This window comes from Canis lupus, chromosome 9, assembly GCF_003254725.2.
Source record: "Canis lupus dingo isolate Sandy chromosome 9, ASM325472v2, whole genome shotgun sequence".
NCBI lineage: Eukaryota > Metazoa > Chordata > Mammalia > Carnivora > Canidae > Canis > Canis lupus.
Genome location: NC_064251.1, coordinates 39743969 through 39815783, shown reverse-complemented (window position 1 = coordinate 39815783; position 71815 = coordinate 39743969). Strand labels below are relative to the sequence as shown.

At 48.9% G+C, this 71815-nt stretch overlaps 1 long non-coding RNA gene and 1 pseudogene across 1 annotated transcript; one reads left to right on the top strand and one right to left on the bottom strand.

The window, feature by feature from the left end:
* Positions 1 to 15614: 15614 nt before the first annotated feature.
* Positions 15615 to 56183, bottom strand: LOC112655318 (uncharacterized). The gene is made up of 5 exons (XR_003133623.3): positions 49613 to 56183; positions 48959 to 49036; positions 34039 to 34174; positions 33448 to 33555; positions 15615 to 16570 (listed from the first exon to the last, which is right to left on the bottom strand). It is a non-coding gene; the product is annotated as an uncharacterized LOC112655318 (long non-coding RNA).
* On the top strand, positions 44770 to 46234 carry LOC112655317 (dnaJ homolog subfamily A member 1-like; annotated as a pseudogene).
* Positions 56184 to 71815: the final 15632 nt, after the last annotated feature.

The following is a 71815-nucleotide window of genomic DNA, read 5'->3' as shown; positions in this document are numbered from 1 at the left end:
GTCAATTTAATTCTTAGATCAGCCATAAGAACCACAAAGGGAAGTGGAAAATTTTCCCTCCCCAACAAAACACATGCCATGTTCATAGGTAGGAAGACCATATTGTTAAGATGCCTATACTAACTGATGCAATGAAATCCTTATCAAAAACCAATAGCCTTTTTTTCTGAAATGGAGAAGCCAATTGTCAAATTCATGTGGAGTTATAAGGGGACCCTGAGCAGCCGAAACAATCTTGATAAATAATAACAAAGTCAGAGAACTCATATTGCCCCAGTATCAAAACTTACTACAAAGCCACAGAAAGCAAGAGTATGGTACTGGCATCAAAAGGTATTATCAAAAAATTGAAAAGACAACCCACAGAACGAGAGAAATTACTTGCAAATCATTTGGCCTCAGATATTGGAATATCCCACTAGAGTGTAAGCTGCCTAAAAGCGGGTATGTTTATCTGTTTTGTTTACTGCTGAATCCCCAACTTCTACAATGAAACTAGCACATAGTAGGCACTAAATATACTTGATGGATAGTCAGACATAAAAATAAAATGAATATGTATAAAATGTTTTAAAGGAAACTTGTATATTAAGATCTTTTAGGACCCTTGCCCAAGGTCACACAGCTAAAAAGTGGCAGAGTCCAGGACTCAGTCCAGGCGTGTCTGACACCAAAGCTGAGTCCTTAACCTCTGTGTTATTTTACTGCTTCCCCAGTAACCCAAGATAAACCAAGGTTTGGTTTTTGAGGGGAGACAGCAGAGTGGAAGTTTTCAGGCCATATCCAACTTGAGTTGTTTCTTAGTTAGGACTCCATCTGGACTCCTTCTCAACACCTACTTGCCTTTCGAAGAAAACATTTCCCAGGAAATGGGCACCCCATGTCTTTCCGTACATGTGAATAGAGTGGGAGGAAGGGAGGGAGAGTTGTTGAGGGTTTTTGTTTTTTTTGTTTTTTTTTTTTTGGAAACTGTCCGGGGGATGTGGTGCTGCTACTGGTGGTGGCAACTGCTACAATCAGAGCTGTTTCGAAGCAAAGAACTAATTTACTGCATGAATGACTTTAGCTCAAAAGAAGAAATAAGGACGATCAGGAGTCCTAAGGGAGCAGAATAATAGGGTAATTTACACGGGGAGATGAGGGAGATGGGAGAAACATGCAGGGTAATTCTTCTATATAATCTTTATTTTATATTTTTGCCCTTTTTCCTTTTGCCTCTCTGGGGACAAAGCCTCAGCTCAGAGATGCTTCCTGGCCATCCCTGGGGTTGATATCTGAAAAAAAACAAAAAATGGAAGGGCAAGGGAGAGGAGGCTTCTCAGGCTGAGGAAGAGAAGGTCAAAAGGTGGTTTCATGGTTGTTCTCTAAAGCCAGCTTCTACTGGAAGGATGGTCTGTGGGAGATTCCCATTAAGCCTTGTGATTGGTGAGGGATTACAAAAAGGATAGTTTCAGATGTCTAGCTGAGTGCTGTGTACAAAGAAGCTGTTATCTGTACCATCAGCTTGGGCTGGCCCCAAGCTAAGAGCTCACTATTACCCCTGTTATAGACTGAATGTATGTGTCCCCCCTAAATTCATATGTTGAAATCCTAACTTCCAGTGTAATGGTATTAGGAGGTGAGGCCTTCGGGATGTGATTAAGTCTATGGTAGAACCATCATGAATGAGATTAGTGCTCTTATAAAGGAGATGCTAGAGATCTCTCCCATCTCTTTCCACCATGTGAGGACATAAGAAGTGGGCAGTCTGCAACACAGAAGGGGATTCTTACCAGAACCCAACCAGGTTGGCATTCTGATCTCAAACATTCAACCTCCAAAACTGTGAGAAATAAGCTTCTACTGTTTATGAGTCACCCTGATCTATGGTAATTTATTGTAGTATCCCAATTTGACTGAGACCACCTCATATTCTTATTTTCCAGCACAGAGAAGATCAGAGCTGACAGGACTCTTGGATAGCATTTGGTCCAAGACACACATAATCTACACCAAGGAAACCACTAAGGCTTCAGTTGCAGATCTTACGTCAGTGCATATAAGCTATATAACCTTGGCCAGACCCTTAGAGCCTTGGGCTTTCTCACATGTAAAGTCAAGGTAGTCATCTTCTTCACTGACATTTGTGAGGATCAAATGAGATGGCGTCTGACAAAGCACTTTGTAAACTGCAAAGTACCATATGAAGATGAGGTATTGCTATTATTTGTCAATGAAGGAAACTGAGTCGCAGGTAAAGTGACATTGCAAAGTAAATGCGGATAAGAGCTTGAACATAAGTCACTCTCCAAAGACAATGTGGTGTAGTGATTAACAGTATAGACTTTGGAGCAGGCTGCTTGGTCTGCCATTTGCCACCTGTGGGACATTGGGTAAGTTAGTTAATATCCCTATGCTTCAATTCCCCATTTGTCAAATAGGGATAATAATAGTAGTGACCTCTGACCTCATAGAGTTGTGTAACTATATGTATTAATATATGTGAAGAATATAGAACATTGCCTGCAAATGGTATTTAGTAAGCACCAACTATCACTATCATTCAGGAAATACGGGCTAAACCCAGGAGACTTCAAATCATGTGGGGATCTGCCTTGTGGAACCTCTCAAAGATGGAAAATGAAGATGTGAGAGTCATGTTTAGCAATAGGTATTCAGGCTATTAGGCTGAGGTAGAGCTTCAAATCTCATAGAATCAAAAGGTCCTTCCTTGAAGTCAGGAGACCTAAGTTCTGGCCCCAGTTTGCCACCTAAGGTGATCTCTCTGAGGCCCAAGCATCTTATCCATAAAATGAAACTGACAATTCTTTCCCAACTTGTCCATACTATAGGGCTTTGATTACACCCTAGTGGAAAATCTCATAAACTATAAAGTTCTGTGACCATATTAAGATTATTTCTGACAGTATAGATCATTGAAATAACATTTGCGGGAGAGAAGAGGACTGGGAAAAGTACAACATTTCTTGCCTCTGAAAAATGCAAACAAGAGCCAACTTAGAGAATGTTGGGTTGCCATCCTTTCTGACAGTGGAAGGATATTCAGGGTCTTCTGTGGCATAAGCCTAGTCAGGGTCCACCCTAGAGTAGACACAAGGGAAATAGAACAGGATAAGTCAGCTACCTACTGCACACCTGCCTCCATATCCTACGACGTTCATACAGGGGAAACCAAACTAATTATATATCTCTACATCTTTCAAAGTCCCATATCAGATACCTCCCCTCCTTCAGAAGGGGGAAGTCCTCCAGAGATCCTCACCTATTCCCCCAGGATAGTTCTGCTGCTTACATAAATGTCTAACTCTCAATTAACTAAGTAACTAAGTAACTGAACACAGAGACATGGAAGGAAGCCACAGATAGACCTGAGTCACCAACAAAACAAAACTGTAGTCAATCCTCCATCACATATTATCAGATCACTATGAGTAAGGGGACAATGGACCCAGAGGTGCCTACTTCTCAGAAGGGGCTTGGAAAATGGGCAAGGGGTAATGCGTGTAATTACAGAAAGGAGTTAACCTTAGGATCATAAAGCTTGGAATGGGGATGGAGACAATGAGGTAGGGTATTCCAGTTAGGGCTTAAGTAGGGGCTTAGATACGACCCTCTAACATGGAATCACAGACATTCTCCCTCCACAAAAGAGGTCTCAATATACACTAATCACCTCTTCTACGTCCCTTTGTGAGAGTTAAGCACATCCCAGTTCTAAAGTATTTTAGCCACAGGTAATGCATTAGTTGGCCCCCAGATAATGACATGGCAATAGTCTTATTGTTCTGCAACTTCTATTACATCATCATTTATATGTTACCTTTACAACTCCCCCACCCACCAGATTGGGAACTCTTTGAGGGAAGGGATTGTGTTTAATTCACTTTATACCCTTGTGTTCAGAGCCTGACATATCATAGGTCTCATCGAATTTTGTTGAATGAATGTTTGTTGAATTTAGAGATTAGAATGTGTTACTAGTTGTTAGAGATATTTCTGGATAGCTGTTAGGTGTGCCTGTTGGCCTTTTCTAGAACTTAGGGAGCAAAATGGCCCTTATTCTAGAAATCTACCTTTGCCTTGTGACAGATCAGAGGAGGCCATAGAAACCCTTAGTAGATGGGAAGAAAGGAGCTTAAGCCCAAAAACCAGCTCCAGAGCTGAGTTCCTAATGCTGAAAGTGGCCGTGACTTACTGAATAAAAATTGGGCTTGTGGGGGGAGAAAAACCTAAGGAATACTTCAAAACATTCTGCTTCCATGTGGCAAGCTGGAAACTGGGCAATTGGAAGAGCCCAGGCTGGCATTGTCCTCAGAGTTAGCAGAGAGAGGTACTCTACTGATGAGGCTGGAGCCAGGAAAAACAGAAGGACCAGGAGGAAAAATAGCCTGCCACCAAAAAACTCCAGTATTATGGAAAAGCAGTATTACATCTGATGATAGCTCACGAAACACAACAGGACTTTCATTACTTGTTGTGTTTCAAGGCAAAGGATCTTTCTGTTTCTGCTCTATGCTGAACCAGTTTTAAATTACCTAGAGATGGAAACCAGAATGAGAGCCCCAGGTATAGCCTTTGTTGGCAACTTGCGCCCACCCTTAAGGAGGGCCTAGCACTTTAGCCAAGACTCCAATAGCTGATCCAAGTACACATAAAGTCTTAGCAAATGAAGCCAGTTTTACTGAAGATTCCAACAGAAGATGGAAGACAGGGTTACACTGCATATCACAGAGCAAAACTTAATAAAAATGCTGATTAGAAAAAACAACACAAGTAAACAACATCCTGCTTCCTATGTCCCAAAGTGAGCATTACCAATCAGACCTGAACACTAGGCACTTGCTTCTTAGAGGCTTGCTTCTTTTAGATACACTGAGCTACCCCATCCCAGACAATTCACCAGTAAACAACCACAGAAATTCCATAAAGGTCCAGTTTTTGCCACAAACAGAAGCATAGGAGTTGTTCTGTTACCTGTACATAAGTGTTTCTACTTAATGTGTAAAATCATCTATTTGATTATCAAATGGGGTCTATATTTATGGTCTTGCTGTCACATTGCTATAGCCTGTGGCTTTTATGGCCCTAATTTCATAATAAACTGTAGTTTTAATTTTTCTCCTTCTTCCCTGCAGCCAGAGTCTCCTAGATGTGGGGGAAGGGAGAGGGTTCCTGTCCAATCGCTCTAGGCCACCTGTCACAGCAAAAATCCTCACTAGAGCCAAACCAACCCACCTGCTCCTTCATCAAAGAAGAAGGTCACCTACCCTGTGGGGAGGAGGCCTGAGCAGCCCAGATGCCCTCCGTGTCGGAGGCCTGAGCTTTGAAAAGTAGCAAGTTCATCCTGTAAAGGTGCCAGGACAGTGCCAGCTGTTCACAGCCCCCAGGAGATGCCCAAGCTAGGGCAAAGGGAGGGCAGGGGTCAGGAGAAGGAGGCCTGCCAGTTGGAGGACCTGACCCTAGCTATAAGCACAGCATCATTAAAAAGAGAGAGGAAGGCGATAACAAGCTCTGTCTCTGTCCGTGGTGCTGACTCATGCTTGTAAACTTGATCCCGATTGTTTTCTCCTAAACCCAGGATTCTGGTGACTCTCATCCAGCTTCCTTTGCTTTTATTTCCCTTCTTGATGACATTTTAGCAATTTTTACACTGATGCAGAATAAACAGAATCATGACTTGTGTTTCACAACTGATGCAACTGGTTTCGAGTAACGTTGACAATTTTATCACATTTCCAATATTTATAAGAAAGCTTTTTCCTTTGAGCATTTGAGGGGCTCTTCCCCCTTAACACACTTGCTACTCACATTTCCCTACACACAATATAGAGGTGAGACGTGGAGAAAGAATGGCATCAGCAGGAGCTATTGGGTGAGTAGTGTTGGTCCCAGCAGGATGCCTCCCCACCTGCAGATTTACTATTCTAGGGAGCCGCCAAATGACCCTTGTGGAGCAGAGTGGGCTGTTTGAGCACTTCCAATCTTGCAAAGGCACTTAGTGTGACAAAAACTCTCCCAAGAGGCATATTTGAGATCTGAAAGGCAAGGATAAAGAGGGAGAAGCCCCACCCAGCTTCACGCTCTGGAGAAGGGAGAAGGATGGACTCACTCTCAGAAGAAATCTGATATTTTGCCAGCCACAATGAAGACAGGGGTGCAGATGGAAAGATATGAGCAATCTGAAAGGACATACTAAGATTCTTGTGGGCCCATTCTGTTCTTACCTCTGGTCTGCTATTCATTTTGGAGTGGAAGAAGTATGGGTTCTTTACTGGAAAATAAGATCTACCACTTGCTAACTGGTCGGTTTGGACCAAATATTTCATTCTCTGGCTTCTGCTTTCACATCTGTAAAATCAGCCTGATAATAGCAATCCCTCTTCACAGGATTCTTCTGAGGACTGATTGAATGACAGGTTCTCTTCTGTCCTCCCTTCTGTGCCTCACTCATCTCACATATACAATAAGCCTTTAAACACCGCCTGAGAAATCCAAGAAGGCAAAGGCCCCTTGAACTTCAGATTACTTCAATTATGACTGTAATTGGGCCAGATGGGTGATTCTCATTGGCCCCATGGTCTTCTGAACCATAGACAGATCCTGCCTCCTCCCAGAAGCTGGTTGAGAAGACTCAGAAAAGGAAAAGAAAAACAAAAACAAGAATGTCAGGGACTAGAAAAGATCTGAGATATTAACTAAATTCAGTCAACAAGAGTGAGGCCCAGAATGGGGAAAGGAGCCTTCTGAAGTCATACAATGACCAGGCATGCTCTTATGACTTCTACACCTTTTCCTCATACAATACAATACAAAGCATACAAAGTAAAACAACTTGAACCTGGTAGAAGGAGGCATGATATTTATATGTGTGTTTCCAATTTGAGCTTTTCTGCCCCAAATGATGAGGACCAGGACAAAAGAATCCTTTTCTTGAGGTTTCCTTGTTACAGTCTCTGTCAAGCAAAATCAGAAAGGAGGAGTTCCTATCTTAGGTATGTGACTGCATGTGTATTTACACACACACACACACACACACACACACACACACACACACACCCTTACCCTTCAATTTTATCCCTGGGTTCCCTGAGGGTGACTTACCTCTCTCCCCTCTCCCTCTTTCCTCCAGCATCAGATGGAATGCTCTTCAGTTATTTCATCTTTTTGCATTTGTACTTTATATTTTCCACCTGCATTCCCCTTAATGCCTTCAGATCAGCTCTCCCTAGACAAGGATACTATCTTCCTCACCAGCCCAAGAATGTCCTAAGGGAAGCAACCATGATAGCTTGTTGGGTTGGACACTCATTCCCATTGGTACCTATGCATCCCTCACTGGATTCCCATTCCCACAAGACAAGGACTGGTTTTCCCCAGGAGGCAGAGACCTGTCTCTTTAACTCACTCCTCAATTCTTACAATGATAGTGTGAGCTCAGAGTAAGAGGGTAATTATAAGAAAATTATACTTGGGCCAGGACTCCTTTCAGGAACCAGACACCTTCTTAAAAGTGTGAAGGAAGTGCAACACCCAGGAATCTTAAATCTCTCTCTATCTCTCTCTCTCTCCCCCCCCCACTCTCTCTCTCTCTCCATTTTTACAGGTTTACATCCAACCTCCCCTCCTCATCCCAGCTTCAAAAACATCTCCATTATTCAGTGTATCCAAAGGCAGGAAAGAATCTTGGGAACTTTGGTGCTAAGCTGCTAATTGGGGTCTGTGGCTTGCAAAGAAGGGTTCTTGTGTCACAGAGAAAGTGTTCATGTGTCCTTGCCTGATGGCCCCCTAAGATGGGGCTCTTTACCCACATCCTGGGAGAAGGCATATGTCTGCAGAGCTAGAACCAGTAGACAAAGTACTCTGTGTCTGAAGATGGTAATGATGAAGTCCTGAGAGCCAAAAAGACTTCATTCTAATTCACTTAAGACAGAGGTCAGCTCCAATGCCCTGATGCCCCTCCAAGCTATTTGTTGTTCTCACCACTGGGTTGCGGGGACAGGGAGCAGAAGGGGAGCAAAACTCTCACCTCTTACGCACAGAAAGACTGTGCTAAAAGAGACTTTAGAAATCTTTAGTCCAATCTTCTCATTTTACAGATGGGTAAATATAGGCTCAGAGAGACTTGCATAGTAATGTAACTTTCCTTCCATGTCTGAAACTCAGAAGTACCACCTCCTGAGCAGAGGAGAGGCACTGTGGGAGAGTGGAAAGGCCCTCGAGTCTGATAGGGCTGGTGTTTGAATCCTTACCCTGCCACCTGAGATGCTCTGTGTTCTTGGGAAAACTATTTAACCTCTCTGAGTCTGTTTCAATATTTAAAATAGGCTGATGATGGGTATTGTAAGAATTTAATGACATAGCATGTGAAGAAGACCTTCATATACAACAGATGATCATAAAAGTGAATTTTCTCTCCCTACCCCATCATCAGCTCATTTGCTCTCCCTAGAGGGCTTCCACCCATATTTCTCCTGCCACTGCCTGCCCCTGACTCCTGCCTCTGACTCCCTCTCCACCAGAGTAAGCTGGGGAAGGAGAGATTGATGAGAAGGACTTTGCAGCCCTCCTGAGCTCTCTGCCCCACTGCTTTGGGTGAGGTGTATCTTTCCATCCATCTCTGAGGGGTAGCAGAAATCCTTATACAACCAAATAAAGGCAGAGAATAGAGCAAAGGTAGGAGGAAACTGGCAAGGGTCAGTAAGTTGGCCTCTTTGTTCCTGGAAAATGAGTGCAATTTCCCTTCCTTTCCACAGGAAGCTGGGTCCAGTGAGCCAGCAGCGGTGAGGTGTTGCCTTGGTGAGTAATGGCCCAGCAATGGCTCTGTCCTTTGCTTGTACCTCATGCCCCAAAGATGAACTTAGGGCCAACAAGCCAGGGGGAGTGGTGACAGCTTCAACTCAGCCATACCACTCCCTGCACCAGCCCCTCAACACCGCATTATTTCTTTTCTTCAGGGTGTCCTTCAGACTTGGTCTCAAGAAAAGCTGCCAGAGCTCATTTGATTCTCAGCACCAGAGGGAGATGGAGACCCAGAGAGGGGAAGGGCCTCATCTAAGGCACACAGCCACTCAGCACCCTACTGCCCCCGAGCCACAGAGGCTGTGGGACATTCTGACACTCCCAGGACCCTACCACTAGCCTACAAGCTTATGCACAAAGGAAGGAACTAAAACTAGAGGGACCTAGATTTGAGTGTCAGCTCACTAACTATGTGACCCTAGAAAAATTACCTAGCCTCAATGTTTCCATCTGTGAAAGGCAATAATGAGGGACACCTGGATGGCTCAGTGGTTGAGCATCTGCCTTTGGCTCAGGTCATGATCCTAGGATCCTGGGATCGAGTCCCACATTGGGTTCCCCCCAGGGAGCCTGCTTCTCCTTCTGCTTATGTCTCTGCCTCTCTCTCTATGTCTCTCATGAATAAATAAATAAAATCTTTTCTTTAAAAAGGTGATAATGATCATATCTCTGGGGTAGTTAAAGAACAAAAGTATACTCAAAGTGCTGCACGCAGTGCTTGGAACATGATAGGTGCACTTTTCCACTCTCTGTTTCCTCTCCAAACATGGCCAAGGGGAGCAAGAACATCCAAGAACATCCAGGGTGACGCTCACAGTGTGCCCTCCTGCCCTGTGCTGGATGGCTTCCAGAGGGAATTGAAGCCCAGAAATGGATGATCATGTCCCCAGAGGAGTTCAGGGGCCCCCTCAGGCCTCACAACAAGATAAGAGAGGCTCCTGCTAAATCATGCCCTAGCTCTGAGCCTGAGCACATTAGATATGGACAGAGAAGGGTAGGATACACTAAATCTCTGCATCCACCGCTGTCGCTGACCACCATCAGGCTGTGGAACAGCCACCGAGCTCTGTGCCTGCTCTGTGGCTGGTGTGGGCCTGGGTGAAATGATGCACATTTGCAGAGCCAGAGGAGGGCTTGATCAGGAAAAGCACAGAGGAGTCCCCTGAAGGATGTAGAGGGAGCCTTTTAAAGAGCCTGCCCCTGATCCATTCATAGATAGCCACTCTTACACTCCTGCTAGGAGGCATGTCATGCATCCCATCCTGCGTGCTGATCAGCACTGCCTGCAGGTGACTAGGGGGGTGTGAGCAGACACGCCTCCTGACCCAAGGCCCATGCTTCCCAGCATATGCCGCATGTCTCATCTGAGTCTTGTCCCCACCCAGGGACATCTTTGAGCCTCTTGGTAGCTGGCAAACTTAAAAAGGCTCAGAGAAGTAAGGTGACCTACCAAAGTTACCCAGACTGGAAGTAGCAGATGTCCAACTCGAAGCCATGTCTTTTGAGTCCAAATTCAGTGCTGTCTCCGTTGAAGGGCAACACACACACAAGCACACACCGCATGCCCTCACTCACTCTCACCAGCACATGAGCTCATGTGGCCAACACCAAGGGCTTACCACTGCCAGACCCCTTTCGAAGGGGTTTATTAAGTCAAGTTGAACCATTCCAACCCCTGTAGGAGGAAGGCACCCAATATCCTCATTTTTCAGGTAAAGAAACTGAGGCACAGAGAAGTTAAGTAACCATTCAGGGATATATAATTAGAACTTAAATGTGAATCTAGAGTAGCCTGGCTTCTGAACCCAACCTCTTGACCGTTCTGCTATCTCCGATAGACTGTGTCTTTGCACACATGTGTATGCACACAACACACACGCACACACACACAACACACACTGGGAAAAGTGGAGCTGGTTCAGGCCCTGGAGTGGACCCCTTCTCCCTACACTCCCCTTCCCTACCCTGCCCAGTCCCCTGCATGGAAACCCACCCCCCACCATTGCCCTCCCTTGCCCCACACCTGTCTGCCCAAGGCCCCAGCTCCCTGGCCCCCCAGAGGCCTCAATTGCATTGCAGAGACGTCCTGGCAGTCGGGAGGCAGAACAGAAGGAAATATATGTAGCATCTTATTAGTAAAGGACATCTGAGCCTCTAATTAAAATTTGCCTAATGACCCAACTTCTCCGTCATTTTCGCTCTCAGAGACATTAATTTAAGGTGACAGGTACTTAGGCAAAGGGAAAATTAATTATTCCTTTAAAAAATTAAAGGGGAAAAGAGTGGCCTGCTCTCTTATTTATTGATTTTTTTTAAATGTTTATTTATTTTTCAAACTCCCTCTCATTCTTTCCGAGTAAAACCTGACATTGGAGAATAATTCATTGAAGGGAAGGGGATCGGGAGGGGGTGGGTGACCTGCTTGTGCCCACCTCCCCTGGAGAGGGAAGGCCAGCTGATGCCCAGGTCAGGGCTGCTGTGGTTCCCTCTGCCCAGGCCCCGAGATTGCTCATGGAGAAGTTGCCCATTGGTGCTGGGATTCCGGGAGAACCTGTTTTCATCCCGGCTGTTTGAGTTGGCTGAGCTAACGGTATCTGTTTCTTCACAGAACAGATGGTGGGCACCTCTCCCTTGACACCAGCCTGCAGCCTCGCTTTGTGCCTGGGCATACTTCCCCAAGCAACAGGCTGCAGCCTAGAACACGCTCCATGGGTGCAGGCACAGGTGCAAAATGCCCGGGGAGGCAGCTGTGGTCTGTCTGCATGACACCTGGCCTGGGCCTGGAAACTTCTCATTCCTGGGTCTAAGGACAGGGAGGGCTTTGGACAAGGGTGAGGCCATCCACATAGGGAAGCAGGGCACAGGCTAGATGATAGTCCCAGCTTGGGTTTAGAGTCTGCACAAACCCACTGAGGGGATTGGTCTAAAGAATGCAGAAACATCTCCCTGCCTGCACAGGCTCGTCCTCAGACTCCCTAATGTTCTCTGCCTCTTCCCAGGGGCCTGCTCCCACCCTCCCCATCCAGCCCACCCCAGTTCACTGCCCCACTCCTGTCCCCAGGCCCTTCTATGGCTCTGTCCTCATCCTTCAGGATGGTAGCTTTGCAACTGGGTTCTGGGTAGACTAAGAAGAGAGATGAGGAAGGGCGGGGAGGTGGAGAGGTGAGGAGGGAGGGTGAGTCCTCCTTCCTGGAGACCTGGAAGTCCCTCGCATCCTGTTACTCACTTCTCTCTCTCTCTCTCTCTCTCTCTCTCTCTCTCTGCTTCTCTCTGATTCTCTCCGTCTCCCCTCCAGCAACATGACTGCTGCTGGGAAATCTGTCAACTTTTGCTTCCTGGGGAGCTGAGGGAGGCTTTTCTAGCAATTAGGCCAAGGCCTCTGATCCGAGAGATTGTTAAACACCTGGCAAGCAATAACCCGCTCCACTGGGCCCCGTGGGGAGGGCAGGAGGAGGGCAGGGCAGCAGTCAGAGCCTCTTTCCACCGCCTGGCCAAGGGACCAAGGCCAGGTGCAGGAAGGACTGAGGGGGAAGAGAAGGTAGTGGGGATACGAGCCTTAAAAGTCCTTCCCTGCACGCTGCCTTTCAAGAGCCACAGGCTCAGCTCCGGGCCCAGCCAGGCCACTGAGCTGCAGGTCCCTCGCTACATGAGGGTTAGAAAAGAAATTAGTGGTCAGGCTGTGGCAGAAGGAGAAGGCGTGTGTCAGGAGCAGAGCAAAGAGAACGGAGTTTGGAGTCAAAAGCCCCAGGCACAAGCTCCTCTCTTTCCTTCCTCTGCCATCTTGAGCATGCAACTTCACTGCTTTGAGCCTCGTTGGCCTCCTAGTGAAATGCAGACCCACTGCAAGGTGTCCCAGGGACGGGAAAATTAGTTCAAGGACAGAAAGTTTCACTGGTGAGGCACCAGGCTGACTCAGTGGTTGAGCGTCTGCCTTCAGTTCAGGTCATGATCCTGGGGTCCTGCATTGGGCTCCCCACGGGGAGCCTGCGTTCCTGTCTCCGCCTCTCTGTGTGTCTCTCATGAATAAATAAATAAAATATTTTTTAAAAAGAAAGAAGAAAGAAACAAAGAAACAAAGAAAAAAAGAAAGTTGCTTTGGAACAGGACAAAGAACCCCCCCTCTTGAGGCCTGCCCTGCCACCCCGCCACCCCTCCACCCCACCGCCCTTCCACCCACTGGCTGGGGGGGGAGCTGTAATTCCCCTAATGCAAGGAGGGGAAACAAAGCGTCAAGGTTTTAAAGATGCCTGTTCATCTTGCTTTGCATACATTTGCATATTGAGTTCAAGAGGCTTGTCCTAATTCTAAGGATGGAAAATAAAATAAATTAACGAATGCAAGATGAACAAATGTGATTCCTGCAGCCATTGTCTCCCTGGCTGTTCTGGGCTTGACACCAGGGAGACAAAAAATGTTCTCAAGGCAATCAACTTAATCATCTCCGGGCAGGGGCCCCAGACAGAGGCACCCTGCCTCTCCCACCCCCACCCACAGGTCTGGGAATGGGGGCACCAGGGCAAGGGGGGACCATCCGTGAGCTGCACTGGGAACTTGCATCTCAGGGCGTGGTGGACGAAAGCCAGGGTCCTGGCCCACAAGGCCCAGGCGTGAATCCCAGCCCTGCCACGTCCAGATGGGCGGCCTTGGGAAGTCACCCAACCTGTCTGCTCTTCGGTGCCCTCGGGACTCAGACAGTCAGATGGGGATAACCCGTAATACGGACTCCATAGGGTTGGTGTGCAGACTCAATGAGTGGACGTGAGGAAACTACTTAGTGAAAGGCGTGATAAGCGCTCATGGGTACTACTGTTCTTATCACTGTCATCATCATCACGTGGTCGAAAATGCACACAGGACCAGGAACCTGAGATTTGTGGGGTTGTGCTCTTCCCCTGCCCCTGGTCCTCTGGCCCTCTTGGCCTTTGTACCCACAAAGGGATGCCCCGGCGCCCTTCAAGCTGTGACACAGCCAGGCGGCCCCAGTCCTGGCCCGCCCCGGGGCTGCTGGAGAACACACTCTGAGGGGGCGTCAGAGGCACAGCCCTGGAAAACCCGCAACCGGCCCTCTTCCTCGCATCCCTCAGCTCCTACACTCCGGAAGGACACTGCCCGGTGCCCTGGGACAAGCGACAAGCTCCGTCTTCCTGCTTCCACCCCGCCCGCCCCGCCCCCCGCACCCTCACACCCTGCTGGCCGGATCCGGATCCGGATCCGAGACTCCCCACCGCCTCCACAGACACCCGAGCGGGACCACAGCTCACAGGGGGCCACAGCATCCACTTTGCCCGACCGCTTCACTCACCACATTCCTCCCTCGCTGCCAGGAGGGAGGGCGGTGTCAGGAGCCCCACTTTAAGGTCCAGAAGATCAAGGCTCAGAATGAAGCAACCTGAGACGTCCCCCTGCCAGAATGGTTAACAGGGAGCTGGGAGACCCGTGATCCCCGATTCCTTCCCATGGCTGGTCTTTCCAAGGCACAGAAAGGAAAGGAGGTGGAGAGAACACGGCAACCCCACTTCCCACCTCAGCACCCCTGCGGCACAAGGCTCCCCTGCTCAGGAAGCTGGCACCCGCGCAACGGGCCAAGAATCAGCGCCACTGCCTGCAGGACGTTCTGGAGCTTCACTGATTGATGGCCCGAAAGAGCCACCCCTGAGTGCCTCGGCCGTGACCATGACCCCTGGCCCATCCCGTGGTGGCTCCTTCACCTTCCCTCCAGCACACCCTGGACTCATGAGGCTGCTGGGCTAAGTCAGAGGTCAGATATCAAAAGCCCGGGGTCAGTGGCTCCCACTTCCCACCCAGTCCAGGAGGACCCAGGCCCAGGCTGGGGAGAGGGTCAGGAAGGAGAAGGGGGAAGGTCCCAACAGCCAGCCCAGCATCCACGCTTCCCTCAGGACCTTCCTCTGGCGCCCCGAGTGGGCGGCCTCGGCTGCCATCCCCATCTTTCCTAGCTCCTGAGGCCCCTTCTCGGGCAGAGGCCCATTAGGTTGATTAAGAAGCACATTCCGGAATGAAGGAACATATTTCAGTCCCCAGAGGACCCTCTGCATTTTCCCACTCCCTCTCTTCTCCCTCTGCCGTTCCCTCTCCTTCCTCTCCTCTGTCAAGGCCCTATCCCTGCCCTCCATGGCCCTGTCACTCACCTTCTGGCCCCCCGGATTCCAGGGGACAAAGATGTGAGCCAGACTCGGTCAGCGCCGCAGGATGGGGTGGGCCAAGCTGGGCCGGGCTGACATGCTAGATGTGTGTCGGAGAGGGAAACAGGAATCCTCCAGCATCGATCATATAATTTAATCCTCTCAATGGCCCTTCCAGGGAATTATTACTCCACTTTTTATAGATGAGAAGACGAAAGCTCAGAGAGGTTAAGTAACTTGCTCAAGGTCACCCAGCCAAGAGACAAAAGTCAGCAGTTCTGAAGCCCCGCGCCTCACTCACCATGCTCTCCTGTAATGCCTCCTCCTACCCCATGGACACCAGGATCACACAGTCTGGCTTCTCCCACCCACCTCCCGGCCACCCAGCCCAGGGGCCCAACTATCAACTCAGACATAAATCACATCGAATCACCAGGGAAGGCTGGTTAAATCCAGAGGCTCCTGAGCCCTCTCCTAGAGCTGCTCAGCCTGAGGTGGGGCCCGGGGATCTGTGTATTTTAACAACTTGCCTTAGTGAGTCCGATTTCCAAATAAGTTTAGAAACCACTTTATTAACCAAAATTATTTTTAAGACTTTATTTATTTATTTATTTATTTATTTATTTATTTATTTATTTAAGAGAGGGATCATGTACCAAGCATGAGTTGGGAGAGGGACAGAGGGAGAGGGACAAGGAGAAACAGACACCACGCTGAGCGGGGAGCCCAACACAGGTTGATCCCAGGACCCTGAGATTGTGACCTGAGCCAAAGATAGATACTTAACCGACTGAACCATCTAGGCACCCCCCAAAATTCTTTATTTTGCAGATAGGAAAACTGAGACCCAGAGACGGTATGCAATCAGCCCAAGGCCACACAGCAAAAGCCCAGAGTAAGGCCTAAGTTCCAGCCCCCTTTCAACCTGGAGGGTCATTAGCAGAGAGCTGCCAGTCTCCAGGCCTTCTCAGGCACCAGCCCCTCCTCGTCTCCACCCCCACTTCTTCCTGAGTAACCAAACCAGGAAAGCTAGGGCACAGCATTCGCAGGGAAGAAGTGGCCTGCCTCCACATCCCTTCCCTTCTGGGCCTGGCAAGGATGTGCTGTATGGAAAGGTCTTTACTTTCTCTGGGCCTCATTTCTTTCATCTGTTAGTTGAATCTCTGAGACAGGACCTTTCTGTTTCCTGAAGGGAGTCTAGAAGCAAGGGAGAACGAAAATCCCACCAATGCAAGTAGCGACTCTGGCCAGCTCCCCAGACCATTGGAAATGGGTCACTAGCTACGAGAACAATCCACTCCCAAAGCCTTGGGGTTCGTGCTCACAGGCACTGCCATCCGGGTTGTTCTGGTTAAGATCTCATGGCCACAGCAGAAGGACACGCGTCAGAGGGACCTTGCATGGCAGGAGGCTGCTTGTCTGGCAAATCCGTCACAGTCGTCCCCAGCAGATGGGGGGAGTAAGCCACGGTCCAGAGACAGCAGCACGACTTGCCCCTTTGTAGCACTAAAGCTCCCACATCCCAGGAAAATCATCAGTTTCAGACTAGCCCGACGTTGGCCACTCTTGGCAATAAGTCACGTGCTCGGGGTCACACGGCACAGGCCCTTCCCCCATCAGGAACTCTTTTCCTGTAAGAGAAGCAATGGATGGCAGCATCCAGGCTGCAAAATTCTAATGGCAATAAACAACAAGAGCCACAATAATGTCATGTTTCTTCAATTCTAAGAGGCCATTGATTTTAAGGAAAAGTCAAGTTAACAGATTTTTAGGGGGGATCCCTGGGTGGCTCAGCAGTTTGGCACCTGCTTTTGGCCCAGGGTGTGATCCTGGAGTCCTGGGATCGAGTCCCGCATCGCATTCCCTGCATGGAGCCTGCTTCTCCCTCTGCCTGTGTCTCTGCCTCTCTCTCTCTCTGTGTCTATAATAAATAAATAAATAAATAAATAAATAAATAAATAAATAAATAATCTTTTTTAAAAAAAGCTTTTCAGGGGCAAAAGGGGAGGCACATCACATTACGTGTAAGATGCATCTTGATGCCGGAATTCAAGTGTTGGAAGGAAAGATAACGGGGATCTTCGAGCTGAGGAAGTACAGTCGTAATAATAACCCAAACAGACGCGCAGCCCAACATGCACAGCCCTTGTCCATCGACAAAGCACTGTGGGGGGTGGCGGGTGTCTCCACTGTGGCAGAGGAGGAGGACGCTGAGGCCCAGGGAGCTTCCCCAGCTAAGCCCAGGCGTAGGCCCGGCGGTCTAGTGGACCTGAGGATCTTTGTTCTTGGAGGCTCTTCCCCAAGGGCTGACATCTTGGCCAAGAAGGGTGGAGTCGGGGGAGGCATCCTGTACCCTTCGGGAGACCAACAGCATTAGCTCCAGCCATATAACACCAATGGCCTCGTAATTTATATAGCGGTTTTCATTACTTCCCTTCTCCAAAGGCTTGTTCAATAAATTACCATTTTATGAATTCCAAAGTGCTCCATGGAGCGCAGAGCTGCACCTGGCTCCAACTGCCATGAGAGAAAGGACAGAGGGGCCTGGGGAAAGGGTGCCGGGCTCCCTGCAACAGCTTGCCTTACTTGAGGGCGAGGGGGGATCCCCACAGGCTTGGCCGGTGCCAGTCCCATCAGGTCCTGGTCTCTCCCCACATCCCAGCACTGTGAGCTTGGGCCTCACTTCCCGCCTATAAACATAGGAGGATCAGATCTCCTTTGTGGATTGTGAGGGAAGTAAATGGGATGATGGGATTACCATACCTGGCACGCTGTAATGATAATAAGCTCTATTTCCTGTCGCTGTAACCATCTCCTTGCTCCACTCAGATCATCAGTCACCCCCTCCTTCAGGGAGCCCCCCAGGACTGCCCTGCTTCAGGCCTCCTCTTTCTCTACCCTAAAACTCTCCTCAGTAATATAAAATAGATCAATACTTACTGATATGGGGGATGCCTGGGCGGCTCAGTGTTGAGCACCTTTCAGCCCAGGGCGTGATCCTGGAGATCCAGGATCGAGTCCCGCATCAGGCTCCTTGCAGGGAGCCTGCTTCTCCCTCTGCCTGTGTCTCTGCTTGTCTCTCTCTCTGTGTCTCTCATGAATAAATAAATAAAATATTTAAAAAAAAATACTTACTGATACGGAGAATCTCCAGCATACGTTGTGGAGTTAAAAAAGCAAGATGTAAGCCAATTTGTAGAGTATGATTCCAATTTAATACAATATATTTTTACAGATATGAATATATATTATATATATATAGAGAGAGAGAGAGGAATATATCTGTATAAGCCTAGAAATAATCAATTAGTAGGTTTCACAAACTGTTAACAGTTGTTTTCTTTTTAAGATTTTATTTATTTATTCATGAGAGACAGAGAGAGAGAGACACACACACACACACAACAGGCAGAGGGGGAAGCAGGCTCCATGCAGGGAGCCTGACGTGGGACTCGATCCCAAGTCTCCAGGACTGAAGGCAGCGCTAAACTGCTAAGCCACCCGGGCTGCCCTGTTAACAGTTTTTAACTTCTGAATGATAAGTCTTACTTTGGAGGAGAGTCAATTTTTATTTTTGTGTAATTTTATGTAGTGGCAGTGGGGGTGACCTTTACCTTAGGGTGTGTGTTTTTAATATACTTCTCAAGTTAGAAAAGGAAAATAAAAGATGACTCCTCCTCCAAAGAATATGAAATGAAATACTCTTCTCTTCCTTGCTCCGGGAAGATGAGGCCAGAGGTTAGACTCCGATGCTGAAGTGTGAATTGGGAGGGGAATTTTTTGCATGCAAGTGAACCAGGCTCTGGGTCCTGTTCCCTCCCTCACCAGCCCCCTCCGGTCTCTACTGCCCCCTCCCCCACCCCCACCAGGAACCTAACCCTGTCCTCCCTTGGCATGTGCCTGGTGACTTTGAATGGCAGAGGACCTAGCTGTGCATCCCTGAGTCCTCAGAGGGAAGGAACTGGAGCTGCATCCTTTACCATCGTGAAGATGCACCTGTACCAAATGTGGTCACCATGGCAACATAGTCACACCAGGGGGCACTGTCCAGAAAACAAGTTGCCTGGAAACAGGGCTGAGGATGGGCAGGGTCCGACCAGAGGGAGCTGCCTACTCACCCCCAACTCCCCACCACCACCCCACACCCCCACCCTACCCCCCAACCCCCGTCTCCTATTTCTGAGGAGGAGGCCAAGAGGGAGAAGCCAAGCAAGAAGCAGGCGGACCGACAGCGGAGATGAGGAGGCCCAGCAAGGCTCTCCTGGCCCTGGTCTTGGGTTTCCTGCTATGTGAAGAGACAATGGCAGATGTCCTCGGGACGTTTCCAGGCCTCACAACTAGTGCCCTAGCTGGAGATAGGTAGTCACAGAGCCAGACAGAGACTTTGGGCTCTGAAGCAGACAGCCTCAGTTGGGGAATATGCTCCATCACAAGTGTTGGCATTTCCCTGTGCCTCGGTTTCCATGCCTATATAAAAGAGGAATCTTGGAAATACCTACTTCTGTTGGCTATTGTGAAGAATAAATATTATTCTGTTTGCACAGTATACACTCACAATATATGTCACCTGTTGTCATTAAAATGCTTGGCACATAGTAAACACTCAATAAGCATGTTTATTATTAATTCCTCCCTATTCTAGTAGGTTCCAGACAGCCTGCACCCTCTGTAGATGCATCCACAATTATTTGTCAAGCCCTTACTCTGCCAAGCTTTGTTCTAGGCCCTGAGGATACAAAGATTTAATGAAAAAAATCATAAGAATTCTCTGCTTGTGGGTCTCACAGAGGAGGCGGGCCGTGGAAGTCCACAGAGGGAAGATGCCATACTGTGACCTGTGCTGGATGGAAGCAAGAAGGGACAGGTGGAGGGGGGCCGGAGGCACTTCTCAGTAATGCCTGAGCTTGGGATTGAATAAGTGGAGAAGGGCAGCCCGGATGGCTCAGTGGTTTAGCGCTGCCTTCAGTCCAGGGTGTGATCCTGGAGACCCGGGATCGAGTCCCACGTCAGGCTCCCTGCATGGAGCCTGCTTCTCCCTCTGCCTGTGTCTCTGCCTCTCTCTCTCTCTCTCTCTCTTTCTCTCTCTCTCTCTCTGTCTTTCATGAATAAATAAATAAATAAAATCTTTTTAAAAAAATGAATAAGCTGAGAAGCTGGCCAGGGAATAGCATCCACAAAGGGACCCAGGTAAGTATGAGGATGAAACGAGTGGTTTATAAAGCAAGTGGGGTGTTGGTTTGCAGTAGGGGTATGGGGCAGGTGACCTAGAGAGCACAGGATGAACAGGGTCACATGGACATGGGGTAGCTTCTGAGGACTCAGGTGTCACCTGAGGATGGTGTGGAGCAGGGGAGGATAGGGGCACACCTGGAGGAGCAAGAGCTACAGGATGGCCATGGATGGGGCACAGTTCAGGGAGCGGGGGTGATGGGGGAGCACTTGGGTCCTCCTTCCAAGGCCCAATCCCTGACCCATGGTGTGGCTGGCATGGCTCTGAAGCCCCTCGCCCCCACAGGGAGCAGGGTATGATTTAAAGAACGAGCCAAGTCCAATGCCTGGAGCAATCAATGCCTTCATGGGTCCCCTGCCCACCCCAAGTCTCCCAGGGGCTCTCGTGGCTGTTCCCAAAAGGAACCTCCCAGACAGTCCAAGCAAACCCAGTGTGACAGGAATAAGTGCTGTGCCTCCCAAGAGAATGCAGAGAGCATGCCAGCACCTGAGCAGCACTCACTGTGATGGATGCCATCCTGGCTCTTTGTTCCAAAAACCCCTGGCGCATGGTGCTACAGTCACACCTAGGAGCTAGGATGTAGCGGGACCGTGGAGACCTGCAGCACCTCTAGGAAGGAGTCACCCTGGTTCTCCCAGCCCCCTTCTCTCTTCGGGAGAGCTGCAACTGCAGCAAGCAGGCAAAAGGGGGTGGCAAGTGTTTCTGCAGGTGGGGAGCCCACAACACCATCCTCCCCGAATTCTGCAGATGAATTTTGCAGATGAGGAAACGGAGGCCCGAGAAGTAGCATACTCAAGGCTAATAAATAAGCTACCAGTAGCAATGGGCCCCTGGGGCTCGCCCCCTGGCCTCCTCCCCTACATCTCCACGGGACAAGATGCGCCCTGCCAACACAAAACCCCAGCTCCAGCCCAATCCTGGAGAGCCAGACCTGCTCCTGTTTTTTTTTTTTTTTTTTTTTAAGTCCTTTCGCTTTTAACCTGACCTTGAGCTCTGCTTGGTTAAGGAAATGAAGTAAGGGTTCTGTAAGGCAGGAGGAAGGGGATGAATGAAACAGTGCTGGGAGTGAAGATCAACCGTTCCCGGTTCCTCACAGGCCCAGGGTTTTCCCCATATTCAGCTGGGCTCAAATAGAAGGGGTTTGGAACACACCTCTTTGAAAGGGCCTCATTCAACTGAGAGGTTAAGAGAAGACAAGGCCTGGGGATAAAGGACACAGAGACCACCAGCTTATATACCCTGGGCCTGTGAACATCCCCTTTTCTTTTCTTTTTTCTTTTTTTAAAAAGATTTTATTTATTTATTTATTTATTATTTGCACCCACACAAGCAGGGGGCGGTGGAGGGGCAGAGGGAGAAGGAGAGACAGATTCCCGCAGAGCAGGGAGCCCCATGAGGGGTTCCATCTCAGGTTCCTGGGATCCTGACCCAACCCCAAGGCAGCCACTTAACCAACTGAGCCACCCAGGCGCCCCAAGCAGAGCTTCCAACAGGTCTTCCTGTGTCCCTACCTGCAGTCCCAGAGTGAAGGAGGAAGGGGGGGGGGGCGGGGATGGGGGAGAGCTCCTCCCACTGGACTGTGGTATCCTGGGAAGTAGCTATTGGATCTTACTCCTTGTTGGGTCCTCAGTATCAAACATAATAAATCGCCTTAAATCAAAGTGCAACAAAAAAGTCTCAATAGGAGGAAAGAAACAAATATTCATGAAGTGCCTGCTATGAATCAGGCTCTCAGCTGCAGAAATGTGCCTCATCGAATCTGCACTCCATCCAAGGTGCTCGGAGAACTGTGGTTGTCCCCACCGCAGGTGAGAACACCAAAGTTCAGAGAGGTTAACTTCATCTCCCCAGCCCACACAGCTTTCCAGTGGCAGAGTTGGGAGTCGTGTCCAAGGCAGCCCGGCTCTGAAGCTATGGTCATCCCTCCTCACCTCGCCACCCCTCCCCCTGATGTGGAGGAGCTGCAGTGGAGAGGGCACCCAGCTTTGGCAGCCTGGCCTCCTGGAATAGCCCCGGGTCTGGAAGCCTCTCCTTGCACAGCTCTGTGGCTAGAGCACCAGCTTTCATGTCTGCCTGGCTCCTGGAACTAGCCTCCTGGTCTGTGCCTCATTCTGTGCTCCCGAATAAACGAAAATGCCTCAAAGATGACTTTTTCACCAAATCTAGCCTATGGGCCTTGTTTCTGAAAGGCACCACATCTGGGGTTTCTGCTTCTGGCTGGGGCATCACATAAGAGATGCAGGCAGGGAAGGTACAGGTCCTGGGAAGACAGACAGAGTGACCCTCTAGTGGCTGTGACACCCTCCTGCCACCCCCCGAGACCAGGTACCTGGCCCTGAGTGAGGCTGCTGGGTAGAGGGGGGTTAATACCTACTGAGAAACAAGCAGTGCCAAGCCCAGGCGTGTGCTCCATGCACAAGGCTGCACTTAATCCTCAAACAGCCCCGTGAAGAAGGCACACTTGTCCCCACTTTATAGCGCAGATGGGAGGAGGGACTCGTCTAAAGCTACACACAGAATTTGAACCCAAGTCTGTCTCACCTGAAACTTGTATTCTTTCTGTGACATTATATGACATGAGTGGAAGCCCTGGGTTAACAATGTCCCTTGTTGGAGGGGCCAGTAGCCACGTGGACCAGGCCCACAGGGGACCAATGCGGAGGGGGCATGGCCTCCGGCAATTGCCCAACAGACTAGACCCTTGGAAGTGGTCACCAGCAGCAGTGAGCTCCCACCGCTTCCTGGTCCCTCCTTCCTAATAGGAAGCCTGAGTGATGGGGAATCAGTGTTCCTCTGACCTGTCACCTCTCGGACCCCAGGGACTCCAGGGAAGGCCCAAAGAGCCCAGGAGGCCTGCATCTGCACAACCATTAGGTACCCTCTCAGCGGCCAAGCCCTCCCTGCATTTGGTGGGTGAAGAAATTGGGGTGCAGAGAAGAGGAGGGCTTAGCCAAGCCCACCAGCCCGGGGAGCTGAAACAAAGGCACTCACATCTTGCCCTTCCCACTGTGGGAGCCCCTCCTCCCACAGGCTCAGGCCATTTGAGAAGCCTGGGTCCCTGTGGGTGGGTTGAGAACTGGATTAGTGTTGCCTTGGCCCAGCAATGTTTATTCCTCAGGGTTTGTGTCCAGGTGACAGGACCCAGCATCTGGGAGGATGGAGCTCTAGGAACATAGTAGGCTTACTGCCATGATAAAGAGCTTAGTGCGTGCCAGGCATTCCACATGTTATCTCCTGCAACCCTGTGTGAAGTGAGCATCACCGACCTGGGATCAAAGTTCCCAGGGCAGGGACCCCAACACACCCCCATCCACCAGGGCTGCCTCCTCTCCCGCCAGCTAGGCCAGAGTTGGTGAGGACAAAGCACTACCTCCTCACAAGCCAGGTGTCTCTGAGCCCTGGAAACTGGCTGAGCTGGGAGCACAGGAGCAGGCTGGAGACTGAGCTGTCAGCTTCCATCTGCGTGGGTTTGATGCCTGCTTCAAGTTTCCGCTCGCATTCAGGGTGGTGATTGAAGGCACCGGAGGGGAACTGCGTGTCTTCCAGGATTATGATAGGTACTTGCTGGATAATGACTCTATGTCTATTCTAAGCAGGAGGCTGGTGCCAGGTGCCCCCTCCTCTAGTGACCTCAGCTCCACAGTGAGGCCTGCTTTCCACGGGCCGTCCTTCCAAGTCACAGGAAATCTCTGCTCTGGCCAGAGGGGTGCATATAGCTAGATGTCAAGGTCATCCTTCCTGACTCACAGCTGAAGCTCTCTGGCCACCCTTGGTTGCTGAGCTACCTAGAGCTCTCTGTCAGCCAACTCTGAGAAGCCTCTGTGTTTGTTGTCAACTGTCAGAGGCAAGAAGTTCTTTCTCAAGTTCAACCTGCAATGGTCAGGGCTAAGACACTAGGGCTGAAGGTCAAGGGAGCCAAGTCTCAGTCCCAACCCCACCACTACCATGCTGCACACTCACCACTGGGTCACAGGAGTTTAGCTGGTGGCCACTGAGGCTCTGTCAATTTATAGTTCACATCTAAGATGTCCTGTAGATCACAGTGTGAAGGCAGCTTCTTTCATTTCTCTGGTTGGAGCAATTTGGGGCTTAATGGGAGGGAGAACCACTGGCCCAAAGTGGGACTCCTCCCTCCAGAAGTCTCAAGAAGAGTAGAGATGGAGCTGGGGTCAGATTGGGGGCCAGGAGGCAGAGGCAATGGGACTGGGCAGAGGGGGCCTAGGTGTTTTCCTGTGTCTCTTCCAAAATCTCTATAAGGAGGGGCTCAAGGCACCAATATGTTCCAAAAGGAAGGCCCACTACAAAAGCTGCCTTGCACAGCAAGCCCGGTGTTATTGTGAAGATGATTTCAGATCAATAAAAACAGCCAAGCTCTCTAGAGGCGCTTGATTCACGCTTTCCATGAGACTGAGGAATCATCAATTGCCTGTATTAGGAATGAGAAGACCACTGTAAGGATGACTTTAGAGGCAGGAGGAGATGGGGACACTGATGAAATCGTGGGGAAGCCGAAAGCTGCCCTAGAAGCCCTGGCAGGAACGCAAGCTCCCTTCCCTTGCTTCTTAGAAGGATAAGCTTGGTGAGCCCAATCCTGAAACCTCCCACCGTTTCTCCCAATCTCGTGCTATCAAAAACGGTGTTCTGAAGGCTTTCCTGTGCTACGTCCCACACGGGCATTGGCAGGCTGCGCGAATGAAGGAGGGCCTCCAGGCGTCAGGGTGCTTGGGAGCTGGGTCTCTAAAGACTAAGACACTGGAGGTATGCAAGTCTATTTACTCCTTGGCAGAAACACAAGTCTCCTTGGCTTCAAAGAAAAGAGGCTTAAAAGAAAAAAAAATAATAAATTAAAAAAAAAAAAAAAAAAAAGAAAAGAGCCTTAAAAAGTCTTGGGCGCCGAGATGCAGACATCAAAAGCCGCCTGCCCACTGACAACCAGATGCATTAAGTGCAAATGAGGCTGAATGTGCAGGTTCTATTTCCCTTGAAATATACTTGTCAGCCCGGAAGGCAACGATCAGAGAGCCGAGGGCTCCTCCTGGCCTGCATCTACCCTCCTCCTGGCACCCGGTGCCCCAGCTCCCATCCTTCCACGGGGCCACCGAAATCTCTTCTTCCTTGGGTTGACTGCTTGTTCTCTCAGTGTTTCTGGAAGGGAGGAGAAAGCTCATCTGGAGACACACTGGGTTTGCAGGCAAAGCAATGGATGGGTTGATGGAGCAGAGCCTTAGGAGGATCTCAGCTGTAGGAAGTGAATTGAGAGTTCTTTGCCTCCTCCTCTGGGCAGAGGACTAAAAAGGACACAGCCTCTCCCCATCCCAAAGGATGCCCAAGTCTGGTGGGGGGAACCCAGTCTCTGAATCAGGAGCCCTAAGTGTGATGGGAAAGACACAGCCCAACTGGAGAGGAAGGGTTCTCCTTGTCCAATGGGGCAGAGAAAACTCATACTGCCCTGGAGCCACCAACCTGATGGAAGAGACATAGTCCTGCCTCAGATGAGCTCCTAGTCTGATGGAAGTGGTAGCCAAGATCCCCCAGTCTGAAGGCTGGTCAGCTGTTCCAATGTCTGATAAGCAATCAGAGCTTTTCCAGCCCTGCACTCCCCGGGTGAGCCTTTACCAGATTTGCCATAAGCGAGGACAGCTCACTGGGCATCTGAGCACCAGATGCTCTCCTCATCTGCTTCCTGCCCATACCCAGGGATCCGAGACCTTACCACGACCCACACTCGCAGCTTGAGTGGATCCCGGACTGGGCTGTCCTTACCATCCTTGCCCATGATCCCTTCTCTATCAATACCTGCCCCCTAATGTTCTGGGAAGTCTGGGCTCCTGAGGCAGCCCAGTAAGAGAACCTGAAAATTAGCCACAGAATCGCTGAACAGTAATTGGGTGCTTACTATGTACTTGACATATGTAGTGTGCTGGGGATGAAATAGCCAATGAAGATGGAGTCCTGACCCTGGAGGATGCCCTATCCCAAACACAAAGTTGCCATATATTCTGAGGTCCACTATATGGAGTATATCTCCATGAGTCCTGTGGCAGCGCAGAGGAAGGAATGATTAATTCTGCCTGGGGTAGGGGTGGAGGAGAGGCTTCCCAGAGGAGGAGACATTTGGCTCAGGCCTTAAAACATGAGCAGAAAAAAAAATGAGCAGGAATTTGCCAGATGGAGGAGGAATGAGCATTTCAGCAGAGAGAGGAGGTAAAGGCTCCAGGGAGGGACATAGCTTATGGGACTCAAGGATTAAAAAAAATGGGAGGGCTGGGATCCCTGGGTAGCGCAGCGGTTTGGCGCCTGCCTTTGGCCCAGGGCGCGATCCTGGAGACCCGGGATCGAGTCCCACGTCGGGCTCCCGGTGCATGGAGCCTGCTTCTCCCTCTGCCTGTGTCTCTGCCTCTCTCTCTCTCTCTGTGACTATCATGAATAAATAAATAAAATCTTTAAAAAAAAAATGGGAGGGAGTGGGCAGCCTGGTTGTCCAGCAATTGTTCTCAAACTATGGTCTGCATCACTTGGGGGTTTACCAAAACTCAAATTACCAGGCCCCATTACCATATTTCTGACTCAGTGGGTCTGGGGTGGGGTCAAGGTGACACTGGTAACTGTGCGAGGACAATGCCTTTGAGAACCACAGTTGTGAAGGACTATAACAAATTGGATCATTACTCCCAATTCTTCTACTAGAGGAAGTAGAGTATATTCCCTGCCCCATTGGGCTTGGCCACAACTCGTGTGGACTTGACCAATAAAGTGTTATTGGGGCAGCCCTGGTGGCTCAGCGGTTTAGCACTGCCTTCAGCCCAGGGCCTGATCCTGGAGACCCGGGATCGAGTCCCATGCCAGGCTCTGTGCGTGGAGCCTGCTTCTCCCTCTACCTGTGTCTCTGCCTCTCTCTCTCTCTCTCTCTCTCTCTCTCTCTGTCTCTCATGAATAAATAAATAAAATCTTTAAGAAATAAAAAAATTAAGTATTAGTGGACTTGATGTGAGCAGAATCTTTAAATTTGCTTATGGGGTTCAGCATGGCGTCTTGTGCTTCTGTTACCCACCATGGAAGAGTGTGCTTTGAGGAGCTGCTGATCCCAGGATGGGAGTTATGTGTCACAGACCTGAACCCAGCTTACAGCTTGACACAGAGTTTCCCAAACCACCTGAAGACCCATGAGTGAGATAAACAAGTTAGTGATTGTAAGCTATTGGGATTTGGGGGTTGTTTGTTATATAGCATTATCATAGCCAAAACCTGACTAATACAAAGGCTTTCAGTGACATGCTAACAAATTCAGGATCCATGCAGGTAGGAGAATAAAAGCTGAGTGTAGGGTAGATCTAAGCAGGCAAAACTGGAGGCAGGAAGGCCAGGTAGGAGGCTGTTGCCATAGTTCAGATGAGACACGGGATGAGCATCCCAATAAGGAGAAGAGAGAGAGTAAGGAATGGACTGGAGAGATACAAAGGTGCTAGAACCCCCAGAGGACTTACTGGGTGAAGAAAGGAGGGAGGCAGCTGCCTGGGTGGCTCAGTCAGTAAGTGTCTGCCTTCGGCTCAGGTTTTGATCCCAGGGTCCTGGGATGGAGCCACATATCGGGCTCCCTGCCGAGCAGGGATCCTGCTTCTACTTCCTGGGCAAGCCCCTGTCCCTGCTTGTGCATTCTCTCTTTCTCACTCTCTCTCTCTCTCTCTAAAGTAAATAGATAAAATCTTAAAAAAGAAAAAGAAGAGGGAGGCAGAAGTTCACTAGAATGGCTACACTTTTGTACGGAGAAGATGGAGCAGTCCATAGAGAACATGAAGGCCTTTTGTTCTCTGATGCCTCAGGAAGGCCCATTGCATCCTGAAGGCCAATAAACACATAGACGTGCCCCCCAGACTTCCACCTCCCACAACAGGGTCCTGGTCAGGGCGCATGCCTGGGCAAGCTGGGGCCCATCCAGAGCAGCAACTAAGAATTGCAAGGGGACTTGCTCGTTGAGAGACTGAAGCCACAGCCATTTCTGTTGTTTTTCTCCAGTCTGCTTGGTTCTAAGTCAGCTGTAGACGAGCTTCGCCCACAACCGCCAGTCTTTTAATTTAATTGTGTGGTGCTGGGGTGTTTTTCCCCCTAGCAAATACATCAAAATTGTCACATCGTAAATAAACAGCCTTCTTTCCCCACTCAACACCCACCACCCACCACCACTCCACCCTACACATGCACAGCTGGAACAGCTGGAAGGGAGGGAGGGCTGCCAGGGGCGGGGGGCCTAGGAGTGCCGGGGAAGCTCCCCTGGAGGGAAGAGAGGCAGGCAAGCCAGACAGCTGCCTTCAGAGCCAAAAGGACTTGAGGACTAGATTCTTCTGCAAGCCTCCACCAACTAGAGACCACATAGAGCTGTGGAGAAGCCCGGCGGCAAGCTGGCCCCCCTAGGAGCATCACTAGCCCCTCTGAGCCTCAGCCTCCTTATCCGCCAAATGAGTTTCAATGTGAATGACAACACAGCTACAGCTACAACAGAGCTTTGTCAGCTGTGAAGTGTCTGACTGTCTAATAGTGCATTGTTACACAGTGACAGTGTAGAGTTGCAGAGGCAGGGCCGGGCCTTAGTCACTTACTGTGTGACCTTGAGCAAGTTGTTTCACCTCTCTGTGCCTTGGGTTCCTTCCTATAAAACAGGGCTACCAAGAGCACTCGACTCAGAGCACCTAAGAAGTAAATGCAGCACGTGTAAGCACCTGCAACAGAGCCGCATGTGGTGAGGGACTGACGAATATTAGCTCTCACTATTGTATCGGGGAGTAACAGCCCCCTTCAGGCTACTCAGCCTCTCATTCCCAGGCAGTACTCTATGAAGAGGGAAGCGCCGAGACAATTCGAGGTCCAGGAGACCATGGCAAGAGTTCTTTCTAGCTGAGTTCTCACTCTCGAAAACCAGACTTCACAGAGGAACGTGTCCCCCCACCACACACATGCATGCACACACACATGCAGGCACACACGCAGCAAGGAGAGTGGAGACACAGTGCGGGTGCCCCCGTGCCCCCATTGGGAGGGATAAGTAAGGGACTGGAAACCCGTCAGGCACATTCCCACAGGAATGGGAAGTCCTTCCTACAGGAAAGGTGAGGCACCTCTCCCCATTGAGGCACCAACAGAGAGAAAGAAGCAGATCCAATCAGTCCCTAAATGTTCATGAGCCACCCCTACTGTTTGAAGTACTGGGAATGGGGCTGTGGAGCAAACCAGCAATGTCCCTCCTTCCTAGGAATTTCTCTCCTTTATGGTGTGATGGATAAATCCTGGGCTCCGCGGCATCAGATGCCATCACTTTGGACTTCATCTTGTCACTTTCAGGTTTGCCATCCTTAAGGAGTCACTTAATGCCCCCTCTTCACCGTGTTCCCCTCTGTAAAAGGGAGATGACGCTCGCCCCTGAAATGTGGTCGTGAAGATCAAATGAAAGTGTATGTCTTCTGGGAGCTCAGTAAATGCTTGCTTTTCATGTCTGTGCTATGTAGCGTTTAAACCGGTGCTGCAGACACTGCTTGTGCTTCTCCTTTCCCTTAGTGGTGGAAGCTCTGGATTTTAGCTGGGCACATAGCCCTCCAGAAACAAGCACATTTCCCAGCCTGCCTTGCAGCCAGATTTGGCCAGCAGAGGGTAGAAAGTGGTGTGTGCACTGTTGGGTATGCTCTTGAGGAAGGCAGCTGGCTGGCCCTCCTTCTCCATGGCCCTCTCTCCTCCCTCCTAACTGGCAGGAAAGCAAACCCAGTGGACATGCTGGGGAGTCATCTCGCCCATGCTAAGGAGAGTAGTACCCTGAGGAGTGTTGGGGGACAGTTGGATAGAAGGGATCCCCAACTCCAAGGGGCCACCATGTTAAATTGGAATGCTTGTGACCAGCCTCATGTTTACATGAGAAGGAAATCAGCTCTGATCCTCTTTAAGCTACTGCTACCCTACGCCTTTGTATTGCAATTGAAAATGTCTCCCCATTGAAATAACACTTTTTCCTTAATTAGCAGCACAAGGAGTGGAGAATAACGTGGGGAGGGGTCAGCCTGAGGGCAGGCAGGTGAAGAATAGACTGATGGGTCATAAAGATTGTACAGACAGAGCTGGTGATGGGTGATGGATGGAGACAGTCCAAGATGTCTTTTGGAGGATGGAAGGATGATGACAGAGCTGGTTACACGCCATGACTGTGAGGTGAGCCCCCCTTGAGGGATGACAAGCCCAGTTTGGGACACGTGGAACTAAGGTGTGTGCATAACCTCCAGGTGGCACTGTCCAGGATGCGGGGCTGCCTTGGGGGCTGGAGGTGGAGACTTAGGGACCATTTCTCTATGGAGTGGAAGCCCAGGCACAGGGGTAAAGAAAGCAGTTGGAGAGGAGATGGACAAACGCTCAAATCAATATGTATGTACACAGTGTGATAAGTACAAGGAAGGAAAAGAAGATGCTGTCTCTGAGCGGACAGTTTGCATGAGAAGGGTCAGGGCAAGTTCCACGAGTTCATGATATTTAAATTGAGACCTAGGTACATGGAGGATTTATAGGTACCTGGTAGGAAGGCAATGGGGCAGAGGAGTGACAGAAAACAGCTCAAGCAAAGGCCTTGCGGCTGGAAAGACTTGACCCATGGAAGCCAGAGGCAGTGGAAATCTGCCATTCTTTTTGGCTGGTCTACATTAGAACCCCCTCACTATGTTAAGGAAGCCCCTACTTTTTCTGGCAAGACCAGCTTCCCACAACAGTCACTACAAATGTTAAATAATCACATTCCCAGGCTCTCTTGCAGCCAGGATGCAGGGACCGGGCCTGGGCCAGACCATCCAAGGCATGCTGTGCCCTGTCTGCCACCTAGGACTGTGCCCATTGCACAGAGCACACATGCAAGGCTCTTGGTCACTTAAAATGATGATCTGTCTGAGACCTTAGAGAACTTTGCTTTGTTGTGTAGAGCCCTGCTTTATCTGGATCTCAGTCTTTGTTCATGATAGAAATCTGCTTTCTGACCCCCGAATACATAACTGCACTGTTGTTATCAGAAATCCTGCACTTGCCACAGAGCCCTCTTCATGCACCCTGATGTCTGCTCTCTTATGCAGAATTCCACTTGTTTCTACAGAACTCCACCCAGCTTCCCAGAACTCTGCTCTTGGCTTTTTTTTTTTTTTTTTTTTTTTGAAACAGATTCCAATATTGATATACAGAGACTGTCTTTATTCTACAGAAACCCTGATTGGTTATACAGAAATTCACCAAGTTACACGGAATCCTGCCTTTTTCTTCAGAAGCATGCTTGGTCGTGCCGAACCCTTGGTGATTTTATAGAAATCTGAATTCACAGAATCTTGCTTTGTTACAGAGAAACCTGCTGTGTTCCAACAGCCCTTCCCCATTAGAGAGAACTCAGTAGAGCTGCACCAGCATCATTGACTTGGACACCTGCTCTGGGGTGCAGGACCCTGCCGCCCACTTGACCACTGCTTGCCAATCTCATTGTTCTTTAGAACGCTTTTTGGGTGCACAGAGTTCTCCCAGGAGGTTCAGAACCCCAATTTTTACACAACACCCCAAAATTGGTACAGAGAAATCTAGGAGGTTACACTGAACTCAGCTTTGGTTGGTAGGACCGCATCCTGGTTCACAGATTCCCACATCCTGCGATGAAGCCCAGCATCACAGTAGTGGCTTCTGTAAGGACATGGCACCCATATAAGCCTTTGTGAGGCAAGTGGTCAAAAGAATGGCTAATGGATCCTCACCTTAGACGAGGCTGGGAGGGCCTGTGCCCCCCGAATCAGGATCCAGGCCCCCTTCACTCTTTTCTTCCCCGGCCAGGGAGGACTCAAGCCTGAGATATGGACAGCAAGGGCCAAGCAGAGACCCGGAGCAAGGCCTCGGAGAAAGAGACAAGCACCCAACTTGCTTCTCCTCAGGCCTGGCCCCAGCTGCCTGGGCACAAATCTACTTGGACAGAAATAATCAGCCAAATTAATTTAGCTTTAAATAGCAGCACTGAGAATGTTTCCACAAAATTTTCTCCGAGGAGAGCTAAGCAGAATTAATGATGGCACAATATCGGAGAGAAATGTTATTTATTAAGGCCTAATCATTCCGGGGAGGGGGAAGTCATCATAACATAATAAAGTGGGAATCAGTTGGCCCAGCCCAACCCCGCCCAGCCCCACTCAGCCCGGGAGCCAAGGAGGGGCCCTGGGAGTCCAGGATCTGGGGAGCCTTGTAGAGAAGCTGCCTGCAAAGTGAACAGCTTCTCCTGGGGCTCCCTGGCATGGGAGAGCTGGGCTAGGCTCCCCACGTCCTGCCACGTTCCTCGTAGGCTGTGTCCACACCAGCCCACTTGTTCCTTTGCTGAGCACCTTCCAAGGGGGGCAGACTCCACTACTGCCAGGGCACCATCAAAACATGGAGCTCACCCCAAGCGGAATCTGTGGAGCCCCACCCCACTTCCCGCTGCTGCCACTTTATTTTTTATTTTTTTTTAAGATTTTATTTATTTATTCATGAGAGACACACAGAGAGAGGCAGAGACACAGGCAGAGGGAGAAGCAGGCCCCACTCAGGAAGCCCGATGCGAGACTCGATCCCGGGTCTCCAGGATCACACCCTGGGCCAAAGTTAGGCACTAACCCACTGAGCCACCCAGGGATCCCCTCGCTGCTGCCACTTTAAGGGGGCCTCCATTCATTTGTGCTTTCAACTATTATTTATTGAGCACTGAGATGTCGAGCTGCTCTGGATGCTGGGAGAGACAGCGGGAAGAGCAGCAAACAAGTAAATGAACAAGATGATGTCTGGTGGTGAGAGTGTTCTGGAAACAATAAAGTGATAGAGATGGAAGCAGGTGGCAGATTTAGGGGATGTGGTCAGGAAGGGACCCCGAGAGAAGATGAGCTACGACCTGACACCTCAATCGTTGGGGTTGGTTGGTTCTGTGAAGAGCTGGAGTCAGGGGAAAATATTCTGGCAGAGGACACAGCATGGGCAGAGGTCCCGGAAGAGGGGAAGAAGCTTGGTTTTCTGAAGACCAGAGTGACTGGGGCGTGGTGGACGATGGGGAGAGAAACAGGGACTGTGAGCGGCAGTTCTGCTACCAAGAGTGTGAGGATGGGTCAGAGTCAAAGACTTCCCAAGAGGAAGATGAGATCTAGGAAAGAAAGGATGAGGGGCCACTTTCTCTGACCCCTGTGCACCCCAAGATCTTCCCCCCATCACACCATGGCTTCTGATCGGCCTGGTACCACATACGTCACTGTGCCGGCTGCCATTTACCTTAAGGGACATTGATAGAGCAGCATAAGTCTGGAGGAGGCTGCTTCCCATCTTTTGGGGGCATGCTCCACATGGGGTCTTTTGGGTCTGTGGTCCAAAATGCAGCATCTGTCATCAGAGAGGCCTGGGTTCAAATTCTGACTCATCACAGAACCATGGGCAAGACATTTAACTCCTCCAAATTTCAGTTTCCTCAACTATAAAATGGGACAATAGCATTTACCTTGTGCAATTCTTAAGAGGATTAAATGGGTGAAGGAGGTCCTGAGGCATCTCTGGGATACCACCAAGGTCCCCAGGGTCCTCCTTGGTCTGAACCATAGGCTGCCAGTCATTGGGGTCTGGAGTGTGCTGATGTAGAAAGAGTCAGACACACCTGGCCACCAGGACTCACCTTTCCTCACTTGGAAGGTGAGAGTGATAACCCCTCCCCCAGGAGCTCATTTGAGGGTCACATGGAATGATACTTGGTAAACACCTGGCCCAGGTAGCTCCATTACTGCCACTCTCTCCCCCAGACTCCTCTGTTGGGCTATCATAACAAAATGCCACAGACTAGATAGCTCAAACAATAGAAATTTATTTTCTCACAGTTCTGGAGGCTGGAAGTCCAAGATCAAGGTAGCAGCAGGGTTTGGTTTCTGAGAGTTCTCCTCTTGGCTTGCAGATAGCCATCTTCTCACTGTGGGATCTCCTGGGAGATTCCAGAAGAGCAAATCCGTTCCATCTGCATTTGAAAAACAACATGGTAGACATGTTTACCACTCACATTTCAGAGACAGCAAGTCAGCTTTGGAATCCAGCCTGAGCTTTGATGAGAGAAGGGAGTCAGCATCCAGACACCCCTCTCAGTGCTTGACCATTCTAACTGACCCCCAGGGCCATGGGAACTTTTCTGCAGGTGTCAGGACCGATCTTTGACACTCTGGCCTAGCCCCAAAGACTCTGATGCACAGGAAGGAACCTATCTACCCCTTCTCAAGGTGCGGATTCCTCCATCCAAGTGTGCCCTACTCCATCCCACCTGCTGGGGATAGGCCTTCTGGAATGACCTTCATTAGTCCTAAAAACACATAGTCAGGGAGGCCTGTTGAATGTGAAATGCCCCATTTCTCTTGGGACTTTTCTGGAATCTAAAATTAAACACAACTAAAGAACTCCTCCAATCTAGCCAGACTGGTTTACTGTTTTCCCCTCCAAATAAGCCATGAGGGTTCTATATCCTGAAGTCTTCCCTCTCCTCTATTCACAGCTAGGTCTCTTCTTGCAGATGACCCCACCAGTTCTCCACCAGTTAGAAACATTGGGGTCACATTCCACTTATTCCATCAGCCATCAATACCCATAAATCCTCCTTCCTGAGTATGTAATTGTGTACTCCCTGCCTTCCCATAGGGAACATCTGTTGCTCTTGCCTGCCTAGCATCCATTCCCCTCTGTTCTGATAAGGCTACCCTGATTTCCTTTGGGGAATGACCTCTCCCACCTCTTGGGCTATGTGGATGGGTGGAGTGCCCTAGGTTGACCCCAGGCCCCAGCTGCATGGGTGAGTACATGACCTAGGCCCGCCAAAGAATCCCACAGCCCTGGTCACAATGATTCTCTGAGGATAGACATTTGACCTAATCTACGTCAATTAGAGTCAGGTCCTGGACTTTTATAGGACCTACTGGGGATTGTTCTGGGGCATCTCAGCTGTTGAAGGTAAGTTGGATATGTTGATGATCAACTTGCCACAGTAGGGGCAGCGCCTCCTTGAGAAAGAAGGCTGAGTGAGAGGTGGAGAGGGAGTGCCCCTAGTGTACCAGTTTGCTTTTATGTGTGATAACCAACCACAACACCTCAGCAGCATAGCCCAATAAACTTCTATGCGTGGGGATGTGCAAATTGGCTGCAGTTTGGCTGATCCAGGGCAGGCTCAGCTGGGCCACTCTGTTGTAGGAACAGTAGCGGCTAGGGTGGCTTGACAACATGTGGCTCTCATCCTCCTTGGGCCAGCATGCTAAAGAGTCCTTCTCATAGAATGGCAAAGGGACGAGAAAGCAAGCAGAAACGTGCAAAGTCTTGTAAGGACTGGACTCAGAACTGTCATACTGTCACTCTGCCCCTTCCATGGGCCAAAATAAATCACACAGCCCAGAGTCAAGGAGAACTGAAATCCCCTTTGCCCTTTAAGTGAAAAGAATGGCAAAGTCTTGTTATCAAGGGCATGAGCAGGGACAGAAGATGCGAGTGGAAGGCAATCTACTATAAGTGGTATTATTTGAACCTCTGGAGCCAGCTGAGCCTGAGCCAGATTCACCACTTGAGCCTGACTGATCTGCCTTCCCCAACCCTGCCCTCTTCACACCTTGACAGATACTATGTTTTGTTTAACAAATGGAGGCAATTCTCTTCTAAGAGAGAAAGAAGGAGCCTTAACACATATTGAGTCCCACGGTGTGACAAGCTCTGAGCTGGGAGCTATACATTCACTTATACTGGAACCTTAAAACAGCTCTGTGAGGAGGCTGTGAACATCGTCATTGTGCAAATAGGAAATAGGCTCAGAGGGGCTCTGTAACCTGTCCACAGTCTCACGGTGAGGAAGCCGCTGAATGGTCAGTGTTGAAAACACGTGCTTTCCCCAATCCATAATGGTGAACTTTCACCCCAGAAGTGGGCAGCACCCATCCTATGCTCCATGCTTCCCTCAGCCTGCTAAACTAACAGCTAATGTTTCCTGAGCCCTTCCTGTGTGCTAGGTAACTGCTAAGCACTTCCAATGTATTAGCTCACATAATCTCTCCAAAAGCTCTGGATGTATTAGTACCATCTATGTATTAGTACCATCTCCATTTTACAGAGGAGAAAACTGAGCCTCGGGAAAGTTAGACAACTTGTCCAGGTGGTAAGTAGTGGGGTCAGGATTCCAACCTCTCCTATCTGACCGCAGAGCTGGCCCCCTGGTCTCTGTTTGTCTTAAAAAACCTCTAAAAACCCTGGGGTTGGGTGGGAGGGTCAGAAGTGTCAAACCTAGACCCTGCCTCTTCCCAGTGCCCCCCTCCCATACACACACACACACAAGTCCCCAGCCCTCAGGTGCTCAGCTAGCCCTTCAGTGCCTGGTCACTAGCCTCTGGGCCGGTGAGCCAGCCTACTCCATGGCTGCAGACGTGATAAATGGCTCCAATTATCCCCTCTGAGTTCCGGTTTAATGTCATGTTTTATTAATGGCAACTGTCAGAGGAAAGCAAAGCACCCACTGCGTGCCTGCTGCCTGCCTCCATTTGGAAGCATGCTCTCCAGGTGAAGAAATGAAAAGGTGTGAGGGGAAAGGCACCACCCCCAATCCAGCTCCACAGGCAGGAAAATAACTCAGTGCGCCTCCCCACTCAGGCCCCAGGCTGAATGAATGCCACATTTTTGCCTGGCACGTTCCACCCATTGCTAATGCTCTGTTGCTTCCTTGACTGACAAATTAGGGGTTTGAACAAAATGCGAGGGGGGGGGAGATGGCAGCTGCCCACCCTGTAATTAAGAGAGGGTGAGAGAGAAGGGGGGCAGGGGGTATCCAGCCGTCCCACAAACATGCCTTCGTCTTGCGCGGCTTTGGCTGAGCATTTTCAGAGTGGGCCTGTGCAGCCCCTGGTGGCCTGTCCTCCGGGCCATCCCACTGATCCAAGGCTGCAGCTTCTCACCCAGCTTTAGGACCTGTCAACCAGGTCCTCGGAGACACAGGCTGAGCAGGTTTCACTTGTCCCAGCTGAGGGGACAAAGGGGATCCAAACTCTCATCCAAAGGGGATGAGAGTTAATTCCTGGCACAGGAAACAGTGGGGAACAGATGGAAAACTGAGGTCTGGCAAAAGGCAGTGCTATCTCCCAGGTTATGGTGGGAGCTAGTGGGAAAGCCTGCACTGGTACCTCGGGCTTCTGCCTCCATCTAGAATTCTCCTGCTGCATAAAGCTATATAAATGGCCACGGACAGCTTGCAGTGAGGGACATGGGTATCTCCCCCCACACATACCACTGCCTGGATGGGCTCCGAGCCATCAGTCACAGGGCTGAGCCTGGCCAACTCTGGAAAGGGTATGTATGTGTGCATGCAAGCAATGGATGCTCCCTGACACAGTGAAGTCACCCCTTAACAATATATAGGTGTAGAAAGAGGTGTAGTGCCCCTCATATGGTCAACAAACAGACAATGCCTACAGTAGGCGTGTGTCAGGGGGTATGATGGGAGAGGACCGTTTCTGTTTCAAGAGTTAACAGACCATCTCCATACCCTCTAAAAATGAGGTACAGGAGCCAGATTAAGAGGACTGTTTTGTCAGTCCCAGCCCTCTGATGGTGCCAGTCTCACCAGGGAATGCCCGAGGCACTTACTAGGCTGTGTGACTCCTAGCCAGCCCCACAGGCATTTCTCCCCAGGGGCCAGTATTGTGGCTGAACCAGCCTTGTGGTTCTTGTTACCACCACAGGATGTGCACTCCGTGGAAGCCATCAGGGAACTTGGAGGAATAACATTTCTTGCTCACAAGTCCTGGAGGGTACACAGCACATCGGATGGCCACACAGAGCAGCTATGGGTAAGGAGAAGGCATATCCAGGGCTCTGCCTTTATTAGAGACCGAGTGTGGGGTGTCTAGGGTTTTCTGGGCTCACTCTTTATGGGTTACTATAAAGCATATGAGTGGGAATTAGGGTGTGGGAAGGGAGACATGGGGTCACTCAAGCCATCGGTCAGCCAGGGCTTTCTCAAAGAAGGACCTTCATGAGTGAAGGGCAGCCTTGTTCCTCATCAGATAGTTTGCTAGTAGCTGGCTTATACAGCTGGCACTATGTTTGTTCTAGATGGATGTCTTTTGAAATGGATGCCTTGACAATGAAAAGCTTAAAACTCACACTACTGGTACATGAGCTACCCCTGGTAGGATGAGATCAAGGTAAACTCCTGGGAGGAAGAGATGTCCAAGTAGGGACTGAAAGAAAAGTAAGAATTAGCCAACCAAAGGGGATGAGAGTTAATTCCTGGCACAGGAAACAGTGGGGAACAGAATTCTAGAGGGGAGGAATGGATGGGGCTCTGATGTTCAGAGAGAGAGAGGCATTGGCTACAGAGTCTGCAAGGAAACTGAGGTTGGAAGGAGTCACACCCCCACACGGTCAGGCTAAGGAAGAAGTTGTACCCCCCACCCCCCTCCCACCAAGAGTCACTGTGTCTTTAAGCAGGGAAGGGAGGTGTGTAAATGCCTCCCGGAAAGAGCATCGGGCTAGGATGTGGAAGGATGGAGCAGAGGGAAGAGCAGTGAGAGGCTGTTCCCATAGCCCAGAATGGGGAAGGTAGGGATTGCAGCCTGGTTTTGGCAAGATAGCAGTAGAGATTCAAAATATATTAAGGAACTTCTAATTGACTTACAGAGGTCGGGTGAGAATGGAAGCACCAAAATGCCACCTGGATACTAACGCAGGCAACTGTGGCTGGAGCAGCAGGAGAACTTTCCTTGAGAGGGGGGAGATATATGTCCCTCTGGGGTTGAAGGATATTTTCAATGTGTAAAGTCAGATAAACATGGGTTTCCCAGTGCTCCTGAGCTAGACCTGATGGGACAGTGACAATGGGAAGTGATGATCAATAAAGAAACTGTATTCTTATGACAGTAAAGCCCAGTGCCTCCCAGGCTTGGCTCTGGAATGAGACTTCTTGCCGGGGAGGGATGGATAGACTCCTGCTTTCACGGTCCTCTGCAGCTAGATTACTTCCATCCCTGGGGCCTCCCAACTACCCTTTTAACTCTTTCCCCAACCCATCTCTTTAAAAAAAAAAAAAAAAAGTATTTGTTAACATAGAATAAAATTGGCTTCTGTTTGATTACAGTTCCATGAATTTTAACACCTGCCTAGATTCATATGCCACCACAACAGAGCAGTTATGTCACCGGGGAAGAGCCCCTCGCTTGGCCTTTCTATACGTCAACATTTCCCCCACTTCCTTCCCCCGGCAACCACAAATCTGTTCTCTATCACTATAGTTTTGCCTCTTCCAGAATGTCATACAAATGGAACCATACAACATGTGTGACCTTGTGAGATTGTTTTTTTTCTCTCAGCATATTGCCTTTGAGATGCATCTAGAGTGTTATGTGTATCCATAGTTCATTCCTTTTTTTATTGCTGAGGAGTATCTCATTGTGTGGACTTACACATCCATTCACTTGCTGAAGGACAATTGGGTTGTTTCCAATTCAGGGTGATTATGAATACAGCTGCTGTAAATGCTCACCTACAGTCTTCCTTCCTCTCAGTAAAATACCTGGGAGCAGGACTGCTGGATTTTATGACATATACATTTAATAAGAAAGTGCCAAACTGTTTTTCCGTTTGCATTCCCACCAGCAATGCATGAGAGTTTCACTTTCTCCTCATCTTTGCCCCCATTGTTATTGTCAATATTTTTTATTTTAGCCAAATTAAAGGTGAGAAATGAGATCTTATTGTGGTTTTAATTTGCATTTTCCTAGTAGTTAATGATGCCAAACATCTTTTCATGTGCTTGCTTGCTATCTATATATTCTCCGTGATGAAATATCTCTTGCTTATTTCTTCTTGGGTTGTTTTCTTATTATTAAATTTTAAGAGTTCTTTATATATTCTGGATACAAGTCCTTTGTCAGATATGTGATTTGCAAATATTTGCTCCCAGTCTATGTTTTGTCTTAGCAGTGTCTCTCATTTAGTAAGAGCTTTTAATTCTGATGAAATCCAATTTGCCAAATTTTCATTTTATACATAATGTTTTTGATGTCATAGCTAAGAATTCTTTGCCTTGCCTAAAATCACTAAAGTTTTCTCCTATGCATTCTTCTAAAAAGGCTTCTTTGATTTCTATCATCTGCATTTTGTAGTTTTCAGCATACAGAACCCTTAATGGGTTTGTTAAATTTATTTATAAATATTTCATATTTTTGGAGCTATTGTAAATGATAGTTTTAAATTTGATGTCCAATTATTCATTGCTGGTATATAGAAAAATGATTGATTTTGTAACCTGTGACCTGATCAAACTGCAACTTAGTTGTAGGAGTTTTTATTTTTATATAATCCTTAGAATTTTCTACATAGATAAACAGTTGGTCTGTAAATAGAAAGAGTTCTATTTTATTATGTTTCAATCTGTATGCTTTTGTTTATTTTTCTTTCCTGATTGCATCAGATAGAACTTGCAATGGTAAATGGACATCCTTGACTTGTTGCTGATCTTAGGTAGAAACATTCTATTTTTTACTGTTAAGTATGATGTTGGTTGTAGGGTTTGTTTGGGTTTCTTTTTCTAGATATCTGTTATCAGGTTGAGGAAATGCCCTTATGTTTCTAGTTTCCTGAGAGTTTGTGTCATAAATCACTACTGAATTTTGTTAAATGTGTTTTCTGTGTTAGTTGATATGATTATCTGGTTTTTCTTTTTCAGGCTGTTAATATGGTAGCCGACACTGATTAATTTTCAAATGTTTAACCAGCTTGGCACTCCTGTGAGAAACTCTACTTAGTCATGGTGTATTATTCTTTTTATGTATTACTGGAATCAATTTGCTAATACTTTGTTAGGAAATTTCGTATCTATATTCATGAGAGAAATCGATCTATAGTTTTCTTTTTGTGTGCTTACTAGGTCTGGTTTTGTTATCAGGATAATGCTTGCCTCATAAAATGAATTGGGAAGTGTTCCCTCCTCCTCTCTTTTCTTAAAGAGATTGTGTAAAATTTGTGTTATTTATTTTTAAAATGTTTGGAAGAATTTGCCAGATAAATAATCTTGACTGGGAGATTTACCTTACTGAAGCTTTTTTTAAATCTACAAATTCAATTTCTTTAATAATGATAGGACTATTTAGGTTATCCATTTTATCTTGGGTGAGTTTTGGTAGTTTGTGGTCTTTGTACATTTCACTTAAGTTGTCAAATTTATGTGCCAGGAGTTGTTCATATTATTCCCTTAATATCCTTTTAATGTCTGTTGTGATATCTCTCCTTTCATTCCTGATACTCATAATTTTGTCTAATCTCTCCCTCTCTCTCTTTTTTCTTTCAGTCTTGCTAGAGATTTATCAATTTTATTTATATTTTCAAAGAACCAGTTTCTGGTTTCATTGATTTTTTTTAAATTGTTTTTCTGTTTTCAATACTGTTGATTTCTGTTCTCTATCTTCCTCCTTCTTGCTTGGGATTTATTTTGCTCTTCCCTTTCTAGTTTCTTAAGATGGAATCTAAGAGTAATGATTTGAAACCTTTCTTCTTTTCTAATATAAGTGTTTACTGCTATAAATTCTAATTACTGCCTTACTACATCCCACAAATTCTAACTACCTTCTTACAACATTCCACAAATTTTGATATGTTGTATTTTCATTTTCATTCAGTTCAAAATATTTTCTAATTCCCCTTGAGGCTTCTTATTTGACTCACGGATTATTTAGAAATATGTTTTCAACTCAAAGTGTCTGGAGATTTTCCTGTTATCTTTCCATTACTGATCTGGTTTAGCTCCATTATGCTCAGAGAACATACTTTGCATGATTTCAATTAAAATTTGTTAATATTTGTTTTATGAGTCAGAATATCCTCTAGCTTGCTGAATGTTCTATGTACACTTGAAAAGAATGTATATTCTACTTTTATTGGGTTGAGTGTTCTGCAAGTGCTTATTAGATCCAGTTGATTGAATGAGTTCTACTGATTTTGTCCACTAATTCTATCAATAACTGAGAAAGGAGTGTTGGCCTTTTCAGGATGCCTGGGTGGCTCAGTGGTTAAGCATCTGCCTTTAGCTCAGGGTGTGACCCTGGAGTCCTGGGATTGAGTCCCACATCTGGCTCCCCGCATGGAGCCTGCTTCTCTCTCTGCCTACGTCTCTGTGTCTCTCATGAATAAATAAATAAAATCTTTAAAAAAAAAAAAAAGGACTGTTGACGTTTCCAATTACAATTACAGATTTCTCTATTTCTCCTTTCAGTTCTGTTAGTTTTGCTTCGTGTATTTTGAAGCTGTTAAGTGAATCCACATTTAGACTTCAGTCTTCTCTATGAATTGATCCTTTTATCATTATTTAAAAACCCATTTTATCTCTGCTGATTTTCTTTATCTGAAGTCTACTTTGATATTAATTAAAGCCACCAAGCCTTCCTTTAGTATTTTCAAGATATGTATTTTTCCACCGTTTTGCTTGTATCCTAACTATATCCACATATAGATGATGTGTCTTGTAGACAGCATATATTTAGGTCAAAGCTCTGTTTTTTTTAATCCATTCTGATGATCTCTCCATATAAATGGGTTTGTTTAGACCATTTACATTTAATGTAACTACTGATTTGTTTGGATTTAGATCTGCCATTTTGTCAGTTTTCTGCATAATCTTTCTATTCCTTTTTTATTTGTTTCTCTGTTTCCTCCTTTTCTGACTTATTTTGGGTTAGGTAAACATAGTGTGTATTCTATTTTGATTTATAGTTCTTTTTCCATATCTCTTTGTATAACTTTTTAAAATGTTCTTTAGTTATTGCTCTAGGAATTAAATTATACATACCTAACTTTTCACAGTCTGCTTAGAATCATTGTTTCTCTCTTCAAGCAGAATGTGGAACCTTACCACTATCTATGTTCCTTTGTCTTCATCCATAGTCGTCTTGTATATTAAATACATATTGAATATATCTAACTTCCCCAAGTCACATAGTGAGTAGCAGTGCCAGAATCCACCAGGCAGGCTGATGCCAAAGCCAGGAACATAACTACCCTTCCCCAGTGATGCCCCTGATTCCAATCTGACCCAGCAGAGAATTCCCATGGACTGGACCTTCCAAAAAGCCCAGAGCTGGTTATAAAATGTCTTGACCTCCAAATTTAAGAATATCCCAGGTCATCCCATCAGACCAGGACCCTAAGGGAAAACACATTGGATTTCAACTCCCACATGTCCTTTTGGCTGGGAGTCTTTGCTGTGCAAAATTTGCCCAGATATTCATGGCAGCCTTGCCCTAGAGTTCACACCTCAGCCAGTAAATGGCTCTGCTTTTCTGAAACCTTCTGGACCTTTGGGCAGAACAGGAAGTGTCTCTGCAAACTGAACAGTGCTACTCCAGCCAGATGAAAGAAGCTCACACAGTATTCTACAGGAGCAGTTTGACATCTCTATCATCCTGACTGGCTAACCCCACCCCCCCACCCCCCCTTGCTTCTTTGGCTGAACTCTCTCCTTCTCTTCTTCTCCCTCATCCTCCAGGGCTGAGGAAGAGAGTGCATCTCTTGCCTGTCATCTTTCTGCACAATTGGAATCGACAGGTCCTTGGGCAAAGGGACTGGCCCCTCCTCTGACAGCAAACTAGTTCTAAATAAATGAGTATTGGTTTTGCTCTGTTTGTTTTTCATTTGTAGCTATCCTTTGATTTTTTTTTTCTCTGCAAAATTGGTTAAGCAATGATAGCATGGTCTGCTTCTGCAGTTGCATTGATTGGGCTGCTCCTGGAGTCTGGGTCTTTTGCTGGGTTTTCTGTTTTGTTTAGCTTTTCACCACCACCACCCCCAACTCAATTCCCTCTTCTATATTTGTGGAAGGGCAAGAACTAACATATACTTAGCATTTATTAGTGCCAGGCACTGTGCATGTGATTTATGCCTTTTGTCTCATTCTACCCTCAGAAATCAAAACAAAACAAGCCAATTGTGGCAGGTATTTTTCTTCCTCTTTTGCAGATGAAATTGGGGCTCAGAGCAGTTCCAAAACCTGTTCAAAATTGCATAGCCATAAGTCAGCAGATCCAGGTGGGGATCTTCCCCCTGCTTCCCCTGCCAAGTGTTTGCTTTATTGCTGGCCAGTCCACCATGTGGCCCTCAACAAGTGGTCTTTCTAGACCTCACGCTGCCCCTCCATGAAACAGAGGGAGCCCAAAGGCACTCAGAGGCCAGCAATACAATGTGAGTTATTCCTCCAGGTGGGGAAACTCTGAGCTCATTAGAGAAAGGTCAAAAGCAAAAAGAAATGGTGGCAATGAGGGGGAAGGAAGTATGGCTTCATCATGAATGAAGAGTCAGGAGACCCAGTATGAGCATCTTCCATGCCAATACCTCTTAGCTGAGTGACCTTGGTTAAGTCACTTCACCTCTCAGTGCCTTAGAAATGACAAAAAGCTGATATTGGAGTGCTCACCATTTTCCAGTCACTGATTTAAACATTTTCCATAAAAAAAAATAAAAATAAAAATAAATAAACATTTTCCATATATCAACTCATTTCATCCTCAAGATAGCCTTAGGAAGAGCATTATCGGGAACTTTGCTGAATGCTCCGTGAGACGTGGAGGAGCTGCGGCTGCCCGAGCTGCGCCCAGCAACACGCCCCTTCCCGCTCCCCCACACCGGCTTCGGCCCTCTCACCGGCTGTAGAAAATGGTGAAAGAAACCACTTACTATGATGTTTTGGGGGTCAAACCCAATGCCACCCAGGAGGAATTGAAAAAGGCTTACAGAAAACTGGCCTTGAAGTACCACCCTGATAAGAATCCAAATGAAGGAGAGAAGTTTAAACAGATTTCTCAAGCTTATGAAGTGCTCTCTGATGCAAAGAAAGGGGAATTATATGACAAAGGAGGAGAACAGGCAATTAAAGAAGGTGGAGCTGGTGGTGGTTTTGGCTCCCCCATGAACATCTTTGATATGTTTTTTGGAGGAGGAGGCAGGATGCAGAGAGAACGGAGAGGTAAAAATGTTGTACATCAGCTCTCAGTAACCTTAGAAGATCTATATAATGGTGCAACAAGAAAACTAGCTCTGCAAAAGAATGTGATTTGCGATAAATGTGAAGGCCGAGGTGGTAAGAAAGGAGCAGTCGAATGTTGTCCCAATTGCCGAGGTCCTGGAATGCAAATAAGAATTCATCAGATAGGACCTGGAATGGTTCGGCAAATTCAATCTGTGTGCATGGAGTGCCAGGGCCATGGGGAACGGATCAGTCCTAAAGATAGATGTAAAAGCTGCAACGGAAGGAAGATAGTTCGAGAGAAGAAGAGAAGTGCATATTGACAAAGGCATGAAAGATGGCCAGAAGATAACATTCCATGGTGAGGGGGACCAAGAACCAGCACTGGAACCAGGAGATATTATCATTGTTTTAGATCAGAAGGACCGTGCTGTTTTTACTCAACGAGGAGAAGATCTTTTCATGTGTATGGATATACAGCTGGTTGAAGCCCTGTGTGGCTTTCAAAAGCCAATATCTACTCTTGACAACCGAACCATCGTTATCACCTCTCATCCAGGTCAGATTGTCAAGCATGGGGCTATCAAGTGTGTGCTAAATGAAGGCATGCCAATTTATCGTAGACCATATGAGAAGGGTCGCCTAATCATTGAATTGAAGGTAAACTTCCCCGAGAATGGCTTTCTCTCTCCTGATAAACTTTCTTTGCTGGAAAAACTCCTACCTGAGAGGAAGGAAGTAGAAGAGACTGATGAAATGGACCAGGTAGAACTTGTGGACTTTGATCCCAATCAGGAGAGACGGTGCCATTACAATGGGGAAGCATATGAGGATGATGAACATCATCCTAGGGGTGGTGTTCAGTGTCAGACTTCTTAATGGGGCCGGTGAATAACACTGCTGCTGGCATTTTATATGCAGTAGTGGATGAGTGAAGGACTATAATCATAGCTCACTACTTGCTATTGTTTTTGTTTTAATATTCAACTATAGTAGTGTTTTAAAAGTTAAATGAAGAATAAACTCAAATATAAAAGCTCAAAAAAAAAAAAAGGAAGAGCATTATCCTCTCTTTGCATCTCCATCAAAATAGAGGGGAGTCATGAAGATCAAGCATAGTAAAGAAAATAAAATAGTTTTTATTGTGTGTATGCGTGCATGAGTGTTAATGTGTAAAGGGGAGGACTCTGTGTGTGTACAAGGAAGGAGTGTGTGTGTTTGTGTGTAAGGGGGAGGACTCTATGTGAAAGGGAGGACCCTGTGTGTGAAGCATATGTATGTGGAAGGAGGAGGGCTATTATTGCAGAACTCAGAGCTGCCAGAGCCCATCAGGGAGGAGTAGCCTCCTGAGCCCTCAGGGAGCCCTCAGAGAGATTCAGACAACCTTCATGTGCTCCTGAGATGCTTTGACCTTGGCCTGACACCATCCATCCATCCATTCATTCAATCCACAAATATATGAGGGTTAATCACAAGCCAGACACATTCCAGGTGCTGGGATCAAAAACAAAACCCAGAGCATTTCTGCCTCTGTGGGGCCTACTTATGAGCTAGGGAAACAGAGTATGGTTCAATTAACGCATCATCTATAATAAAATATCATGTGGAAAAGGTAAGTGCTTTGGAGACAGAGAAAGCAGAGTTAGGGGTTCCACAAGGATGGCCAGGGATGTCTGCTTGAGGAGATGATATTGGAGCAGAGACCTAACTGAGGGAGGCAGAGGACCTACAAGGCAACAACAGGGCTCTGTAGTGGAGATCAGCTCAGTGCATCCAAGCAGCCGCAGGACAGAGTGATGGAGGAGGCCAAGCAAGAAGAGCCACATTGCCTGAGGCCTCACAAGCCACAAGAGGATGTGGGACTATTGTAAGCATCATGGCATGCCTTGAGAAGTTCTGAGCAAGGTGATATCATCTGATGGTGAGTAGGAGCTGACTGTGTACCAGCCAGAGTGATCATTCTTAAGCACTCTTGTGAACATCTCCCAGTCCCTGCCCCCTTCCCTCATCTTTTTCCAAAAATCTTTAGAGGCCCCTCTTGGCCCTCAGGACAAAGGCCAGGCCCCTAGGCATGGTCCTGCCCCAGTGGCCTCCAAGTCACACTTTCCCCAACCCCTTCCTTCCCTACACCTGTAAACCATTATTCTCCAAACCTGCTCACTCTGCCTGGAATACCCCTGTCCCCACCTAAACTAGACACCTCCTTCCCACACCTTGGTCTCTGCACTCATCTCCCTCAGGGACTCTTTCCTGGCCCATCTCCCTCATCCTCCAGCAGGTCACAACCCCATGCTGATGGCTGTCAGAGCATTTATCACAGGAATGGTCATTATCTGCCCTCTCGTGGGTTTCTACCAAATGCAGTAAGCTCCTGTGGGCTACAACTGGAAATTACCTATCAGTGTGTCTCCAGTCCCTAATGCTATGCCTGACAGACCTATAGTAGGTATTTAGCAAACATTGAACAAATCAATAATAATAATTGAATTAATATCCAAGCAAAGCTGCCCCCCTCTGACCCTTATTCCACGAGGCTTTCTGGTTCCCAGGGTGGGGGTGGAGGGGCCAGAGGAGGGAAAACCCCCTTGTTCTTCTCCAGGGAGAAGCAGCCCTGGCTAGGCCAGCCTGGGAGCCAAGGGTGAGGTTGACTTCCAGAGGCAGGCGGGCAGAGCTCATAAACGGCCTGGTTACATTTATAGCCATGTTCTTATTAAGCACCAGGAGAAGAGAGATGAATCATATCCCCTCCTCCCGCCCACAGCCTGGGGAGGTGGAGGCCACCAGCCAGTCTGGCCTTAAATCTCAGGAAATCTAAAAGTCACAAGTGCTGTGGGCCAGCCCTGCATCACTAGGGACAGAGAGGAATGCTGCTTCTCAGGCAGAGCCCTGCCCTATGCCCCATCAGGACCCAGACCTTGGGCATAGGAAAGGAGGGAAGGGCGGAGGTGCACTTTTCTGAGCAGTTCTGGGAATAGGGTCCTCAATTCAGAGCTGCACTGAATGCTGTGTGACCTTGGGAAAGTCAAATGACAGCTCTGGGCCTCTGGGTGACACACTTTCCCTTGGTGAACAGATTCTAAGTGTTTCTGGGAACACTCCTAAAAACTATAATGTTTACCTCCCCTCGACCTTTCCATTTTACAGAAAAGGAAAGAAAAACCCAGTGGGGACCCTGACTACCAGACTTCTAGCAACTGCTGTTCTGAAATATCAGAAGTGCAGTGGGTTCTGAGAATAGGCATGGCCTTGAGGGTGAGGTGAGGGATGGCATTCACAAACATGTCCTCATGGTACCCTCAGCCAACCCCTAATCTGGGAGCCATGATAACCATCACCCTCTTAAAGCAGAACAGGGGCCCTTAGCAAATATCTCTGGATGGCAAGGGTGAAGGGTGAGGGCAGCCACACCTACTTCCCAGGGAGGGTAACTAGGCACAGACCATCTGCCAGTACTGGAACGTGGATGGGGTCTTCTCCATACCAGAGGCCTCTTTAGCTATTTGTATGCGTAATTGATTTCAGTGAGATTTATTGAGGTTTTTAAACCCTTTTTTTATTGTGAAATATAACACAAATACCAAAAAGTGAATAATCCATAACTGTAGAGCTTAATGAGTTATATAAAGTGAACACCCAGGAAACCACCTCTCAGGCCCCAGGAAATAAGACGTTGCCAGAAGCTACCCATCCCCATGCCAGCTCCTCCCTCCCTGCTGCTCAGGGACATCCTGGTTTTTACAGGAGGGCATTTTTCTATCCTGAACTGAGTCCACTCACCTGGAAATCCAAGAGAATGAAGAATATCGAACTGGAAGGCAAGAGGCATGTTCCAGTCTCAGATCTCAGTTTCCTCATCTGTAAAGTAGAGGATTGGACTCATCAAGCCATAATGGTCTAAAATCCTAAACAAGCAGGAAAAAAAATTCTGCTGGGGGACTTTGTGTGTACAGGGTGAAGAGTGGAGATCAGAGGGACCTAGACACACCTGGACACACCTCATTCCAGGGAAATGGTGATGTCCTTTGTTCACCAAGCCCGGGGCACTTGTGACTAGAGGGAGCCTCTATGTGCCTGCCTTGGAGATGGAGTTTGGGAGTTTCCTGCCCCAAGATCTGTGGGGAGCCCTGGGGTTCTCCAGGCTTATACCAAACCCTGCCAGGAAGACTTCTGTTCAGTTCTGAGTATTTCTCTTAAGGAAAAAAAAAAAAAAGGTAAGAACCCAGAAGCCAAGCAGAGTTTGGCTTTCCTTCCGTCACAAGCACTGCTGTGACTTCCAGTCCTCTCCTGGTGTCAGTCCCAGGACAGCTAACCCAGCAACCCCTCTGCAGCCTGACAGTTGGGAAGCACACCATGGAGCACAGGGAGAAAGAAGGAGGTAGAAAGGTAGAGCCCTACTGCATACTGAGCACTGCAGGGGCACTTGGTACTCACTGTCTGGTTCAACCACCCTCCTCACACACATCTGGAAGCAATATCAACACTCCCATTTTCAAAAAAGAAGATGCTAAGGCTCGGAGTTGAAGCAACTTGTTCAAAGTCACACTGTTGGCAGGTGGCAGAGGCAGGCTTAGAAACAGTCCTGTCTGGTTCCACAGCTCTTTATTCCCCCCACCATGTCCAGTCCTGGCCTGGAATCAAGAAAGGAAGTCAGTCTCTTCCCCCTCCTGCCCTGGTGGTGGTGTTGATGAGTGGAAGAAATCACCAAAGGAAGTCAGGGTGATGGAAGGTGAAATGGACTGAAAGGAAGAATGAGAGCTGGTGGGGGGCGGGGCAGGGCAGGCGAGGGAGCAGGCAAAGCTGCAAAGACCAGGCTGAGATTTCTAGCTGGGACAATTCAGTGGATGACAGAGCCAAAATCCAAGATAGGAAAAGTAGGCTTGGTGGGGGAGGAGCTTGGTTTTGAAGACTTTTAGAATTTTATTTTTCACTTCTTTTTCCTTTCCAAAAAGCCTGCTATGGAATTTGAACATTATAAATGGGTGGATGGATGGGTGGACAGGTAGATGGATAGATGGGCAGCTGGATGGGTGAATGAATGGATGGATGGATAGGTGGATGCGTAGGTGGGTGGATAGGTGGATGGTTGGGTCGATGGATGGGGGATGGGTAGGTGGATAGATGGATGAGTGGGTAGATGGATGGGTGGTTCCATGAATGGCTGGATGGGTGGTCAGTTGAGAGAAGGAAGGGGTGCAGAGGTGAGTACATTTATGGCCAAGGATCTTCTGGGTCTCCACAGCACTCCAGGTATGGATGGAGAGATACACAGTACCCTATAAGCAAGGCCCAGCACCCAGATATGCCTAAATGTACTCCCACGGACAATATTCCTGGATATCCTCCTGTACCTGTCCTCTTCCTCTCTCTTCCTGCTCTTATTCTTAACCCTCATTTCTTCCTCTATCTCTTTTCCCCATTGCCCTCAAGACTCCAAGAGGGGACATGCTACTCTGGGCCCAGGAGCAATGGCTGTGAACTCCAAACTCCTTAGCTCATACCAGCAACTCCAACTGGCAGAGCAGGGGCTCAGGAAAGCCTGGGGTCACCCATAATGCCTGATGCTGAAGTGGATCCAGACTCTCTGGCCACTCAGTCCTGGGGCTCGCTGCTAAGCACCTGCTGGAGGAGAGGAGCCCAGCGGGGCCTGCATTCCCATCTCTGGAAAACACTGAAACAAGCTGGCCTCTCAGCCCTGCTGAGCTCCTGCTGCCCAGCCTGGGTTAAGGCCATGGCTTCTCAGCAGTGAACTGTGATTGCTCGGTTGCTTTTCCTGCTGGATGATTTTAGTTGAATAATTTTGCATGATCTCAGCACAGCATGAGAGAGCACCAAGCTAAGGATAAGGGGCTTACACGGCAGGAGAAGGTTCGAATTGGAATCTAAAGAGCTCCCTACAAATCGGCCTCTGCCAGGGACTAGAATTTCCTACAGCAGTGGTTGCTGGTCTGCTAATTACAGCAGCCCCTCCCTCTGTCCATGGCTCTGAGTGGCTCCCAAAGGGAAAGGACCCATGAGTGGCTCCCAGGCTTATGCGATCACGGGTGGGCCCCAGGTTGATCAATGTACCCAGCACTGTATTGGCGTTACCTTGCTGAATTTCCACCACCTCTACCAGTGCCCCCACACACACACACACCCTGTAGAAGCAAGCATTGTCATCCCTACTATGCAATAAGGAAACAGAAGGGCAGACTTGCCTGAGACCCTCACCCAGTAAGGGCTGAAGGAGCCAAAGCCAAGCCTAAGATTGACAGACATCAAAGGGGTGAGTGGTGGGTGCCCATGACTCCAAAAAGAGGCAATGCATCCGGGTTAGGAGTGGAGGTGCCAAACTGGAAGACCATCCTAACAGATGAGCAGAGTCCAGCAGAGGAATCCAAGGAGTTTCCCTGGAGGGGAGGAGTTGGGAAAGCAGGGCTATTAGAAGATCTGGAAGAAACTTGGATCACAAGTCAGAGCTGCCAAGACTCTTACAGGGCTTCGAATCATCCTCTTCATTTCACAGATGAATTTCACAATCATCCTAGAGAAGTCAAGGGGTTTGGTCAAGGTCACAAAGCAGGGAAGCTGAGATCAGAGCCAAGTACTCCTGACCCCCATAATCCCACACCAGGCTGGGCCTCCCCTTCCCCTGAAGCCAGCCTTGTCCTAGGTCCACCAAGGCTGGGTCAGATTGGAGCCAGAGTAAGAGGAGTGGAGGAGTTCTAGGCCAGGTCCAGGCTGGGATCATCCCTCCTGCAGTCCCTCGCCCACCCCACCCTCATTGCTATTCCTGGCACCGCCCACTTGCTCCCCCTCCCTCAGAAACCCAGTGATGCTGGGAGCTGGAATTTGGACGTTTTCCCAGCATTTGGGATGTTAATTAAAACTAATAAATCTGCCACTTGGAGTTGGCTTGAAGATGAGAAAGGGTGAAGTAGGAGAGGGAGGAGGGGACTCAGGCACAGGATCCCCATGCACACACCCCCGCGAGGGTCTTTTCCTTTCAATCCTGCCTACTGAATTATTTTCTTTATTGGCCATTTATTCATTCCACTCTTGATTTTCCCAGCTGTCAGCCCCAACCTCTTCCTAAGCATGCTCTGGTTGTTCTAAGGAGGAGCGGAAGACATTTCTAAGGCAAAGACTGGCCAGCCATCCCCTGCCACTTCGAGGGACTAAGCAAAAAAGCATGCAGACCAGATTCAAATCCCAGCATCGCCACTTTCTAGCCAGGTGACCTCTGGGAGTCATTTGTCCTTTCCAAGCTTCTCTTCCTTCACCAAAATGCAGATTATATTTCCTGCTTTTGAAATCACTTAAAAGCATGGATTTAAACAAAAAATCAAAATGGCTGCACTAATGTTTCAGCAAAGTTCAATTTTAAAGTGACCTTTTTCCCTCTCTTCTGCAAAGCTCCCCTCCTCCCTTCTTAGCCCTTTGTTTCAGGAACCCGGTACCCCCGCTAAAGATGTGATGAAGGAGGTTGGTGGCATCTACAGGATTCCTGTCAAAACCTGCTAGATCCTGTATTTCCCTATAAAACACTCCAGCCTCTTCCTCCCCAAGGGCTTGAGGTTTTTGAAGGCCATACCCTGCTGCCTCCTTTGCTGGTAAAGCAATAATGAATAATCACAATAAAGCTCTCATTCCCCTTCATCCCAAACTCTGTCTTTGAGTTAAACTTTGGCTCTGAAGCACAGGGGGCGGTTTTCCACCACACTTTGACAGGTTATTGAGAAGATGGCATGAGAAAGTTATGTGCAAAACAGCCTCTTAAAAACTGTTTAGTGATGTATTTTTTGGCCTCTGTGATTTCCTATCCTGATCTCACATTCCTTCTTGCCCATCTCCCTTGACTCCTAGAGATTCTCACAAACTTTCCAAGTTGTATATTAATAGGAATGGAAATAATGCCATTTTACAGCTCAGTAAGGGTGATTTGATTTTATTTTTTAAGATTTTATTTATTTATTTATGAGAGACACAGAGAGAGGCAGAGACATAGGCAGAGGGAGAAGCAGGCTCCCTGTGGGGAGCCCCATGTGGGACTCACACGCTGAGTCAAAGGCAGACCCTCAACCACTGAGCCACCCAGGCATCCCCATAAAAGCAATTTTAATTTAAAGAAGTCCCTCACTAGTCTAGGGGGCGCTCTGGGCCATGATAGTGTCTCACTTGTGTTCATTTTCTCAGTGCCCACCCCAGGCTAGACACACAGGAAGTGCTCATTTACCACGTCTTGGATGGATGTGTGAAGTGCCTTGGACTCTGAAGGAGACATCCATTCCAGTTGTCCACACAATACTGTCCCCTCCATCTAGGAACAGCTTCTTCAGGTTGCAAGGAACTCCATGTCCTACTGTACCTGCTTTCTTGCCTCTTTTTGATACGCAGACTCTCATGTGACCAAGCTGGTCCAATCAGAGCTCTCCCCAGGTATTTTTCTACCTGAGGCTGGTGGACAGCCCTCCCTCCCCTTCAGTCATGGGGCCAGAAGGTGGGTAGAGATGCCTATGGGCACAGCTGTAGCCTTTCTCACCTGCCAAAATGAAGTCATGTATTAAAAAAAAAAGACCAAAGTGAGCTGAAAAGTGAATGCCCAGATCCACTGATCTGGTCTTCCTCTGACTGGGTTATGTGAACCGACTGAATTCCTCATTTCTTGGTTAAACAACCAAGCTGGGACTTTGCCATTTACAGCCACTGACTCACCTCTATCTTGTGTGATTTCAAAAATGTCCCAAGTCCGGACACCTGGCTGGCTCAGGGATTGAGCATCTGCCTTTGGCTCAGGGCATGATCCTGGGGTCCTGAGATCAAGTCCCCCAACAGGCTCCCTGCAGGGAGCCTCCTTCTCCCTCTAACTATGTCTGACTCTCTCTCTGTCCTTCTCTCTCATTCTGTGTCTCTCATGAATAAATAAATAAAATCTAAAAAAAAAGAAATATCCCAAGTCAAGCCAGCAGAGGTTATTACTTCCATTTTACAGATGAAAGCCAAGTCCTGAGAGAGTGGGTTCGTTTCCTGAGACCACACAGCTGGCAATGTGGAACTAGAATTGATAAACGAGTTTATCTAGGGTGGCGAGTGCTGTGAGTAAGGGCTCACACTCATTATTTCACACCATCATACTCCAGTAACATCAATAGCTGCCCTTATCCAGATGGGGAAACTGAGGTGAGAGCAGGTACATAAATTACCCAAGGTCACCAGCTAGTCAGTGGAGCCGGCCTAGGTTTGTCTGCCCAGAGCTGGTGCCACTAGCCACCCAACTGCCCAGCCTCCAAGGTCTCAGGCTGCCTTTCTGGAAGAGGAGCATGTAGGCAGTAGGGAAGTAAAGGCACTGGAAATTAATGAAGTACCTGCTCCATGCACACACAGCTTATGCAAAGCCTGTCAGGAGCACAGAAGGCCAAGCCATGCCTCACACCTCAAGGAACTCCAAGACATGCCCATAACTTCCATGCTGCAAAGTTTGATCATCCTAATGGAGGCTCAGGTGAAGTGCTCCAGGACCCAGAGGAGGGAGAGATGACTCTAGCCAGGGGAGGGACAGGATCTGGGAAAGAGTCATGGGGCTGGTGGCACTGAATAGGGCCTTTCATGCAGGTGAGACTTGTACTCGTGGATCTGGTGTGGCCATTGCGTGGTGAGTGCCATAAGCAGACACCTCATAGCGGGGTGACTGGGAGGGAGGCAATGGGCCTACTTTTCTGAAAGGGAGTATGCATGAATGGGAAAGACAGAGACAAGACCAAAGAAGCAAGTTAGAAGCAACTAGCTGTGGGCTTTGGATGCCAGGACTAAAAATCTGGGCTTTGTTCAGCAAATGGTAGAGAGCCGCTGGGGAATTTTGAACAAAGACAGTGACACAGCCAGACAGAGACATGATGGTGGCAGCCACACCTAAAGTGGATTAAAGGAGGGAGAGGCCAGTTAGGAGGAAGCTAGCAGGGAAGGCCGGGAGCCTGGTATGGGCCAGAGGAGAACGTGGGCCCAGGAACAACCAGCTGAATGTGATGACAGTGAGGAGTCAGGATCGCCAGGGAAGAGCGTAGAATGGTGGCAAGAGCTCCGTCTTGGGCTTGCACCTGGTCTGCCTGCCTCCAGAGGCTGACGTGCAAGTCTCCAGGACCTTGAACAGATGGCAGCATGGGAACCACAGATGCACTTGGCGATTCCATGACACAGGAGCTAGAACTTGTTCTGACATCAGTTTGTGTTCAGTGAACGCTGAGGGGCTGATGGGAGGGCAGAGGGACAAATGAAGGAACACATGAATGATGAATGATCCAGTGAATAAATGCATCAGTAGAAGAAGCAGGGGAGGAGGGGGAGAGGTGAAGCAGGTTGGAGTGCTCCTGCAGGAGCACTGGGCTTCCTGAGCCTTCCCCTCCCCCTCCTCCACACTCAATCCTAAGGGGAAGCAGGAGGGGAGGGCAGGAAGGGTTTAAACATGAACTGCTGGCATTGCACCGCCAGCACCCCTCCTCCTTCTGAGAAACAAGTACTTAGAAGCAAATGCTACGTAAAACCCAGTTAGCGCTGCTGTGATTTTAGGTTTTGTTACAGGGGGCTTCCCACTAGCCCTACCAGTTTGGGGCAGGGATGGGGGCCACTCCAGGGGCTGTGACTTCAGTCTAACCAGCGACCACTGGGGACCTGGCCTAGGGCACTGGTGGTGTCCGAGCCAGTATGGGGCCCGGGGGCTGGGATCTGTTGCCTCCAGGAAGCCCTCCCATTGGGACCACTCCTTTCCTTCCAAGACAAATTACTCACTTGCCGGTCAGCAATCACACCACAGATATCAGGACTGCTTACTAACATTGTACACCCATCCTCATTTGGTCTTGACAAGGGCACCATGAGGTCTCTCCCTACCTCACAGATAAAGAAACTGAGAGTTGGAGAAAGTAACTGTCCCCAGCTCACGTGGTAAATGGTAGAAGCTGGTCCAACATGAAATACAGAGATGCCTGGTCACCTCCCACTGCCCCCTCACATTTGTACAAAATGGGGCTCAGAGGGGAGAACCAATGCAAATGAATCCCACCCCCCACCCCCACCATGAATATAAAATGCCATCTAAGCAGAAAAGCCCCCCAAACAATCATAATGATGAGGGATAATATTATGGAGGTCTTCTCTCGGGTCAGGCCCTCCTCTGTGCTAGAAATGAATCAACTCACATAACCCCATGATAAAATATTAGCTCCTCTTTCCAGGCAAGTGACTGGCCCAAGGTCACACATGGCCAGGATGAGGCAAAGCCTGGACTCAAACCCAAGTAGTTCAGCTCCAGAGCCAGCGCCCTACACCTCCTCCAGTTCCAAAAATACTCTGAGGGCAAGTCTTAACAGTGCCCCTAAGTTCTCTGGGGTCAAGTGGGCACAATGATAGCCCTTGGCTATAACAGCATGGCTGTTACCTTGGCTATAACAGCATGCTACAGAAAGCTAATTGAGAATACAGCTGCCGGGGCATACTGTAAACTGTCCAGTACTGTATAGTGGATCTTCCCAGTATCCCTGGGGTTTGGGTGACATCTAGGGAGCCATTTTTTTGTTGTTGAAATTCAGGAGAGGTGTTGATGTAGGCAGATGGGAGGCCAAGCAGGTGTATGGGACAGGGAGGCAGGGACCTGAGAGGCAGCTGGGCAGGAAGTGCAGGTACATGCTGGATGGAGACAGACAGAAGTTGCATTGAGGGCAGACCAGGGTTCCTGAGGACCTGCTGTGTGAACTTGGGCAAGTCACTGGCCCTCTCTGGTCCAAGTTTTCTCCTCTGAAAATAAAGCAGAGCAGAGAAGCAGGGTGATGGGGGAGTGGGATGAAGATGCTCCCTGAGGTCACTTCTAGCCTCACCGCACTATTTCGGTGTCCCCGAGAGCTGGCCTGTGGCACAGTAGAACACAGGAAACAGATATTATGGTGATCGTATGGTACACAGCTGGCTCTCTACAAGCTTTACTACTGGACAGCCAGAACCCCAAGTAAATACAAATGCTCTCAGCTTCCTGACCTCCATCCCACCCACCCCAAACTCACCCTACCAACTCCCCAGAGATCTGAGAAAATGGAACATTGGGGAGATACCAAATAGAGAGTCATTGATCTACTCTGAGCCTCAGTTAACTCCTCTGTAAGGAGGAGTAGAAGGTCCAGCTCTACCAGCCTAGGGTTCTAGCCTTCAAATGAAGCCTCTTTCTCCATGAGGTTATGTGTTTCTCTGAGGATAAAAGCAGGGAAAGGGCAGGAGCAGTACTAACTCAATTCTTCCTGGGATAGAGCACCCTCCAAAGGGAGATGAGATGGGTGCCGCATGGCTGCTGAGAGGAAGATGATGGAGGAGCTTTATCATCTCCATGTTAGATTCTGGATCAGCTTGGAACAGGATTCCACTTCCTCCAGGAAGCCCCGGTGAATATTCTGGGTGCTGACTAGCCCAATGCTTGGTGGCCAACTCCATCTCCTCCCCATCTCCAGCCCAGTCCCATCTGGGTGCCCCCTCCTCACACTCGCACATGGGCTCCCCTGCCCCACAAGCCCCCTCTTCCGTGGATGGACCACATGTCTCCACCAGGCTGACCTCTGTCGCCCCCCCCTCTGAGGCCCACTAGAGAAACAGAGGAGTCAGGGCTTCTGTCTCTTTTTCCCATTTCTTTTTGCTATGGTTTGGCAGATTCTTTGATAGCCTGGACTTCCAGGCTGGGGGAAAGGGCAGCTCTCGGCAAAGAAAAAATAATTGAAAAGAACACAAGGCAGGAGGTACGGAGCCAGTCTCCATCCCCAGCAATGTTCTGACCAGGCTCAAGGACACATCCTGTGACCATGGGGCCCCTCGGAGGCTCCTCCATTGTGTGAGGTTCCCATTGTGTGCCAACAATGAAGACTCCACCACAGTGGGCTTACAAAAAGTGTGGCATATATTACATCTTAACATTTAACAATTTAATGCTTTAACACAAAAATTACAATGTAATATAATTGCTCTATTAACACGATAATTACAGGTTTGTTTTTAATTGATTCATAATATGCTGCAGATGGTGTGGTCTGGTAATAGGACCAAGTGTAGAGTTATAGGATGAGCAGTTCCTGTTGAGCCTGTCAGGGTATCTCTGAGACAGGGAGAAAATACCCCATTTGGAAATCATGTCAGAAGCTAAATGAGAGAATGGGGGGCCTGGCCTGAAGGCCCCTCCTGTTCCTTCTCGCCCCCACCCCATTCCTACCATGACAAGCTCTGCTCCCGAACACGCCTGCTTCCCTGAGATACCACGAAACATAGACGAGGGAGGAAATTTCTAGATTAACAGTTCAGGCTCCATTGACCAGATGAGAGGCTCAGGCCCCATGCAGCAGAAAGCACTGCTGGATAGGGAGTCAGGAGAGCCTATTTTGCAAATACATCTCTTTCACTTATTACTCACATAGCCTTGGAAAAGTCGGCTCACCCTTCTGAGTCCCCTTTTCTTCATTTGTGCAATAGGCACAAATAAAGCCTGCCCACCCAGGGGAGCTGCGGAGAGGTACAAAGCAGCAGACACAGGTGATGTGATGCCCGTTGGGCTCAGGTGAAGGCAGTACCCATGGCACCAGCAGCAGAACTGAGAGTACAAGCCAGGCCGGATGCTGTGCATCCCCTGCCCTCACCCACCCTCCACAGCTGAGCTGGAGTGGGAATGGTCTCGGAGCAGCTCTGACTCCGGAGCCAGCAAGGAGAAGCCATATCCCCCGCACAAGTCATGCCCCCTCAGTGAGTCAAGCTATCACCTTCCAGCAATGAAATAGAGGAGAGCTTGAGGTCAGGGAGGAAGGGGGCATCTGAGAGCTGTAACCCCGGGGCATCCCGCCCCGCTGCTGTCATAACCAAGTAAAGCCATCTGCACCCAGAGACCTCTGTCTGTGCAGCAGGGACACAGTCAGCCACATCAGCTCCAGCCCTGGGGATTAAGGGACATTGGGAATGGGCGGGTGCCTGGTCAGAAGGTCCCCCCAGCAAGCCTGACTGCGGACCACAGGGACCTAGACACCTGCTCCCAAGCAATCCCCCCATTTCTTTTCCATCTCAGGATTCTCAGAGTGTTGAAGAGAACAGCAACACCCAACCCCCAACTCTGAATGGGGGGGTGCTGGGGAGTGAGGGGGGAGTAGGAGGGGGCAGGAGCTGGGGAGCAAGACTCCAGACTGGGGAGGAAGCTTAGGTGAAGGCAGGGAGGGAGCCAAGAGGAAACTGAAGCCACTCAGCGGAGCAAGAGGCTCCTTCCCTAGCCCCCAAGCACATGGAGTGTGAGAAGCTCACTAGGCAGGGAGCTGAAAGCTTCACTCTTGTTCTAAGATCAATCTTCAAAGTGTACCCTCTCTCTGGGTTCACCTTGCCTTCTTCTCCACCAATACTTACTCTCTCATCCACACACCACTGCTAAGGTGACGCTTATAGAACATGAATCTGAGCACAAATGTGGCCCCCAGCTTCAGCTATTGTGACTCCCCTCTGTCAGTCCATCGGTGAGTGAAACTGTGGCTGGCATCGGGGTGACCTGTTCTGGTCCTGCTCCTCCGCATCCTTATCACTAAGAGAGCAGTGCTCTGCCCAGCTGTTCCCTCACCTCTCCAGACTCCACACCCTTAGCAACCCAAGCAGACTCGTCTGCTTGCTCAGGTCAAATTCAGACCTCTGGCCCTGAACAAACTTCCAGCCTAGCCCCTAGAGCCCTGTGTCTAAGGCAGGGGCCCACTTCCTCTCTTGGTGACCCATACTGGACATGCAGGCCACCTGCAGGGGGCAGCCAGCTTTTAGCTGCTGAGTACCTGGAAGGTCAGCCCCTTCTCCCTGCGGGAGGGGACCTGGAACCCGAAGCCCACCCCTTGGGCAGGCAGAAATGGATCCCACCCCTTGGCCAAGAGTTACAGTGTGAGATAAAGCCCCTTGAAGGGGCTGCAGGGGCATCAGTGTTGTTGGAGAAAACCCAGCTTCAGTGAGAGCAAGAAGACAAACGGAATGTGGCTCCCAGCTGGCCCCACGCTCCAGGGACCGCCCCCTACAAGCCACAGGCCTCAGCCTAACATGGCTGTCCCTAGGGGGTCCTCTACTGTCCCTCAGGTGCCCAAAGTCCTGCCACAGGACAGAAGAGCTACAGGGCCTCCAGACAGACCCTAGCATAGGTTTCATCCCCTTCCCCACCCCGCCCCCATCAGCCCCCTGCTAATGCCCTCTGTGGTCCAGCCCTGCCCAGGGCTTACCCCAGTGTGGTCCTGCCCAGTGGCCCAGTCGGACCCGATCTCTCACCCCTTCCCAGACTCCAGGCCTTCCAGCCAAGCCCTCTGGATCCCATCTGTTCCTCTGCCTCTTCTCTGATGCTTCTCTGGGCCTTCTTGCTCAGATTCTCTGACAACAATGTTATCCTACAGCCCTTTCAAATGACGTCTACTTTCTCACACACCACACACATCACCCACCTTACTTCTAAGTGTCACCTTCCAGCAGCATCCCTGGCTTCTTCCTTTAACTTCTTGGAAGGGCGCAGCCACAGACATCTGTCGCCTGCCCCCCACCCTCCCGCCCCGGCTGCAGTCCCCGACAGACCTCAAATGCTGATGAGGCACCTTCCCCTCCATCAGTGCCCCCGGCATCAGTCAGCATCCAGGAAGAGGGTCCAGTCAACACACCTGTCAGTTCTCTGATCTCAAGGCCAATGACCTTTCCCTCCCTCCCTTCATATGTTCCTTATCTGAACCTTCCATCTTATCTGTGCCTTCCCTGAGATCTGGATCGTAAACATCTCTAAGAACCCTCTGGCCATCACCTCCTCCCCTTCCATTTGGCTCAGCCCAGAACCCTGTCCTGGCAGTGCAATGAGCTCTATGAGTTGCCCTTCCACGTTCTCCCTGGGGGTCAGCACTCCAGCTGTCCCACTGCGAGCACCCCCACACCCTTGTCCTTCTTTGCCTTTGCCACATCACCTGGCAAGACCCTGACTATGGTCAAACCCAACTCCCCACCAGCCCCTAACCAATGAAAACTGTTAAGGAAAATCGGGCGATCATGATGGCTGGACCTACTTCATGCTGATGGGCACTCAAAACCTCCAGCCTCTCCCATGACAGCCCCCTGGAAAATTTACTTTGCCACTGACTAAGACAACTGTTTCCCACATCTCTCCTCAAATCTCTAACATGTTTCTCTCACCCTGTGACCTTGTCTCATGTTTCACAGGAGAAAAACAGACTCAGAAATAAAAAGCCTGCCTGTCCTCCCAACTCTGATTCCCTCGTTCTCACCGCATCTCAGCCCACCTACTTGGTCCTCCTCTCCATACTAATGCAGTGAAAGCCTCTGCTCCCATCTGCCACCAGCCTCCTCCACTGAGCTCCCTGGACCCCACCTTACCAACTATAGGACTTTGATTCTACTGTCGCCCCCATTTCCCTGCTCTGCTAGAACATTCCATCACCATGCAGACATGACTTAATGTATAGTGTGTCTGAAAACTACCACCAGGGGAGCGCCTGGTCAGCTCAGTCAAAAGAGCGTGCAACTCTTGATCTTGGGGTGATGAGTTTGAGCCCCACAATGGGTGTAGAGATTACTTAAACAAACAAACTTTTAAAAATCAATCAATAAAAATGCCATCAGGGACCCCATGCCCCTTCCTGCTGGTACCTCATCTCTCTCACTTGCTTTCATACAAAAACTCCTCCAAAGAGGCATATACACTCACTTCCCCACCTCCTCAGCCCCTATTCTTCTGTTACCTTGGGTTTCATCACCACCTGGCCCCTGAAAAAGCTGTAATCCAGGCCACTGATGACCCACACTTCGAAGTCCATTGTCACTTCCCTGTTCTCACCTTGGGTGACCTCTGGGGAGTATCCCTCGTGGTTGACCACTCCTGTCCTTCAAAACTGTTACTTTCCTTGCTTTCTCCTCCAGGGACCACTCCTTGTCCATCTCCATTCACAGCTTCCCTTCTGCCTGGGCTCTACATCTGGGGGTGCCCCAGCCCCCTTATGTTGGATATGAACACACTCTCCTCGGGGATCTCACCTACTCACACGGCTTTACATGCTGACCACATTCAAATGCGAAGCTCAGGCTCTGATCATCCCGCTGACCTGAAGATTCACTTACCTACCTGCTCATTCAACATCTTCCCTTGAATCTCTGAGGCATCTCAAATTCAACCTGTCCAAAAAGAACCTTCTATTTCCCCATCAAATCCATTCCTCTTTCTCCCTACATACTTTTTGTGTTTCAGGAAGTGGCACCTCCACCCACCAGTGGCTCAGATACCCAAAGAGTTCTCCTTGGATACTTCTCTCTGTCACACGGGACAGTGAGTCCTACTGTCTCCCCCTCCTAAACACATCCCCAAACTGATCACTCATCACCCACCTCTGCTGCTACCCTTTCATCTGCACTATTACATTTCTTCCCCCACCCCAGCCTTCCCACTGCCACCCTTGCCGCACCACACAGTGACCAGAGCAGACATTCCCAATGTAAATCGGGTCCCACTGTGCCCCCACTGCTTAAACACCAGTGGCTTCCTGTTGCAACCAGAGTAAAATTCCATACTTGACCATGATTGGCAGATCAGGCACCCCTGGAAAGACTGAGATGGCGAGCAGCATGCAGGACATTTACTGGAGGGCTACACTCCGGATCATGCCTGTGGGGAAAGAGTAGGAAGGAGGACCAGTGGGGGGAAAGGTTGAACCCCAATATAGTTGTAGCCAACTGCACAGGGAGCTCTGAGACAGGAATGGTCCTTCAGAGTTGTCCCAGGCAAGGTGGTCAAGCCTTACATTCCCGCCTCAACCGGCCATGGCTGTGGGCTATCTCCCCCAAGGCAAGAGATGTGACCCTGAATGGACCAGGCAGCTCTCTGGAGTGGACCCCAGTTCCTAGAGAGGGACCCAGCTGAGAGCTTCTTGCCACTGGAGGAGGAGGGCAACCCACCACAGCATCCCCTCCACATGGCCCACAAGACCCTCGTGATCTGGACTCCTGGCCCCCAACATATCTCCCACCACTGTCTCTCCTGTTTACTATATGCCAGCCAACACCCACCATCATTTGGCCCCAAAATGTGCCACACTCAAGATCTTTACTGCTTCTTCTGGGTGTTTTGTTTAAAGATTTTTTTTTAATTTTATTTTATTTATTCATGATAGTTACAGAGAGAGAGAGAGAGGCAGAGACACAGGCAGAGGGAGAAGCAGGCTCCATGCAGGAAGCCCGATGTGGGACTCGATCCTGGGTCTCCAGTACCAGGCCCTCGGCTGAAGGTGGCGCTAAACCACTGAGCCACCGGGGCTGCCCAAAGATTTTATTTATTCATGAGAGACACACAGAGAGAGGCAGAGACATAGGCAGAGGGAGAAGCAGGCTCCCTGCAGGGAGCCTGATGCAAGGCATGATTCCAGGACCCTCAGGTATCACGCCCTGAGCCAAAGACAGATGCTCCACCACCGAGACGCCCAGGTGCCCCTTTGCTGCTTCTTCTGTGTCTCAGTTTCCCCATCTGCAAAATGGAGACAATAGCCACACCCATCTTATTAGGGGCTTGAGAGGATCCAGTGAGTCAGTATACATAAAGAACAGTGCCCAGCACATGGAAGTGTTATATAATCAGATGACAGTGGTGACAACAATTACAATGACAGTGGAGGAAACTCTTCCCTCTTCCCTGCCAAACATCCTACAATGCACAGGGCAGCCTCCCCACAACAGAGAATTATCTAGCCCAAAATGTCAGCAGTGCCAAGGCTGCCAAATGCTGGTTGATATGTTTCTTTTCCATCTCCTCCACACAAGAAGGTCTTATCTCTTAGACCTGCTGTATTGACACCTTGTAGATGCTCAGTAAATGCATGTTGGCTGGAAGTGCCTTTATGTACTCAATATGTCATCGGCGGTCCGAAACTGTTCGCTGAGGAAAAATGTGATAAACTCAGTGACTTCAGAGCTGTATGATCTTGGTGAGTCATTTAACCTCTCTGAGCTTCAATCTGCAATTTGCTCATATCTGAAATAGTATAAATACTCATTCATGCACCAACATTCACCAAGAGCTCGCTGACTCCCTGTCTGTCCACTCTTCAGAACTGTTTTGGGAAGAACAGGAGCTCTGTGGATTCATCCTGTGGGACTGGCTGACATGTCACCTCCCCCTCTGAAATCCTCCCTGATCCTCAACCTTCCCTCAGCGTCCTCCACCTCCACTAAAAGTCTATCCTCTTTCAGGTCCCCCAAGCCTCATGTTCACATCCCCATGGCAGTGCTGTTGGCCTGAAATGCTAGTTTAGTTCTTGGCCCTATCAAATCCCTACACCCCCCCCGAACTTTTATAACAAATAGTTTGTAATGGCTCCTTTACAATCCTGAAATGAAATTCATGGATAGTATAAACCTACCTAGACACATCATTTGAAAATAAATCAATATAATGTCCTAACTGGAATAGAAAAGAAAAGTAAAATGAAGATCATTTATAATAAAATATGTATCTCAATATGTAAATGCTCAAGTTTGACTACACTGGAAGACATAGTGAAGAGTGGAAGCTTTGTACCAACATGCTGGATCATCGTAAGGGCCTCAGTCTTGAAAACAGCCTGACACACAGGGGTTGTGTCTGGAACTCAAATCCCACAAAGAGCGTTGCCATCAGAAATGATTTTCCAAAAATGATGAATAACTCTTGGTAATGTTTCCAACAGAACAAAGTGCAATCTTCCTTCAATTTACACGGTAGTCGTATTCCTGGAAAACTCAGTGTATATTAAATCTGTGACACAAATGCTTTGTGTTTATATACAAAACACAGTTAGGTTCCAGGCTCAAATAATTATAAGCAGATTTTTCACCTACAGGAATGTCAACCAGGATATTAGAAAGTCATGCAGGGTTACAGGAGTCCTGCATCACGCAGGACTATCTCATTGTTGCAGGACTTCCGACATCCTTTGCCCTTCCTGGAAAATGCCAGTAGCATCTCCTAGAGTAACTGTGACCATCAAAAATGCTCCTGCTTGTTCCCAAAACTCTCCCTAAAGGGTAGTGCTGTCTCCATAGAGAATTTCTGTTCCAGTTGGTCTGTCTCTTTCACCTGACGATGAGCCACCAGAAGGCAGATGAAGAAGCTGGGTACATGATGGATCCTCAATAAATGCTGACCACTGTTTCACTTCTCCACTCCTCAGCCTCCTGAGACTATTCCCAAACATTCTTTGTTTCTAATAAACCACCCCAAGATGGCTTGAGGTAACAATGATATCTTATTTCCCCTGATTCTGGGGGTGGGGAGGGGGTCAGTACCTCTAAAGTTTTCCCGAGTCTTGCTCTTGTGGCTACATTCGGCTGGAGGATCCACTATGGGTAAGGTCAAAGCTGACCTTACCCATGTATCAGGCAGGTGGTGCGGGCTGTCAGCCCGGGGGGCTCCATTCTTCTGCTCCTGGTTTCTTTTTTTTTTTAATATTTTATTCATTTATTCATGAGAGACACAGACTGAGAGAGAGGCAGAGACACAGGCAGAGGGAGAAACAGGCTCCATGCAGGGAGCCCGATGTAGGACTTGATCCCGGGACTCCAGGATCACACCCTGGACTGAAGGCAGGCACTAAACCGCTGAGCCACCCAGGGATCCCCTGCTCCTGGTTTCTTATTCTGCAATTAGCTAGATTAGCTTCCTTGCATGACATTTCTGGACCATCTCCCAAGATGGCAAAGCTGCAAGCCTCTTGAGGCCTGGGCCCCAGGTCACAAACAATACCCTTTCTGCTGCATTTTTTAAAAGATTTTATTTATTTATTCATGAGAGACACAGAGAGAGGGAGAGAGAGGCAGAGACACAGGCAGAGGGAGATGCAGGCTCCATGCAGGGAGCCTGATGTGGGACTCGATCCCAGGTCTCCAGGACTCGATCCCGGGTCTCCAGGATCACACCCTGGGCTGAAGGCAGTGACACTAAACCACTGAGCCACCCGGGCTGCCCCCTTTCTGCTGCATTCTGTAGGTCAGGGCAAGTCACAGGCCACACAGGGGTTGGGGGAAACAGACTCTTCTGTGGATGGGATTTGTGGTAATGGGGGGCATGTACTGGGATGGGACTGGTTTGTGTGCATTGAAGAATTTTCCACTCGGGTGCTTGCTTTGGCAGCACATATACTAAAAAAAAGAATCTTCCACTCAGGGTTTGCTGGGAAGGGGGATAGTCCCAAATTAAGCACGAACCAAACCAAGTGATAAAATGAATACACAGAGGAGATCCACCACGTGACAGAGTGGCAGACAGATGACGGTGAGAAGCACTTTGGAAACACAAGCACACTCCCCATACCACTGTTGCCACCTCGGGCATGTGGCTGGTAGACACACAGGCTGGGAGGCAGATGAGACCTTCTCAGCCATCTCTAGTTCTACCACCAAGCTTGTATTTTTCCACAAGACTGTGTAATTCACCAAAGATACAATTACTTAAGGCAGAACATAAATAGTGTGTGCCACATGCCTATGGGGCTCCATAACTCAGACTGGTCTCCAGGGGTAATTAAAACATCCTCTGAAAATAGTATGCAGTATGCACCTGCACCTGCCAAACCCAGGGTAGCAGCTGGGACTGCTTGGGACAGAAGAGAAGGTGGAAGAGGAAAAGGAAATAGCCCGCAATCCTCAGAGAACTCTCACCAAGAGGCCTCAACCCAAAGAACACCCAAGTGCAACAGCTGAAGGGAGTTCAGTGTCAGCAAGAACTCCTCGTTATCCTGGGGGCCACTTTTAGACTGCAGCCCAGAGTGTCTCCTTCCCCTGTGAATGATAGAGAAGGGATGGAAGGAAGACTGCTCAGGACAGGGGCAGGATGAGGGTGGGATGACCTTCCATGGATAGTCTGTGTCTGAGTGAGGCTGGGGATTGGGGAGAGGATGCCTTCTGTAGAAGAGAGAGGAAGGGATCATCAAGTCTTGAAGACCTACTCTGCATCAGATGCTGCACAAGACACTTCATACCCATTTTCATCCAATCTGTCCCCATTTTATAGACCTGAAAGCTGAGTGTCAACGGCGTGAAATGCTATTGCCAAAAGCAAAAAGTTGCTAAGTGAAAAAGCAGGGACCATGGTCTTTTGACTCCAAAACCTATGAGGGTGTCTAGAGGAGGGTAAGAGGCAGAAGTGTCTAGACAGCAGGGAAGAGAGAATGCTCTCATGAAAGCAGGAAATACTTGAAGGCCAGTTGTAGAAAAAGGCAAAAAAAGGATGTGTCTTATTCCATGTGTCCCCAAAGGCCAGCACTAGGCCAGAAAATAGGTGTTATCAGGAGACAGATTTCAGAAGAAAGAATTTTCTAATGGACAGAATTGTCCCACTCCGAAATGAATGGGTGGTATGAGGAGTTAGTAAGTTCCCCATCCTTGTAAGCATGTAAGCACAGCCTGGATGTTCACCATCGGAACTTCTGTAGAAAGGTCAGACCTGGTTCCTGTGCAGTCTCCTGGAAATTGAGGTTCCCTGGGAGCGGCCAGGCAGCCCTAGCTAAGTGCCTGGCAGGTACAGGGGGGACAGAGCTGGGGTATGGGCAGCTTGGTAACTAATGGAGGGGCCCTGGTCTCCACTTTCTGTCTTCCCTGGCCCCCCCCAAAGCCTTGAGATTCCTCATCTCATCTGCTGCTCTCCTGGCAGAGCTACTGGCTGGGAGAGTAGAGGGATCAGAGGCCCCCAGCCTCACCCATATGTTGAATGGCAACAAGTTAACCCCCTGACCTTTAATCAAAGGCTCAGAGCACAGTGGCTGGATGAATGCAGCCCTTTCTCCAGCTCCAATTACTCAGCAGGGAGTTCATGAGGTGGCAAGAGGTAGAAGGAGCAGAGACAGATATGGCCAAGAGGGAACAGTCCTAAGGAAGCAGAGCTTTAGCCACCTGGGAGTCGCCCTAGCCTAGCTGAGAGAGGCCTGACCCTGGTAGTCATGGGGGAGTGCACCACTGAGACCATAGCATCCTGGCTCCCTAAACACAGCCGCATGCTGGGGTTGGGGGTGGCACACGGGGGCCATCTTGAGATTGTGGGGAGCCTCCTGTCCACATCACCCCGTGTTCCCTCTGGGAGCTGCCAGCCCTAAAGGCAGAGGAAGGTGGCACGAACAGAACACTCCCACACCCAACCCCCAAGATCCTTCCCTCCTAACTGGGATTGTGCTATTTAAGGGAATGTCCAGAACAGGGTGCTCTAGGAGCCTTGCCAGCCCCTCTTCCTCTGCCCCCTTCTTTCAGAAAAACTTGGAGGTGGCAAGGGTTCTTCCGGGACCTAAACTCCCCTGTTGGGAAGTGTGGGAGGCTCTGGTCTCAACAGTCCAGTCTGATGGAGGAGACACAGACCCTACCCTGTAAGAGTTCCCAATCTGATGGGGGAGACAGAATTCTGAGGTCAACAACCCAATCTGAGGGAGGAAGACCAACCCACAGAGATGGACTCCCAAAGGCTCACACAATGAGAAGATCCCCTGCCCTCTGCCATGCTTGCACATGTTGGTGCTGAGAACAGTAGAATGTCCATAGAAGGAAGGACCAAGGTCAATTCTGGGGCCTCCGTTGAGGAGGAGGTAAGCTTGAAAGTGGCTTTACTTCCTCCAGACGCTGCCTCGGAAAGCATTTCCCAGAGCACAGAAGTGCCAGTCTGTACAGTTGTGGGAGCCAAGAAGAAGCAGCTTATTAATTTAATCCTTAAGCAAATTTACAAAATTGTCAGTGGATTTGTAGGAAGCCAAGGGAAGTGGCTTCTGGGGGAGCTGGCAGCCGCTGTGCGGGGAGCGAGCAGGGAGGGAAGAGGCTGGTGCCTCCTAGCCCATTCCCAACCCCTCCTGGTGGGGCCCCTGCTTCTCTGCACCACCCCCAGTCTCTTCTCTAGGAAACAGAACCCCAACATTGGTCAGGGACGACTTCAGCCACTAAGAGAAATAATTCTAAGATACTGAGTGTTTCCAGCATGCAGGATACTGAACATACATTAACTCATTTTCTCTCTCTGTCTCTGTCTCTCTCTTTAAATTTCTTTCAGCTTTATTGAGGTATAATTGACCAATAAAACTGATCATTTCAACTTCATAAATGAGGTAGATGTTCTTATTATCCCCATTTCTTGAATGGGAAAACTGAGCACAGAGAGCTTAAGTCACTCATCGCACCAAGGTCACACGGCTCAGAAGTGGCAGAGACAGGACAGGGTCCTTGCCAGGCAGCCTAGCCTCGGAAGTCGGAAGTCGCGCTCTTAACTTCTCTGCTATCCCATCGCCCCTCTGTTTCCTGCCTCCCTCTTCCTTTTGGCTTCTGTCAGAAAAGGGAGAGACCAGGGAAGCGCAGGCTCCTTCCCCCATCTTCATAGGACTGTGGGCCAACTACTTCCCATGCTGCCTGTAGGGGCAGCACCAAGTGTCATCAGGCCATCCCCCAGCCTCGAAGGACCTCTGCCACCCAGTGCCAGGGGCAACACCTCTTCCCTATCCTCCTCCCATCCCTTCCACCTCCCACGCTGCTTCCATCCCAAGAGATGGAATGCATGGAAACCCGTGCTGCCCCTCAAAAGGGGAGCCTCCAGAGAACACAGATTTGTGGCCCATGCCCTCCCTGTGGGCCAGCTCCGTACCCTCTCTAGCAGGGTCCCAGGCCTTCAAGTCTTACAGCCACTCCCCTTAAAAAGGGCCTGTGCCCAGCAGCCTTCTCGCTTGAGGAGAAGCCTTCTGTGAGCCAGCCGGAGCCAGCCCCAGCTGATGGAGTCTCAGTCCCCACAGGGGCCTGGCCAGTTAACCTGTTTGGCGAGTCCACTGATTAAGCACCACTAAGAAATGAGAAACGGCCTGGCCAGCCGACAGCCCCACCCCCGCCACCATCCCTGGTCTGGCTCCAGTGCCTCTGTCCAACAGATCCCTCATTAGCATCTTAATGTGAGGAGCATATGCAATGAGGCATCAGAGAAAATCCCCAGCATTTAAATTCATTAACAGTCACTGGAAGTCTTCAGTGCAGTGGTGGAATTATCGCTAAACTGCTTTTAACTTCCCAGCTGTGCACTAAACGGCAGAGGAGCCTGGCTCTAAGGGTTTGGGAGAGTGCTAGGGGTACTGCCGTCTGGGGGCCCAAGCTTACGCCCAGGGATGCCGGGGCATCTGGCCGCAGGGCTGTGTTTTCTAGATTCTGTTCAACATCCTAATGATGAGTGAAAAATTCAATCAACCAGCTGGCTTGTCCACTTAGGAACAAACAGCCGCCTCGACTGATATTGATGTGGGCTGCGCAGCTCAGGTTAAGTTGTGTGACCCTGCTTCTCTCTGCTCAGCATCTGATGGATGGTGGAGGAAATGTCTCTTCTCCCCGGGCGTGGGGCCCCCACCCCCTCCTGGCCTGGCTGGACCTTGCCTGCACAGCAGTTGCCCCCTCCAGGGAGCTGTTTCTGATGCCCTGCTCTCCCTGGCTGGGTTTGGCCCATACTTTTCGTCTCCATCACCCCGTGCATGGACTGTCCCCACGCACAGCCCTCAGTGCCAGCCATGACCTACCTGAGAACCTCCTCCTCCATGTGCCTGGAGGGCATCATTCAGTCTCTGTGTATCCCAAGCCCAGCAAACACCTGGCACAATAGATACGCTACCCAAAGATTCACTGAATTAATTAATTGATCGATTAATGTCCCTCTTTGCCTGCAGTGTCGATCACAATGCCCGACTCATTGTGGTTTCTCAATAAATATTTGCTGAGTTAATGTTGAATGATAGATAAGTGGTAGCTGCAGGGACAGGGTGAAAGCAAGGAGGTTAGGATTCAGGAATTCAATGCTTTATTCAACAAATGTTAATTGAGTAACTAATCACCATGGCGGCAGTTAATATTTATATAGGGTTTCCAATCTGCAGAGCACAAGTTAACTCATTTAATATTAATAACAGCCCTGCACAGAGGATCCAAATACTATCCTCATTTTACAGATGTGAAAAGTGAGGCACAAACCTTCTAAGCATCTTGACCAAGGCCATATGACCCACAAGTAATGGAATGGGTATTCCGATCCTAGGGGGATGGAACTTAGGGCACTGCTGTCCAATGCAAGTATAACATGAGCTGTGTGTGTAATTTTAAATATTCTAAGAATCCCATTCTAAAAAGTAAAAATAAGTTGGTGAAGTTATTTGGATAGGGTATTTTACTTGCCCCATAAATATTCAAAAAATATTACTTTTTCAACATATGATCAATATTTTTTAAAAGTATTAATGAGATACTCTACATTCTTGTTTTCATTCTAAGCTTTCAAAATCCAGAGTGCATTTTATAGTCACTGCAATACCCAGCAAGGACTCCAACATCACAAGTGCTCCATGGCCACATGGCCATGGCCACATGCAGCAAGGGGTTACTATGTTAGATGGGGCTGGGCCAAAGTCTAGATTCTTTTTTTATTTTATTTTATTTATATTTATTTATTCATTTATTTATTTGACAGAGAGAGAGAGAGAGAAAGAGAGCACAAGTAAGGGGAACAGCAGAGGGAAAAGGGGAAGCAGGCTCCCCTCTGAGCAGAGAGCCCGAGCAGGGCTTGATCCCAGGACCCTAAGATCATGAACTGAGTGGAAGGCAGGTGCTTAACCAACGGAGTCA